Source organism: Mesoplodon bidens (genome assembly GCF_964165515.1).
Source record: "Mesoplodon bidens genome assembly, chromosome: 6".
NCBI classification, from domain to species: domain Eukaryota; kingdom Metazoa; phylum Chordata; class Mammalia; order Artiodactyla; family Ziphiidae; genus Mesoplodon; species Mesoplodon bidens.
The window spans coordinates 100,318,950-100,389,203 of NC_138162.1; the positions used below are offsets into that span (position 1 = coordinate 100,318,950).

Genomic DNA, 70,254 nt, shown 5'->3' on the forward strand with positions numbered 1-70,254 from the left:
CATCTGTAGCTCACTCATATCCCTCACCTTATTGACTCACCTCATTGGCCTGAGACTGAACCAGGCAGGCTGTTACTCACCTTTCCCTGAATCCCCTTTCAGTTTCTCTGACTTCTGGGCCAGAGGTGTACATTTAGTTCATTGATGAAAGGCCCTGGTTTCTACAAGATGTGTGTACCACCAAAGTCAGAGGAAATGAGAATGGACTTGTGTTTTAGTCTGCTCTCATAGGCTCCAGGTTCTGCTTCTTTTCCACATGTTATAACTACCTTCCCTTCCAGCTGCATTCCTTGTGAACTCCAAGCTCCAGCACCAGACATAAAGACAAGGGCCTTAGCCAGCTCCTATGACTGTCAAGTCCCTATTAAATATATATATATATATATATGTGTGTGTGTGTGTGTGTTAAATATATATATGTGTGTGTATATATATATGTATATATATATATACACACACATATATTCTCTTTATAACACACCAAGACAGTAACTAGGATCTGACAAAAGGTGGAGAGACAGGAAGTACAGAGACAGGAAGTCATGGACGGTAGTTATAGTGAAAGACATACTGACCATCTCCTCGTCACAGTGAGATTATGTCCTTTCACATTTTGGCTTCTGAGGTCATCTATCACTCTGAAAGGATCCAATAATTGAAAGGTTACACACAGAACTACATCCATAAAAAGAGGTGAAGGCAGAGCTCATTTGAAACAATGCCTCAGGTTGTCTCACTTGGAAACACATTTGCTGGCAGGTCATGAAAGTTGGTAAAAAGACATACATGATGTCATTCTGGTCATTTATGCAGGACAGACAGCCCCATCTAGGAGTAAGTTGTTAGTGTACATGTGTATATTCTGCTTTCCGGCCATTCCTTCTTTCCCTTTCCCTTTTCTTTTTCAAGTACTTGTTGAATTGAGTACCCACCATGTGACTAGCCCTGGGTTGGATTCTATGGGCAAATACATATATTATTCTACTTGAGGAATGTATTAGTTTTCAATTCCTACACAACAAATTACCCCCAAAACTTAGCAGCTGAAAGCAACAAACATTTATTAACTCACAAAGTTTCTGGGAGTCAGAAATCTTGGAACAACTTAGCTGGGTGTTTCTGGCTCAGGATCTCTCAGGAAGTTTCAGTCAAGCTGTCAGCTGGGCCTACAATCATCTGAAGACTTGACCAGGGCCGAAGATCTACTTTAAAGGAATAGTCACTTTCAATCTCCTTCACACGGCTTCACCAGAGGCTTCACCATGTAAGTTTATCCATAGGATGGCTGATGACATGGCAGCTGGCTTCCTCCAGAGCAAATGATCAGAAAAAGAGAAAAAGAGAGAGAGAGAGAGGGGACCACTAGTATCTTTTATAACCTAATCTCAAAAGTGATATAACATCACTCCTTCCATATTCTATTGGTCTCACAGAATAATCCCAGTATAGTTGTGGAAGGGGACCACATAGGGCATGAATCCTAGGAGGTGGAATCACTGGGGACCATCATGGAAGCTGGCTTTCATAAGGAATCATCATCTTATGATAGGAGAAATAAATCACACATCTTATCAGGGAGAAATTGAATAATGAATAAACAGACCTCAAGCAAAACAATTAATTATCCTTTATATTTATTCATTAGTTCATTTGACTTTCTTGTAATAGACATTTTCTAATGATAAAAGGGTCAATTCATCAAGAAGATAACAATTATAAACATATATGCACATAACAACAGAGCTCCTAAAACAACAAAGCTCCAACATGAAGCAAAAACTGACATAATTGAAAGGAGAGAAGACAATTCAGCAATAATAGTTGAAGACTTCCATACCCACTTCCAATAATGACTATAACAACTAGACCAAAGATCAAAGAGGAAATAGAGAACTTGAACAACCTCTAATCCAACTAGACATAAAAGACATCTATAGAACACTCTACCCAACAACAGATGAATATACATTCTTTTAAATGACTACTCTCCAGGAAAGATCACATGTTAGTTCACAAAATAGTCTCAGTTATATTGAAACATACAAACTATATTCTCCAACAGCAATAAAATAAAATTAAAAATTATAGAAGAAAATTTGGAAAGTTTACAAATAGTGAAAAGTAGACACTCCTAAAATGCTGATGAGTCAAGAAAAACATCACAATGGAAATTAGAAAGTATTATAAGGGGAATTAGAACAAAAAACAACATACCAAAACATGTGGGATATCAAAAGCTGTAAATTTCTAACTGTAAATGCCTACATTAAAAAAAAAATCTCAAATCAGTAACCTGACTTTCCACTTTAAGACACTAGAAAGTGAAGAGCAAACTAAACCCAAAGCAAAAAAAAAAGAAAGAAAGAAAGAAAGGAAATAAATAATATAGCAAGGATAAATTAAATAAACAATAGAGAAAATAAATGAAACTAAATTTTGGTTCTTTGAAAAGATCAGCAAAATTGACAACACTTTAGTGTAGAATGACCAAGAAAAAAGAGAGCAGATTCAAATTAACAAAATCAGTAATTAAGGAGCAGATGTAACTACTAACCTTACAGAAATAAAAAGTATTATAAAAGAATACTATGAACAAGTTTATGCCAACAAATCAGGTAACCTAGATGAAATGCCCACATTTCTAGAAAAAACTGACTCAGAAAGAGATGATAGAAAATCTGAATAGACCCATAACATAAAAAGATTGAGTAGCAATCCAAAAACTTCCAATAAAGAAAACCCCAGGGCAGGATGGTTCCACTGGTGAATTCTATCAAATTTTTAAAGAAGAATTAATATTAATAGCTAATGTTTTCAAAATGATAGAAAAAGAGGGAACACTTCTTAACTCATTCTATGAGATCAGCATTATCATGATACCAAAAGCAAAGAATCTCAAGAAAAGAAATCTACAGACTAATACTTCTTATAAAAATATAGTGCAGAGAATTCCCTGGTGGTCCAGTGGTAAAGAATCCAACTTTCAATTCAGGGGACGTGGGTTCTGTCCCTGGTTGGGGAACTAAGATCCCACATGCCACTGGGCAACTAAGCCCAAGCACCACAACTACTGAGCTCACGTGCCTCAATGAGAGAGGCTGCATGCCACAACTACAGAGCCCACGCTCCCAGGAGCCCACATGCTGCAAAGAGAAAGAAACCTGCACGCTGCAACGAAAGATCGTGAATGCCTCAACGAAGATCCGGCATGCAGCAACAAAGACCTGACCCAGCCAAAAAAAAAGAAAAAATACTCAGCAAAATATTAGCATATTGAATTCAAGATCATATTAAAAGGATTATATCCTATGATCAAGTGAGGTTAACCTCTATAATGCAAGGGTGGTTCAACATATGAAAATCAGTCAAAGTAATATGCTCTATTAATAAAATAATCTTTAATATGGTGCATTCAGGATTCAGGGCTTTCCACTCCATCAAGAAACTGCTCCAAGATAACCAATTACATTTTCATTTCAGAATTTTATAAATAGATTTTAGTCTTTCTCTTTCTTGAACCTTTGAGGATGTGAGACCCTATTGAGCACTTGCTTTTAGTTCTCCTCTTTCCTATCCAGGCATTTCTCTTCAGTCTCTTTCATGAGTTCCTCTTCTTGTCTGACCTTGGAGAAGTGACCTTCTGTTCATACTTCCTAATGCTTCCCGGGACATAGTCATCCACTCCCTGGTCTATATACCACTTATATTTCTAACCCAGGCTTCTCCCTTGCTCTCCAGAAACATGTGTCTTTCTGGACAATGCAAACTGAATTATTCAAGTTCAACATGGTTAAAATTGGATTCCTCATCACCCATGTCAAACCTTCTACTCTGCCTAAATTGTCTAATATATTTAACAGAATAACTACAAATCTATTCTTAAGCAATCCAACACAGTCACCCAAAGCACAACCTTGGAAGTCATTGCTGGCCTCTTCCTCAACACTCAAATTTCAAGGGTTCACTGCTCCAAATCTTCATTCTCTCTCCCCTGGACAATTACTGTAGTCTCCTAAATAGATTTTCCTCTTCTTCTCCCTTCAATTCATTCTCCATATTGCAACCAAAGTTATATTTACAAAACTTATGTGGTCTTTTACTGTAAATAAGGATATTCAAAACATATACAAGCAATGTACCTGGACATGAGTGCACATGCACACACACGCAATAGCAATAGCATTATTTCAGTGCTTAAACAGTGCCGAATACTGGAAGGGTAAAAATGATTTGCTCCATTAACTGCTAGATAATGTCTTCTTCAAGACCCAGCTAAAACACTTCACTTTTGTAAAAATATCTCCTAAAACCCAAACCCCTCTCCTCCCACACACATATCCCATACCTCATACCTAGCTCCAGTCAACCACTAAACATATCAATATCTTCTCCACAGCTCCAAGGTCCCTGAAGGATGAACTGTGTTTTTCATTTCATACCTTCAGTGCATATATCACTGTGTGACACAGTGTGATTTAGGAACTCAAGTGATATTTTTAGTTGATTGATGGATTATTAAGGATACTATCCCAGATAGTAATAGTAGAGCCTGCTACTTGTTCTGAGACCAGTAGAGTATAGCACAATTTAATCTGTATACAGAGATATAGGAGAAAATATGAAGAAAATACCTCAAGTTTGGAAAACTGAGGAAAGGCTAAAGAGTCATCTCAACTTGAAAAATGGAGGTTGAGGAGGGATTTAAACATATCTTCAAACAAAGCCTATATGGTAAAAAAGAATTGCTCTTCAGGCACAGGAAACCAAGCTGCTTTGCTCCCAACTAGCTGTGGGAATTCAGCCTTGCTGCACTCATGCTTCTACCCCCATTAAATTACAGGGCTGGACACTGAACTCCCTTACAGGGCTAGAGCTCTGTGATTCTAAAGTGATGTGTTAAAAACAGAATAAATACAATATTGAATCATTACACAGTACACCTGAAACTAATATAATGCTATGTCAATTATACCTCAATTTAAAAAAAGAAAAAACAACAGAATAAAGAAAAATACACAAATGTCAGCATAAGGGGCTCTGTGAGATGCACAAAAGCATTTCCCCAGAGCAGAACTGGTTTAGGAATGAAGTGATTGTGAGAGGGGTTGTGGGGACTTGTTTGCTGAAGGGCATGATTATTAGGATGAATCTTCAACCATCCTGGAGAATTTATGTTGTGTTCTTCCCAGAGCTGGTAGTGAGACTGACAGGGAAGTTTGAACCAGATTACCTAATCCTGAACCTCTCTGATATTTCAGTAAACATTACAGGTCTAAGGAAGGTCTTCCTTTCCAGAAAGATTGCATCAACTCCTCTGGGCATGTAGAGAAATATCAGTAAAATGAGTCATCGTTAATGCTTCTCATCGTCAGAATAATCACAGTTGATAATCCTATAATGGATGACATGTTATAGGGTATGCTGGGGTTGGGGGGGCATTTTGTAAAAAGATAGTAGAATTTTGTCCTAAAATTCTATAAATCCAAACACAACTCTGAATATATTTTCACAGCAGTTTGAGCTTCTATCCAGGAATCAGCAAGGTATGATCCTCCTGCTTTATCTTAAAAGAAGCTGCATGCTGGGATGAATTCACCACTTTCTGAAAAAGACATGAAAAACCCAGGTGGCAGCTTGTGGCTCTATCAATGTTCTGCCACAACTCCTCTCCAAGTCTATATTTAGCATGATCTGATTGAGTGAGATCACATGCTCAGAGTAAACTAAGCCCAGAATATCAGCTATGATTTACTTCCAGAAGCAGTATAAATCTCCCTCTTAGAATTGTATTCGTTTGCTGTTGGCTAGGTTCCCTGTCCATTTTATTACACCTCAAAGTTATAAATGTATAGAATTTTTAAATGGACAAGAGATATCTATCTATCAGATACATATCTGCTCCACTGATTGTGCCCTGTAAGAAAAGGTTAATCATTTAAAAATATTATTAATTATGATCATTTGTTCAGGGATCCACTCATTCAGTGAAAAAAAACAGCTTCCAGTCACCACCTACCTCACAGTGGATTTTCCACTGAGAGAAATAAATTCTGAATTTCTCTCGCTACTGAAAATAGCAATTTCACCACAGCAGCAGAAAAATAACCCTAGTAGGTAAAGATATTTGAGCCAAGTTAGACTTTGGAAACATAGCGCCTTGGCCTTGGGATGAAGCCAGAGAAAATTAGCCCCCTGTCCATTTATGGTGACTGAATTTGAGCTGGGTGGAGTGAGTAGGCACATCCTAGAAGAGAAAAAGTTGACATCTGCATTCCAGTGATCATAGCCTTATACATATCCCAGGTGAGGTTGTGTGGCTGCCTTTCTCAAGACAATGCTGGGTCCTCTGCCTGCCTGGATGAGCATCTTTACCCCATGAGTCAGGAAGGGCAAGATAGGAGATGGCTGTATGGAGCCTGTACTGGATGCAGCCAAGCCATTTCATTTTGCTCCTAGGGTTGAAATTTTGTGCCCATTCAAAATTAGCTAGCCATTTCTTCCCAGGCAGAGCTTCAAATCCCACAACCACCTTGTGTCCTCTCACTTCCACTCCAGAATGAGGAGAAAAGCCAATCAAACAAAACCAACCCAGAATTCACATAGAAGACTTAGCAGAAAAGACCATTAAAATACTTATTGCAAATGTTTTCCTTATGTTTTCAAAGTTAAGACTTGGAAAATATATTTTAAAATCACCTAATTCAAACTTTTTGACATGAAAACTATAATGTCTGAGAGAAAAAATAAACTGGATGAAATTAACAGTAGATTAGACATTGCAGAGGAAAACATTAGTGACTTTAAAGGCATAGCAATAGAAATTATCCAGGGAAGGAGCCGCATAGCACAGGGAGATCAACTCGGTGCTTTGTGACCGCCTGGAGGGGTGGGATAGGGAGGGTGGGAGGGAGACACAAGAGGGAGGGGATATGGGAACATATGTATAACTGATTAATTTTGTTATAAAGCAGAAACTAACACACCATTGTTAAGCAATTATACTCCAATAAAGGTGTAAAAAAAAAGAAATTATCCAAATTCAAACTGCAAAAAATAAAAATAAAAGAATGAAATCAGAAAGAATAAGTAGGTTGTGGGACAACTTCAAAAGATGCAGTATACGTTTAATTGGAGGTCCTAAAGAAGACAGGACTGGGAGAAAAGAAAAAAATATTTGAAGAAATGGTGGACTTTTTTTTTCAAAGTTGATGAAAATCCACAGATGTTAGAGACTCAGTGAAGTTCAAGCACAAGAAACATGAAGAAAATCACACCAAGACACACCATAATTAAATTGCTTGAAATCAGTGGCAAGAATAAAATCTTAAGTCAGAGGGGAAAAAAAACCCAATATGTACAGAGGGAAAAGGTAAGTATAAGAGTAAAAACTATGCAAATAAGAACACAGTGAAGTAACATCATGAAAGTATTGAAGGGGAAAAAATCTGTTAATCTAGAACTCGATATCCATCAAAAATATCATTAATTTTCAAAAGCAAAATTCAGCATATTTCAGATTTACAAAGGCTGAAAGGATACCTCATGAGTAGACTTATACATCAAGAAATGTTAAGGGCCATCCTTCAGGCAGACAGGTTATTATATTAGTTGGAAACAGGCATCTGACAAAGGGACAAAGCACCAGAAATAGTATCTACATGAGTAAAAATATATGGTTGCTTCTTGTTGTTTACATCTTTTTAAAAGATATTTGCTTCTACAAAAATAAAAACTATAGATTTTGAGATTTATAGCATGTATTAGAAAATGTATGGTGGCAAATCTATAAAGGGTGGGAGGGGAGAAATGAAAGTATATTACTGTGGCGTTCTTATATTATACATGCAGTGGTATAACATCACTTGAAAGTAGACCCTGATAAGTAAACCACAAACCCAAAGCAACCACTAAAATAACAAAATAAGGCATTTTCCTTAATTATCCAACTAAAAGAGAAGACACAAATTGCCAGTATCAGGAATAAGAGAAATGACATCATCCAGCATCCAGATTTCACATATATTAAAAAGAATTATAAGGAAAAACTATGAATGAATTTATGTGAATAAATATGATAACTTAAAAGTGGACAAATTCCTTAACATTCACAAGCTGCCAAAGCTCACTCAGGAAGAAAGAGATAACCTGATAGAAATAAAATAAATAAAAGCAATATAGTCAAAACAAATAAAACTCACTATTCTATCTGGGTAGATTCAGAGACTTAAAATCTCTGGAGTCTGCCCGGAATGACAGAATGTGATGACTGGCTTCCACATTAGCTTACTGTTTAATTTAAATCTTGAAAGCAATCCCGTTGTCATGATGCTTGGCCAAGGCACTCCCACATGAAGAAACTGAATTTGTGGTTAAAACTGTTCCTACAAAGGAAACTCCAGAAAATTAAACAGAAGGGAATATATCCTAACCTATTCGATGAGGCCAGTTACCCTAATACCAAAACCAGATAAGGATATTACAAGAAAATAAAACTAAAGGTCAATATTCTACATGAATATAAATGCAAAAATTCTAAACAAAATTTTAGCAAATCAAAGCCAATCATGTATAAAAGGGAAAATACATTATGTCAATTTGGGTCTACCAGGAATGTAAGGTTGGTTTAACATTTTAAAAACCATTGCAGGGGCTTCCCCGGTGGCGCAGTGGTTGAGAGTTCGCCTGCCGATGCAGGGGACACGGGTTCGTGCCCCGGTTCGGGAAGATCCCACATGCCGTGGAGCGGCTGGGCCCGTGAGCCATGGCCGCTGAGCCTGCGCGTCTGGAGCCTGTGCGTCTGGAGCCTGTGCTCCGCAACGGGAGAGGCCACAACAGTGAGAGGCCCGTGTACCGCAAAAAAAATAAAAATAAAAATAAAAAAATAAAAACCATTGCAACTGAACATAGTAATAAGCTTTAAAATGTAAAAAAAATAAAAATTAAAAAACCAAATAGTTATTTCAATAGATACAGGAAAGGCACTCAACAAAATATCACATGTATCTCTAATTTTTTAAAAACTCAGAAAATTAGAACCAAAAAGGACTTCCTAAACCTGATAAAGAACATCCACAGAAAAGCTATAGCTAACATAATAATTAGTGGTGATGACTGAATGCATTTCCCCCAAGATTCAAGAACAAGACAAGGTTGCCTGCTCTCATGATGTCTAGTAAACACTGTGCTAGAGGTTCTGGCCAGTGTAAGCATGCAAGCAAAAGAGATAAAAGACATTTAGATTGAAAAGGAAGGAACAAAATTGTTTTATTGATTTATGATTATCCATGTATAAAATTTGATAGAATCTGTAAAAAAGCTGCTAGAACTAATACGTGAGTTTAGTGAGCTTGCAAGATTTGAGGTCAATATACAACTGTTAATTCTATTTCTATATACTAGCAATGAACAGTCAGAAGTTGGAATTATTAAGACAATACCATTTATAATAGAATCAAAAAATATAAAATACTTGGGGGTAAATTTGACAAAAATGTGTAACACCTGTACACTTACAACTATGAAATGCTGATGAAAGAAATTAAATAATACCTAAATAAATGGAGAGATATACCTTGTTCATGGATCAGAAGCCTCAATATTACTAAGATGTCAATTCTCTCCCAACTGTTCTGTATATTCAAAGAAATCCCAACCAAATTCCCAACAGCTTTGCTTGGGTAGAAATTGATACTAATTCTAAAATTTATATGGAAATGCAAAGTACCTGGAATGGCCAAAGCAACTATGAAAAAGGACAAAAGTTGGAGGTCCAACACTACCTGACCTCAAGTTTTTTATTATGTTGTAATAATCAAGACTGTGTAGAACTGATATCAAGATAGAAAAATAAGTCAATGAACACAGTAAAGAACCCCAAAACAAACCCACACATTTATGGACAACTGATTTTTTTTACAAAGATGTAAATGCAATTCAGTGGAGAAAGAAGAGTCTTTTTCAACAAATAATGCTGAAATAATTAGACTTCTTATGTAAAGAAGTTAAACTTTCATCCATACTCCATACCATATACCAAACTTAACTCGGTGGGTCATGGACTTAAATGTAAAATATGTTTTCTAGAGAAGCATCTGGGATGTAGGAATTTGAGAAAGGAATGACTGAACGGCCTGGTGGTACATCACGGACAAATTTTCCAAGGCCTTTCAAAAAGTCATCATAATGGACTGAAAGACATCAGACCATTTTCATAGTTACCAAGAGGCAGTAAATTGTGGGCCCAGTAAAGAAGATTTATAGGATTGCTATTTCCCAAAATCCTTAAGGAAAGGAAAGCCAAAAAAGGAAAACCAATCCACTATTAAAGGAAACCACATAAAAAAAATAAATTGGCTGAGATTTTACTGCACCACATTTTTCCCTGTAAAACATAGGACATACTGACGTATCTTCAGAAATTTAAACAAAAGTTTTCCGTGTTGTAGCCTCAAGAAATTCAAGCAATATAGTCAAAGCAAAGAAAACTCATTATTCAATTTGTCTGACTCTTTGAAGCTCTGGAGTTTGCCTGGGAAATCAGAACACCATGACTGGATTCTGCATTAGCTTTCCATTCCATTCAAATCTTGAAGGCAATTCTGTCACGTGAAGGTCAGCCAGGGCACACTCATGTAATGTGTCCCTTAGTAAATGGTGAGGAAACCGTGGCACTTGGCCCAGGAAGCATCAGCTGTCATACTAAGAGCCACCCCAGGCATCTTTGTCTGTCCCATTTTCCCTCGCCCATCTTATGTGTATTTTAGGTTAAGATAGGGAATTCCCCAATGAAGCGTAGCTCACCAAAACAAATGTTCCTGGGGTACTGAGCAAATTCATACTCCACCCTGCCACTGATCAGGCATGCTTTTGCACATCTTGTGCAAGGCTCTGTGTAAGAAGAGTGATGACGGGCTTCCAGAGATGTTCCAGTCCCTAAATGTGTTAACAACAGACCTTTGCTCTGTTCTTTATGACCTTTTCTCTGTTCTTTATAGACTTAGCCCATGTTAAGCTCAGTATTCTGTTGCACCTAACAAGTTCAGGTGAGGATGGTTGTAACTCTTAACAAAATTTCCAAGATGTTCAATGGCTTTTGGGGGAGAAAGAGTCTACTTTCTGTGGTTGACAGGCAAATGGGAGCATACAGAGGTGGCCCTGATCCTAACAGAGAAAACAGGCAATGCAATGAACATCTAATTACCATTCACATCCTCCCATCTCTCTACAACTTGAAGATTTCCCAAATGTGATTCTTACAGAAAAGAAGCCAAATTTTCTTTTAACTGAATTGCTCAGCTTCCCTTGCAGTTAGGATGTGGGTCTGTGACTAGTTTCCATCCATCAGAGGCAGCCATGGGATACTCATCTACACACGCTAGCAATGTGAGGACAGGGTGAGAGTAATAGCCTTCATCCTCGATGGCAACAGTTAGAGTTTCTGTCACCCAAGGCAGAGGAACCACTGGGCAGTAAGCTCAGGAGAGAATGCCCCTGAACGGGAGCTGGTAGACCAGCCCTGTCCAAAAGAAGTCTCTGAGATTATAGAAATGTTCTGTACCATGCTGTCCATGGGGCTACTGAGTGCAACTGAGGAACTGGGTTTTTCAATTTTATTTCATTTTAATGAATTTAAGTTTAAATAGTAACTTGGCTAATGACTACCCGAAGAGACGTCTCCAGTTGAGAAGAAAGAGTCAAGCTTCCAGAAAATACATTACAGTCAACACATTACTGAGCAACGATTAGCCTCCTCAAGCGGCAGCAGGGTAGTGAGGGACACTTGCCATTTTCCCACTGGGAACACGAGTGCAGGACATAGTTGGGTACCTTTCAGCAATCACTCTCAGCAACTAAAGGTTGCACCCTCCCCCCATGGGTACCCTGGCTTCTTACAGGCCAGCTGACCCCACTTCCTTGCTCTGCCAATAATGAAATTGTAATTAAAACAACATGTCTGAAAATCAGAATTTAACACCATGTATCAAGGACATGAAAAATTCTTTAAATCCTCTGACCTAATCATTCCACTTCTAGGAATATACTCAAAGGAACTTAAGTGAAAAAGAGACAAAACTGTATCCCCAGAGATGTTACAACAGTGTTATTTCTAATGGTCAAGAAGTGGGAACAGTCTAAGTACCCAACAGCAAACTGTGCTTCAGCAGTAGAGTATTACGCAGCTATTAGAAAGAGTTTGTGAAGAGCATTGATGGGGAAGGGCTTTGAAAGCACAAACCCTAGAGGAAACTGAAAGGAAAAGCAGCCTGTTTATGGTGGTGGAAGTGGGAATGTGGTTTGGCTTTATTTCCTGCACTTTGCAAAATTTTCTCCTGGGGTGTTCTTAACCTGGACTTATGGGCCCCCTGCTGGTAGAGGATCTCTAAGAATCCCCAAAACTGTATCCCAATATTGTGTGTACGTGCTGTGTTCCCACTTATGAAACAAGCTCTTGAAATGATGAAATCTTATTATTCCATTTGGGCTCTGACCACCAGGAAAACTGAGTCATTTTTTTGATAAGAAAATAAAGTATGAGGCTCTAACCATTCTCTTCCCTTATACAGGGTCCCCTTATCGTGGCAAAGGAAAGCCATGTGTTGCCTACCAATCTCACCCCCAAGAGCCTGCGGGGCTCCGAGTGCCTCAAGAACTATGACAGCAATGGCTGAACGGGCTGATGGTGGGTCTGAGGGCTGGAAGGAAGACCCACTTTCCCTTTGATATTTACACTCTTGGCTCAAGGGCCTTGCTTGTGTTTTTCAGTTGGTTGGTTTTGCACATTTTTCTTTCTTTTTTTTGTGGGGGTGCATTTTTTTCAAAAGGCAGGAAATTTCTTGGCTCACTCTCCAGTCTGCCTGGACAGACGTGTCAAAAGAGGTAGGAACATGTACCGGCATCCCCACTGCAGATTCGTCCAGTCCTGAGCCTGCAAAATTCTCTGTACTTCTTCCTGCTTCACAGAATCACAGGAATAAAAGATGTCACCATTCTTGCCTTCTCTGGCTTTATCTCACTTACTTTCAAAATGCCCCAGACAGGGCGTGTTTTGTGTCTCATTCATGTTCTATAAACCCTCACAGAAGGGTCCCCCAACACTTCTGCAGAGCTGAGTGCTCTTGGCCTGCAGAGCTGAATGACCAGCCAGATCAACACCATGGGAGAGGCCGAGGGGACCCACAGCCCCTAGCGTCAGTCGATAGCTTCACTGTGATGCCTGAAAGGTCATTTTTATCATGACTTTCAACTTTTTGATTCTAGAATGCCTAAACACCCAAGTATCCTTGTGTGTGTACCCCCTTCCTGAGAAATTATAGAGGCGTGTGGAGAGAGACCCCACACACACTGTGTTGCCTGGGGCCACTGTCACTCTACACACCGCTGCCCAGAGGGGTCACAAGGCTTCAAACACAGCATCTCATTTCCGCTCCAAACACCCAAGTGCTGCATCATGTCCACCATTAAACATGCTTCAAGTGTGAGATGGGCATGGGGGGACCCCAGGCCTCCTGATGGCCCAGCTCCTTGCTCTCCCAAAGTCAGATTTTTGGAGGGTTGAGGGGACAGCTTTACGTTAAAAGCACACACTTTTGTTCATTTGCCGTGCTTACTAGCCGACACTAGCATTCCCTGCTCTATGGAACTGCTCACACTTCCCCCTCAGGCTGGCAGCTGAGGCCTGGGAGGGACTATCCTGGGAAACACACTGAGCCGCTGACCTTTCCCACAGTGTCAGGGGCTCACTTGTATTTTTACCAACTCCTGCTCATGGTCCCAACCCCCTTGGGGTTAGAATTCCATCCTAAATTGACAAAATCATTTTGAAACATACCCGCAAATGCCAGGATGTCATTGCCATTTCCCACTTAGTTAAGTCACAGTTTCAACTTTTAAATTGCATTCCATGACTCTGTGCGTGAACGTCAGCTATGCTGTGGTGGAGAGTTGTCCTGCTTGCAGGGCATGATGGCCCCAAGGTGCGTGAACGAGGCACAGAGGGTGGCCAGCATGAGAAGGCAATTTCCTCCAGGAAATCTAACTTTTTATTTTATGTAAAAATACATAAATTTTATATGTAATATGTAATTTTGAAATTACATAAAGTATAACTGCATCATTTTATAGGTGAGTTTTGTGAAGACATACTAAGTAAAAAGGAAGAATCCAAAGTGAAGCTAAAATCCCACCAACACAGAACAGACTTGGTCCACAGACACCCCTCCATGTGACGATGCTGGTTCACACATGACAATGATATCATGGGCTTATCCTCTGCCTGCAATAAAGGAAGACATTTTGCTGTTAATACTAAGAAACATCCCAAGTTCAGAATCACAAAAGGATCCACACAATCCTGTTGCAGGAACCCATGCGGCTGACATGGAGCCCTCCCTCGGCCCCTGCAGAGATCTCAGAGGGTTGGCAGTCAGAATTGCCCATGGGGCCCACAGGTTGAGTGGAGAATTACTTTCTCTATTGGAACATTTCACATAGCTGGTGGTCAGCATGTCCTGACCTGTGGTACATGGCAAGTTTGTGCTGTGTGTCCTGACTGGGACAGTGTGAGTGGGATGGTGGGGGCACAAACGTGCCAGGAGTAAAGTGGACAACACAGTGAATCCACAGTGTGTGTGTATGTCTGTGTATGTATATCTATATAATATTCTGGGGCAACACCATCTAAGTCCACAGCAAGAGACCCATTTTCTAGGGTTGTTACTGAACCAAACTTGGGTTTGCTATTGACACTTGGTTGTGGTTAAAGAAAGTATAGCATTTATTGCAAGGTGCCAAGCAAGGAGAACAGGTAGCTAATGCTCATAAGACCCATAGTCTCAGATAGCTTTCAGGGAAGACTTTATAAAGACAGAGTGAGGGAGAGGGTCATGGGGAACAATAATCAGCTTGTGCACAATTTTCTGTTTGGTGGGTGGTGAGGTAACCAGGTGAGGTCACGGCGTCAGCATTGTCAATCTTCAGGCTCCAGCTGGTCTGGAGTGGTCTCCTCATGGTCACCATTCTCCATCTGATTGAGATCTTGTTTCTGTAAGACAACTGAGGAATGTGCGCTAGACTTTATCTTTACATTTGAGACAGAACTAGGAGTCCTTGGAGCCAATCTATTGTTTACGTTATGGTTATTTCTGTGCCTGACTGCCTCATCCTTGTTTCTGCATTCCTTTGTTTCTCCAATCATCAACTGCTGAGGCTTGTTTCTTTCTCTATTCATCGATGGCTTAGGATGCCACAGTATATTCCCATAGTCTTTTTCCTAGTCATCAGTAAGCAGGGAACTCTGGGGATTCTGTCACTGGGAAGGCCTCTACATAGGTCTGCTTGGTTTCATGGTGACATCTCCTTGCTCACATGCTAACCACCTTCCTGCCAGTCCCCAGAGCAGGATCTGAGGCCTAGCAGCACCTGCCCCACAGCCCAGCAGGGCAGACAGATCCAAACATAACTTATTTCTTTTGTGTGTTATTTTTGGGCATCTTTTCCACTAATTTCTGCAGGCAGAATGGGGGGCGGTTTGTGAAAAGGTATCATCTCCCTGTTCAAGGAAGTCTCTGCAATCTGGAGAGAGGCAAGACTTGTTTTACCAGCTCTTGCTCACTTTTATTCATTATTGAAGATTTTAAAGAAAAGGTAATAAGATAACGTGGACCATTCAGAAGGATGTCTGTAGTAAAATAACAAAAGTAGAGCATGGCACATCTGCGTGTGACCACACACTCTGAGTATCTGCAGGGATTTTACATTTCGACAAAAGTCCTCTTATGGTCAGGAATTCAGGACATGGGGATGGAGATATCTAAGAACATAAATACCCAATGAATTTGGACAACAGTGAGTCAATTAACATAGAATTATACTGCTAAACCACTGTATTTGTAGTCCTGTGATTAGATTTCCTCAACCTGTGGAATTCTCACAAGTTTTGTATTTTATTTTTTTTAACATAAAGGTAACAACTCCTCCACATCTGTTGGACAAAAACCAAGAGAGCCCTTTTTGGGTCCTCTCTGAGGTTAGTTTCAACACATCATGGTCAGTCATTGTATTTGTTTCCTATAGCTGCAGAAATAAAGTACCACAAACCTAGTGGCTTAAACAATAGCAATTTATACTCTCACAGTTCTAGAGATCAGAAGTCCAAGATCAAGGTGTCAGCAGGGTTGTGCACCCTCTGAAGTCTCTAGGGGAGGATCCTTCCTTGCCTCTTCCAGCATCTTGTTGTTCCTTGGCTTGTAGCCACATCCCTCAATATCTATCTCGGTCTTCACATGGCCACCTTCTCCTGGTCTCTCTGACTTCACGTGACTGCCTTCCCCCAGTGTGTCCTAACGTTTTCTTTTAAGAACACCACTCATATTGGATTAGAGCTCACCCTGCTCCAGTATGATCTCATCTTAACTGATTACATTTGCAGTGACCCTATTTCCAAATAAGGTCACATTCTCAGGTACCAGGAGTCTGGGGTGAGGAGCACATATTCAACCCAACCCATACATACACAGTGTATAGAGTTTAGTACCTTCACTAAACTAAACCCACAACAAAACAAACCAGAAAGATATTTTGTGAAAGTTGGTGGACTGTGATGACAAGGCACATGTAATAGCCATCAAAGCTGCCTTTAATTCTACCTTTGTATCATCTGATCAGAACTGGGTTTTCTCATCTTCTGAAATCAGTATAAATAAAAAATTCTCTGCAGTGTGTATACAAACACACTCTGACATAAGGAACTTTCTGGAGTGATGGAGATGTTCCATATTTCGGTGGTGTTTGAGTTGTACAGGTGTATGCATTTGTCAAAACTCATTGGATGGTTTAGATAAGATTTGTGAAGGAGAAAAAGAGAGAACTGTAAAGTAGAAGTATGCATGATGAAGTGTTCTGGTGGAGTAAATGGATGTCTGTAACTTTCTTTGAAATGCTTCAAAAAATGAGGTGGATCACAGCAATTCCACTCCTAGGTACATACCCAAAAGAAGGGAAAGCAGGGACTTGAAAAGATATTTGTACACCCATATTCGTAGCAGCATTATTTACAATAGCCAAGATATGGAAGCAACCCGAGTGTTCATCGGCAGAGGGATGGATAACAAAATGTGATATACACATGCAATGGAAAATTATTCAGCCTTTAAAAGGAAGGAAACCATGCCACATGCTACAACATGGATGAACCTTGAGGACATCATGCTGAGTGATATCAGCCAGTCACAAAAAGACATGTATGTATATGAAGGACTCATATGAGGGACCTAGAGTAGTGAAGTCATAGACACAGAAAGTAAGACAGTGCTTAGTAGGGGGAAAGGGAATGGGGACTTAGTGTTTAATGGGGTTTGAATTTGGGAAGATGAAAAAGTTCCGGAGACGGACGTTGTAGTGGTTGCACAGCCATGTGAACGTACTTAATGCCACTAAACTGTATGTTTAAAAATAGTTAACATGGTAAGTTTTATATTATGTGTATTTTGCCACAATTTAAAAATTTAAAAATCCAAATAAAGTATGGAGTTTAATTAATTAAAAATATGAGGTGGATCAATGTGGAGATGGATGGCTAGATATGGAAAACAAAAAACAAAAACAAAAGAAGTTCAATATTTTTGTAGAATCCAGTGGTAGGTGTCTGGGTGCTCACTCTCAATGTTTCTGTATATTTGATGCTAAAATGGTGGTGAATCAGAACATCTGGAATGCTCTCAAGAGGGGGAAGTAAGCAGAAAGGAGCCAGAGCTCCCAGGACGCGGCCCTGACTTCCGGACTTGTGGTTGAAACAATGTGGCCGTGATGATGAAGCTGGGGCAAGGGCTGCTCCAGGTCCCCTGTGCCCCTGGGACTGAGGGGCATAGTCCTCACAGGAACTAAGATGTCACCATATGGGTATTCACTTCCCAATGTTTGCATGGATGCTGCTGCTCCATGCCAGTTGCAAACCCAGGTTCCCTGTCACCATGACACTTGTCCAGGGGAGATGATTAAAGCGGACAGTGGGGGCTCATTGGGCCATCATTTCCAAAGACATTATGGCAGTAATTTGATGAATGGCCTACTTTCCTACACCTCACTGAAGCCTGTCACTTCTTAGAAAGGGCCATAGCCTATCAGTACAATTGCCACCACCTCCCATCTTTTGACCATGACAGACATTAACAATGGAACCCAGAACTCCATCCTACCATGTCTCAGGGTCATTTCAACACAGAGCTGTCAACAATCACTAACGTTCAATGAAGACTGGCCTTCAAAGTAGAAACTGTGGCCATCCTGAGGTCTAGATACTGGGTTCCAGAAGAGACAGGAAGCCAGTAAAATGTGCCCCAAGTGAGAAAGGGGCCAAGCAAGTTTCCACCCGTGCTGAAGCACAGGGCTATCGCTGCTCTGGGTGGTGGGGTAAGAGAAACAGAAGGCAGCTTCTGAAGCAAAGGAGGGAGAAAATGAATGTTTACTTTGCAGGTACACCAAACATTTGGAGGAGCAAGGCCACATCTGGCAGCTTTTCAACAAAGAACTTGCCTTTGTCCCTAAGCTGTAGCAGAAGCAAAGAAATGAGGTCCTAGAGAGAGTACGTCTGGGACAGAGGAGACGTCACCATAGGGAGTGAAGGCCTTTCACTCTCCATGACTCATCATGTGTGGCCGCAAGCTCGAGGAACCCCAGCAAGCATGGATCAGGTCAGCTACCACCCTGCGATAGAGGGTGCAGCAGAAGGCTCTGAAATCAGACGCTTCTGCTATGTGACCCTGCAGGAGTCACTTAACCTCTCTGAGCTTCAGTGTCCTGTCTGTAAAATGAGGAGCATGTGTCACGTGGCTGTTATGAAGGTTACATTAGTGATGCTTGTAAAACGCTTATCAATTGCCTGGTAGACAGTGGTGCTCAATAATGATGGGTGGTTTGTTTGTTGGTTAACTGTAACAGCAGTAGCTTTGTATTAGTAACAAGAACACCCATTACTATAATCCTCCTTCCCTGTGACCTAAGTGGTGGGTGAGGAATGGAACAGGCTGCCTTCCTTCAGCTCTTTGTGTGAAGCCACAGAGACTTCCCCCACTGCCGGCTTCAGCCCCATGCTGGGCCAGGGAAGCCCTCTTCACTCCCAGAACCTGTCCCTCCCCGGGGTGTTTGGTGGCAATGTCCCTTTTTGGAGGGGAGTGTGACCCAGGTGCCCCTAAGCTATCCAAGTTCCTCTAAAGAAGTCAGCATGGCTGGATAAAAGAATGAGTTCTTGCCCAACCAGGTCACACACTTTTATATCGCCCTCAGGAAAGTGTGTAAAGGCACATAAAGCATCCTGCCACTTTCTACTAAAACCCTGACTGCTGCCTGTCTTTGGGAGCCGGGGTCACCCTCCCTGGCTTGGCTCACACAGGCTGTGGGTCCTCACAGTGCAGACAGTGCCTCCACCTGTCCCCCAACCCTACCCAACCCCCTTCTATCCCCAGGAGGTGCCACTAAGGAAGGAACAGCACAGCATCCCAGGATCCACAAAGGAAAATTATTGTAGACAGTTCACTCCCATTGACATTGAGCACAGACGTCTCAGGGAGCGGGTCCCAGTGCTGGAGACCCTCAGGGAGGCACTCAGTGAGACATCTGGCCTCCTTCTGGCTCCAGACACTGAACGCACCCAAGGAGTATCACCTGCACCCCCTGCTGGGCAGGGACCAAAACAGGCACACCCAGGACCTGGAGACCAGGCCTGGCTGCCCTCACCTGTGAGCTGGGAGACCCTGGCTCCTCCCAAGAAGCTTCAGTGAGAGGCTTGTCTATCTGGGACATGCAGAAGACATGACAAATAGTGTCTGAGGGAGAAATCAGCTTGCAGTTTCTTTAGTAACAGAAGAGGCTGTTCTCTGCCTGGGTTTTAAATCCATTCTTTTGTGCTTGAGGGGTCAGAGCATGGATTTTTTAAATTCAAAATTAGAATTAGTTTGATGCCATCACACAAACCAAGTTTTATTCCCATCTCTCCCTCCAGCAATGGATTGGGAGCCGACACCTGCCTGGTGGCCAAACTCAGTCACCGGGCAGGAAGGACCCGCTCAGGAGAACCTCCACACTCCACCCTCCTGTGCAGCTCTGTGCTCTCCTTGTCTGGCTCTGGGCTCCTCTCTCCACCGCAGCTCCATGGAGAGTGTGCACAGCCCTAACCCAGAGGCACCCCTATCCCCTGGACCCTCAATGTACAAGGTCACCGTGGGCTGTTGGCAGCAATGCTGCACCCATCCCTGACCAGGCTGCCAGCAAAACTGAGAACAAAAACATGAGCTGCTGCAATTCTTCAGATCTGTTCAGAAATGGACTAGCCGTTCTAATTTAAAAGGAGAGGGGCTTCCCTGGTGGCGCAGTGGTTAGGAGTCCACCTGCCGATGTTGGGGACGCGGGTTCGTGCCCCAGTCCGGGAAGATCCCAAATGCCGCGGAGCAGCTGGGCCTGTGAGCCATGGCCACTAAGCCTGCGCATCCGGAGCCTGTGCTCCACAACGAGAGAGGCCACAACAGCGAGAGGCCCGTGCACCGCAAAAAAAAAAAAAAAAAAGAGAGAGAGAGAAAGGATGATCACAGAGAAGGGGGATCTCTTAACAAAAATAACAGAAAAAAAAACCTGCTGAGAAAATGGCAAAATACTGTTTTTTATAAAGGCAAAGGTGTGCTAGATGTCATGATAGGTACAAGTCATCTAGCAGAGATCTTCAACATGTAAAGACTAACCATTCTGAAGCATCAAGCTCTGGCTCAGTATTGAAGCAATCAGGTGATCAGTTGTATAAAGGGGGTGGAACTAAGAACATCTATGAATCTATAACTTTAGAGTTAAGGCTTATGTAGAACAGCCTCCATATAACACTGAACTATGAGGTTCTTATGTCACCTTGTATTAGTATTATTTTTTTACCTAAAAATTCTGAGGAAAAATTATCTTCAACTTGGAATTATAAATTCAGCAAAATATCAGTCATAAGGAAAAATAGACTAAAGACATTTTTGTTCATATAACGATTTACAAAATTGACTTTTCTTGCACCTTCCTTAAGGAGCTACTGGAGATAATCTCTGGCAAAATTAGGAAGACAAGGGAGCAAAGAAACAGTGTGTCCAACCCAGGAGAGTAAGGGGACGCTCCAGTATGAAAAATGTGCCACGGTCCTAGACAGTAAATAGTCCAGATTTAGTGAGCTATAGAAGTATTTGGAAGGTAAAACTAGTGGGGGAAAAGGAGAACATATGATAAAAATTAAACCTTTTGGGACAATATAAAAAGATGTGAATCAAAAATTATACAAGTGGAAAAAAAAGAAGCAATTACAAACTTCAAGAGAAACAAAAACTCCATAAAATAGGAAATGTTCACCTGGGACCTCAATGAACAATATTTACACAGCTATACTAGTAATGTAAATATTGATTATTGACCCAACTGTACTGGAAGAAGTCAGAGAAGACATGGAAGAAAATATGATTATAGAAAGCCCATCGAAAATGCCTAAAATTGATCAAATCAAGAAATAGCAGTATAAGCATATTGTCTAGAAGCATGGAAGTGAGGATCAGAAGAAACAGCTAAACAGAAGTTTAAAAGTGACTGACCTCTGAAGAGTAGGGCTAGGGTACAGAGAAGGTGGTCAAGGGGTCCATTGTTTTCATTTTGAGACTTTCAGTTCTGCTTAATAATTTCAATCACAAGTATGTTTTACATTAATAAATATTTATTAATTTCAATAAATAAATATTCTTAATGATGACCAAGCTAAAACCTGCCCGTGAAAGGGCAGAAAGGAGAAGGGCAGCAATTATAGGTAAAGGCATATATTACATTTACAGAGGCCAGAGGGCAGGGCCTCCCGAGGGCGGGTGAAGGCAAACCCTTGGAGACAGGCACAAAACCCAGGTGGGAGGGGAAGGTGGGAGCTGATTCAGACACCTGGAAAAGTTTGATGTCAATCATGATATTGGTTCAAAATGAAATGTCTTGACTTTAGTTACCTTTTTACTTTTCTAATCAAGGCAGGGAAATATTTTCTCCTAGTATTTCTGGACACCTGATAGAGAGGTGAATTTGTCTGTAACGTGCTGTTGCTGCTGCAGTTGCCATCTCATTTATGCACAAGACTGGGACGTGTTCAGGGAAACTATGCAACAAAAACCCAAGAAGTGAAACTCCCACCCATGAGAGTGAACGTGGTTCCTGGAGAAAACTGTGCATATAACCATAACGTATTTGCTTGGATTCAAAAGGATGTTAATATAACTTCTTAGGAAAAAAAATCATCTAGCATAATTGTACAGAACTGACCAGTTTTCCAAGACAATGAAAGAATTTCAGCTCCTTCTAGGTTTTAAGTGGTGTGTTTGGCTCCAAAAACTTAAGGAACTAGTTTCTCAATGGAAATCTTTGTTGATGTGTTGGGTTGTGTCTTTATGTGCCACATGCACACATTTGAGAAAGGACAGAGCTGTGTAACATACACATAATAAAATGAAGAGGGAATTGCTTTCTCATTATTTTATTAACAATTTGGTGCTTAATGCCATATAAGCAGCCATGTTCGCGTCTCACTCATGGGAGACGGCTTGCAAATGTGGCTGATAATTTGTCTCCCTATGTTCACACCCTCAGGCAGCCTTCTTCCACATTGACTTTGAACAGAGCCACCAGTGGAAAGACAGCAAATGTGATGCAAGCAGAGACTTGAACCGAGCTGCATCAGCTTGGCATCCCCAAATATCCATGGGAACGATCCCAAGTGAGCCTGCTGGGGGATTAATGTCCACAAGGAGCAGAATCAAGGTGCCCAGATGCCCACCTGCCCTCTGAACACAGATGCATGGAAGAGTCCAGAAGAGACCGCTGAGTTGGCCTAACAGGCTCTTAGACTTGTAGGCAGAAGAAAATGGTTTGTTGTTTCATGCCTCTAAATTTTGGGATGCTTGTCATGCAGCAAAAGCTAACAGTGCAATTCCCTCACTTAAACTGCTCTTTTAATGAGCAATTTAATCTTCCCCTTCCCCCAAAAAAGTCTCTTTCTTTTTAGAAAGTTGTGGCTACAGAGTAGCAAAGAGCAAAACTCTCTGCAACTCAAATATTCTTCCAGAATCTAGGTATGGGATGACAGAACCAGTGAGTGAGAACTGAGAGGGAACTCTGAGAAGAAGGGATTAATAGGAAGAGAAATCAGGGCCTCCTGTAAGGACATACGCCAAACGCCACAGGCTCACGTTCACTGACACCAGCCACAGCTCTTGTCATCTTGCCCGTGACAAGACGGCATCACCTCTAAAAAATAGAAGCTTCCCAACTGTAGAGAAAATCTTATATGTCACCAGGTGCTCTGTGGAATAAAGTCTGTTCAAAATATGCTTTTATTGATCTGGAAACAAGGCATTTGCAAATAAATGGATTAATAGGAGAGTTACCTCATGATCCAAGAAGAAGATATAACAACTGTAAATATTTATGCACCCAACATAGGAGTACCTCAATACATAAGGCAAATACTAACAGCCATAAAAGGGGAAATCGACAGTAACACATTCGTAGTAGGGGACTTTAACACCCCACTTTCACCAATGGACAGATCATCCAAAAGGAAAATAAATAAGGAAACACAAGCTTTAAATGATACATTAAACAAGATGGACATTCCACCCAAAAACAACAGAATACACATTTTTCTCAAGTGCTCGTGGAACATTCTCCAGGATAGATCATATCTTGGGTCACAAATCAAGCTTTGGTCAATTTAAGAAAATTGAAATTGTATCAAGTATCTTTTCCGACCACAACATTATGAGACTAGATATCAATTACAGGAAAAGATCTGTAAAAAATACAAACACATGGAGGCTAAACAATACACTACTTAATAATGAAGTGATCACTGAAGAAATCAAAGAGGAAATCAAAAAATACCTAGAAAGAAATGACAATGGAGACACGACAACCCAAAACCTAGGGGATGCAGCAAAAGCAGTTCTAAGAGGGAAGTTTATAGCAAATAATCCCACCTTAAAAAACAGGAAACATCTCGAATAAACAACCTAACCTTGCACCTAAAGCAATTAGAGAAAGAAGAACAAAAAAACCCCAAAGTTAGCAGAAGGAAAGAAATCATAAAAATCAGATCAGAAAAAAATGAAAAAGAAATGAAGGAAACGATAGCAAAGATCAATAACACTAAAAGTTGGTTCTTTGAGAAGATAAACAAAACTGGTAAATCATTACCCAGCCTCATCGAGAAAAAAAGGGAGAAGACTCAAATCAATAGAATTAGAAATGAAAAAGGAGAAGTAACAACTGACACTGCAGAAATACAAAAGATCATGAGAGATTACTACAAGCAACTCTATGCCAATAAAATGGACAACCTGGAAGAAATGGACAAATTCTTAGAAGCGCACAACCTGCCAAGACTGAATCAGGAAGAAATAGAAAATATGAACAGACCAATCACAAGCACTGAAATTGAAACTGTGATTAAAAATCTTCCAACAAACAAAAGGCCAGGACCAGATGGCTTCACAGCCGAATTCTAGCAAACATTTAGAGAGCTAACACCTATCCTTCTCAAACTCTTCCAAAATATAGCAGAGGGAGGAAAACTCCCAAACTCATTCTACGAGGCCACCATCACTCTGATACCAAAACCAGAAAAAGATGTCACAAAGAAAGAAAACTACAGGCCAATATCACTGATGAATATAGATGCAAAAATCCTCAACAAAATACTAGCAAACAGAATCCAACAGCACATTAAAAGGATCATACACCATGATCAAGTGGGGTTTATCCCAGGAATCCAAGTATTCTTCAATATATGCAAATCAATCAACGTGATACACCATATTAACAAATTGAAGGAGAAAAACCATATGATCATCTCAATAGATGCAGAGAAAGCTTTCGACAAAATTCAACACCCATTTATGATAAAAACCCTGCAGAAAGTAGGCATAGAGGGAACTTTCCTCAACATAATAAAGGCCATATATGACAAACCCACAGCCAACATCATCCTCAATGGTGGAAAACTGAAACCATTTCCACTAAGATCAGGAACAAGACAAGGTTGCCCACTCTCACCACTCTTATTCAACATAGTTTTGGAAGTTTTAGCTACAGCAATCAGAGAAGAAAAGGAAATAAAAGGAATCCAAATCAGAAAAGAAGAAGTAAAGCTGTCACTGTTTGCAGATGACATGATACTTTACATAGAGAATCCTAAAGATGCTACCAGAAAACTACTAGAGCTAATCAATGAATTTGGTAAAGTAGCAGGATACAAAATTAATGCACAGAAATCTCTGGCATTCCTATACACTAATGATGAAAAATCTGAAAGTGAAATCAAGAAAACACTCCCATTTACCAATGCAACAAAAAGAATAAAATATCTAGGAATAAGCCTACCTAAGGAGACAAAAGACCTGCATGCAGAAAATTATAAGACACTGGTGAAAGAAATTAAAGATGATACAAACAGATGGAGAGATATACCGTGTTCTTGGATTGGAAGAATCAACATTGTGAAAATGACTCTACTACCCAAAGCAATCTACAGATTCAATGCAATCCCTATCAAACTACCACTGGCATTTTTCACAGAACTAAAACAAAAAATTTCACAATTTGTATGGATACACAAAAGAGCCCGAATAGCCAAAGCAAACTTGAGAATGAAAAATGAAGCTGGAGGAATCAGGCTCCCTGATTTCAGACTATACTACAAAGCTACAGTAATCAAGACAGGATGGTACTGGTACAAAAACAGAAATACAGATCAATGGAACAGGATAGAAAGCCCAGAGATAAACCCACGCACATATGGTCACCTTATCTTTGATAAAGGAGGCAGGAATGTACAGTGGAGAAAGGACAGTCTCTTCAATAAGTAGTGCTGCGAAAACTGGACAGGTACATGTAAAAGTATGAGAATAGATCACTCCCTAACACCATACACAAAAATAAGCTCAAAATAGATTAAAGACCTAAATGTAAGGCCAGAAACTATCGAACTCTTGGAGGAAAACATAGGCAGAACACTCTATGACATAAACCACAGCAAGATCCTTGTTGACCCACCTCCTAGAGAAATGGAAATAAAAACAAAAATAAACAAATGGGACCTAATGAAACTTCAAAGCTTTTGCACAGCAAAGGAAACCATAAACAAGACCAAAAGACAACCCTCAGAATGGGAGAAAATATTTGCAAATGAAGCAACTGACAAAGGATTAATCTCTAAAATTTATAAGTAGCTCATGCAGCTCAATAACAAAAAACAAACAACCCAATCCAAAAATGGCAGAAGACCTAAATAGATATTTCTCCAAAGAAGATATACAGATTGCCAACAACCACATGAAAGAATGCTCAACATCATTAATCATTAGAGAAATGCAAATCAAAACTACAATGAGATATCATCTCACACTGGTCAGAATGGCCATCATCAAGAAATCTAGAAACAATAAATGCTGGAGAGGGTGTGGAGAAAAGGGAACACTCTTGCACTGCTGGTGGGAATGTGAATTGGTATAGCCACTATGGAGAATAGTATGGAGGTTCCTTAAAAAACTACAAATAGAACTACCATATGACCCAGCAATCCCACTACTGGGCATATACCCCGAGAAAACCATAATTCAAAAGGAGTCAGGTACCAAAATGTTCATTGCAGCTCTATTTGCAATAGCCAGGAGATGGAAACAACCTAAGTGTCCATCATCGGATGAATGGATAAAGGAGATGTGGCACATATATACAATGGAATATTACTCAGCCATAAAAATAAAAGAAATCGAGTTATTTGTAGTGAGGTGGACCTAGAGTCTGTCATACAGAGTGAAGTAAGTCAGAAAGAGAAAGACAAATACCGTATGCTAACACATATATATGGAATCTAAAAAAAAAATGTCATGAAGAACCTAGGGGTAAGATGGGAATAAAGACACAGACCTACTAGAGAACGGACTTGAGGATATGGGGAGGGGGAAGGATAAGCTGTGACAAAGTGAGAGAGTGGCATGGACATATACACACTACCAAACATAAAATAGATAGCTAGTGGGAAGCAACCGCATAGCACAGGGAGATCAGCTTGGTGATTTATGACCACATAGAGGGGTGGGTTAGGGAGAGTGGGAGGGAGGGAGATGCAAGAGGGAAGAGATATGGAAACATATGTATATTTATAACTGATTCACTTTGTTATAAAGCAGAAACTAACACACCATTGTAAAGCAATTATACTCCAATAAAGATGTAAAAAAAAAAAAAAAAAAAAAAGCCAGCGTTGAGACTCGCACTAATTACAAAGAGGAAGATCACCTCCCAGAGGAGAAACCTGGCAGGCCCACCTGAACAGGTGATCCAAGTCGGCACCACCAGTGATGGGACACTGACGTCATGGAGCTCATGATACGATGCACTGAAGGGGATACTGTCGCATATTGTATTCTCGCCCAAAGGGCATGACCTAAATTGAATTGTGAGAAAACCTCAGCCAAGCCCAAATTGAGTGACATGTGACAAACTCTGACCGTTACTCTTCAAAAGTCTGAAGGCCGTGAAAGACAAAGAAAGGCAGAGGAATATTCCGGACTAAAAAAGACCAAGGGCACTTGACAACTAAATGTAACATGTGAGACTGGGCTGGGTCCTGGCCCAGAAAAAGACATCAGCAGAGCCATGGATGACATTTGAATGAGGTTGATGGATGTGTTCACAGCGCTGCATCGAGGCGAAGTCCCTGGTTTGACCATCATCACATAACTATGCAAGATGCTAACACTAGGGGAACAGATGGGAAGTCTCTGTGCTATTTTTGCAACTTTAAGTGTCCAAAGTCATTTCAAAATAAAAAAGGTTTTAAATTTTTAAAATAAAATCTCTTCAAAATTTAACAAGAAGTAAAAAGAGGAGAGGAGAAGGGGAGGCGGGGAGTAAGAGGGGGACGAGGGGAGCCATGTTTAGCTGCATTTTATCTACCGAAGAAAAGCGAAGAAAGGCCAGCTGACACCCTGAGGCATCGGAGTGCTAGGCTACGGAAAGGCAGCATCAGTGGGGTGGTAATAGGAAAGGACAGAGACCACCTGTGTGTATCCCCCAGCTTTGCCTTCTGACAGAGACAAATGTGTCACATTTGCCAATATGCCCAAATCTTGATGTTCTAAAAGCACCCCCCCACACACACATACATAGCAAGAAATTCAGTCTTTGGTCCCCGCCCCGAAATGACTGTCGGGATGACAGGGACTTGGATTGCCCACCCACCACCTGCAGGGCCTGGCTCTGGGTAGGCGGGCCCTCTGCCTGTCTACCACTGTCCTCTGCTGCCCCGACAAGCTGCATGCAACTCACCTCTCTGGAGCTCCTTGAGGAGGTCCCCTTAAAGCCCTGGACTCTAGGCTCCCTCCATGCATTCCAGGATCTGAGGCTGACCCTCCGGGCTGGCTCCTGGCACTGAAGAAGTCAAGAGATGCGCTCTGTGTGTGCCACTCTGACGGTGGAGATGGCTGCCAGCGCAGGGACCGCGAGGGGGCAGTGTGGACACGTCACAGGCCAGCCCTGCAGCATCCTTGGGTCTGCCTCCAGACTTCCACACCTGGAAGCCAGGAGAAAGGAACCGCACTGATGTGCTGGCCAGTGGCGGGACGGCAGGCTATTTCTATTCTCTTTCTGTCCTTTCTTTATATATATATAAATTTATTTGTTTACTTTTGTCTGCTTTGGTTCTTTGTTGCTGTGCGCGGCTTTCTCTAGTTGCGGCGGGCAGGGGCTACTCTTCGTTGCGGCGCCTGGGCTTCTCATTGTTGCAGAGCAGGGGCTCTAGGCATGCAGGCTTCAGTAGTTACGGCACACAGGCTTAGTTGTTCCGCGGCATGTGGGATCTCGAACCCATGATCCCTGCATTGACAGGTGGGTTCTTTTTTTTTTTTTTTTTTTTTCGTAAATATTATTATTTTTTATTAGTTTCTGCTTTATAACAAAGTGAATCAGTCATACATATACATCTGTTCCCACATCCCTTCCCTCATGCGACAGGTGGGTTCTTAACCACTGCGCCACCAGGGAAGCCCTCTGTCTTTTTTTGTATCTTCCAAATTTCCTACAATAAAGAAATAACTTTCATGACCAAATCATGGTCAATAGAGGTCCATTTCTCTTTTTGCATCATGTGTACCCACATTTTTCAAATTCACACCTTCCTCCTCCAAAGACCCTGGGCAGGGCCATGGGCACTCCAGACACCACCACCCCCAACCCCGCAGCAAGGGGAGCCACACACTAGAGACGTGCTGTGCCAGGCTCTCCTGGTCCACCGGGGTTCGGGACCCCCTCCCTTAGCCAAGGTGGCTCCGTACCCTGTGTCCAGTTACTTTCATTGTAACTGAAACCATTTCCCCTTATAAATTAGAAACACCTGCCCTTTGCATTCTCAGGACTCTTCTAGGGACTATTCCATCCCTAACTTTCCTTCGGAGCGATCAGTTCCCACATTCTTAGCTGTTTTAAGTGATGCCTTACAAATTTCCCACCCTCCACCTCAGTTGTGAAGACAAGGCTGAACTCAGAGCCCCGTAGGGACTGGATGGGCAGTGGTGGCCATACTGGGGACGGCCCAAGACTCTGACAGCAGCCACCTATGCAGCAGCCAGCCCTGTACTCAGGGTCACCGGGGTCCCCTCAAGCCCCGCCTTCTCCTCGAGGCCTCGCACAAAGAGACTTCCCCAGTGTCCTTGTAGAGTGTCTGTGCCCCTGCCTAGGGAAGCACCACAAACACTCCCCCACCAGCTGGTCTTGTGGGCTCTCGGGGGTGGGAAGGAGCAAAAGGTTCATCCACCGCACCGGCCTGGAGCCCCCGCACCACACCATGCCCCCCGGGCTCGCCTGCACACCCCATCCTCGTGCAGGAGATGACAGCTTCACCGCGGGACACAAGGTGTGGAAGGTGTGGCCTCAGACCCACGTGGCACTGAGCAGGCAGCCAGCCCTCTTCCTCATGCACAGGCAGCAGCTGGGTGCCCCGCACTTCCAGAGCCAAAGCCACCCCATTTCTCCTCAGAAACAACACAGTATTGTCACAGGAACTGTGTTCAGGCCGACTCTTACTTTAAACTATAACTCAGACCCCAAGGCTGCGGTAAGCCATGGAAGTGTGAGGAAAAGCCATTCATAGCGGAAATAAGCGTAAGGGAAAAGAACGGGGGAGTCACTTCTTCATCCTAACGCCAAGAATTGTTCAGAAATCCACGCAGTTCAATCGCTCACTTTGTCCAGGACTCTGACAGGTACTCCCCCTCGTGGTGCAACAGTGATGTGTTTCAACATGTTTCTGCACAATTATCTCCTTCCCCTCCTCTCCCCGCCCTCCTCCAGCCTCCCCTCCTCCCACCCCCTCCCCCTCCCTCTGAGACCATCCTTCTCTCTTGCTTCCCTCTGTGCCCCCCGCCCCAGGCCTCGGGCCCCCAGGCTCCTGCCCGCCTTCCCGCCTTCCTACCCCCTGCCCCCCACAGCATCTCAGCTGCCCCTGGACTGTCAAATGAGGGTCATGAGGCTCCTACCTCAGCCTCTGCCCAGGAGGTCTCCGCCACAAGCCTGGAGGCAGGACACATTTCAGGTGGCAAGATGGGAGACCCCACCTACCGCTAGGTGGAGGGACGGCTGACCCCTCTTTGCTGGAAATCCTTCCGCGTGGCCAGGTCGAGAGGAAGCTGTTCATGGAGATGTTCTGGTAGAGGCATGGCAGGGCAGGGTCCCGAGGAGGCCCACGGCCTCAGGTGCCTGCACCTACACAGCCCCAGAGAGAGCAGAGGCCACCTTGCCTCCCGCTGGCCAGGACCTCCAAGCTGCCCGCAGTCCCACAGAGAGCAGAGTTCTGCCTTGTCTCCCATTTCTGGGGGGACCCCTCCCTCGCAAGAAGGTGTGAGTTGAATAGAGTCCTTCCAGGGCACCTGGGACTATTCCACGCACTTCAGCCAGCAGTCGCCAAAATGAGAATGGAGGAGCCAGCTGCTGAAGCAGGTGTGAAAGTCGAGAGACCCAGGTTCATCCCAGTCCCACCTGTGGTTCCCACTCAGGAGAGCCCAGTAGGTGGCGGCGACATCCCAGGCCAGGGGGCACAGGTGTCGGGTGGTGGTGGCGGGTGGGAGGGCTCACGCTTCAACGCAGCATCCTCCCTCCCTCACCTGAATCACAAGAACGAAAGGAGAGGGCTTCCCTGGTGGCACAGTGGTTGAGAATCTGCCTGCTAATGCAGGGGACACGGGTTCGTGCCCTGGTCTGGGAAGATCCCACATGCCGCGGAGCAACTAGGCCCGTGAGCCACAACTACTGAGCCTGCACGTCTGGAGCCTGTACTCCGCAACAAGAAGAGGCCGCGACAGTGAGAGGCCCGCGCACCGCGATGAAGAGTGGCCCCCGCTCGCCCCAGCTAGAGAAAGCCCTCACACAGAAACGAAGACCCAACACAGCCAAAAATAAATAAATAAATTTAAATAAATAAATAAAAAGAATCAAAGGGGAGCTTAACACAGCACAGCATCCTCCCTCCCTCACCTGAATCACAAGAATCAAACGGGAGCTTAACACGAAGTCTTTTGGTAATCTTTGTTAAGCTTCAAATGTGGTTTAAAAATCAGTTAAGGGGCTTCCCTGGTGGCGCAGTGGTTGAGAGTCCGCCTGCCGATGCAGGGGACGCGGGTTCATGCCCCGGTCCGGGAAGATCCCACATGCCGCAGAGCGGCTGGGCCTATGAGCCATGGCCGCTGAGCCTGCGCATCCGGAGCCTGTGCTCCGCAGCGGGAGAGGCCACAGCAGTGAGAGGCCCGCGTACCGCAAAAAAAAAAAAAAAAAAATCAGTTAAGGGGGCTTCCCTGGTGGCGCAGTGGTTGAGAGTCCGCCTGCCGATGCAGGGGACACGGGTTCGTGCCCCGGTCCGGGAAGATCCCACATGCCGCGGAGCGGCTGGGCCCGTGAGCCATGGCCGCTGAGCCTGCGCGTCCGGAGCCTGTGCTCCGCAACGGGAGAGGCCACAGCAGTGAGAGGCCCATGTACTGCAAGAAAAAAAAAAAAAAAAAAAAAAAAAAAATCAGTTAAGGAATTCTACAAGAAAAAAATGGTTTAAAATAAGTCATCTGACATGCATCACCCAGAACGGCAATGAAATCTCTGTCCTCGGGCTCTTGCCCTCAGGTGAAGACACCTGTGCTCAAACCACCCAGCCCCTGCCAGGACCTCCACCCAAGTTTGCAGAACACACGGAGCTCCTCCCCCAGCCTTTTCAGGAACTCTTTCAAGTCCAGAAAACACTCCCACCAGGCTGAAACCTCCCTCCATCCAGATCAGCTGAAAACTCTTCTTCTCAGGGTCCCCCCAGTGAATAACTATTTAAGGAGGCCAACCCCCCTCAAACCTACCTCTCACGTTCTATTTCCTTTATTACACTCAACACGGTGGGCAAATGTTGGGCTTACTTGTTGCTTATTCTTGTACAGTCACTGCCTCTCCCACGAGCTATCAAGTCCTGTAAATTGAGAGCTGTCTCTCTCCCCTCAGATCTCCAGCAGAGCAAATGTATGATAACGATTTCTTTTTTTTTTTAGTTTAGTTTTATTTTTAACAGCTTTATTAAGATATAATTCACCTACCATGATTCACCCATTTAAGTATACAGATGGATGGTTTTTAGTATATTCACACAGATGTAATTTTAGAAAATTCTGTAACCCCAGAAAGAAACCTTGTATCCAATAGCGGTCACATCCCATTTCCCCACATTCCTTTCCTCTATCCCTGTCTCAATAAACCACCTTATTTCTGTCACTACGGATGTCAAATGTCTGAACATTTTCATATAAATGAAATCAAACAATACGTAATCTTCGTGACTGGCTACTTTCACTGAGCATAATGATTTTAAGGTTCATCCATGTTGTATCATGTGTCAGTACTGTAATAATGTTTATTGTTGAATAATAATCTGATGTACCCATATACCACATTTAACTATCCGATCATCAGTTAATGGACATTTGGGTTGCTTCCACTGTCTGGCTCTTTTGAATAATGCTGCTATGAACATTTGTGCACAAGTTTTTCCACAGACAGATGTTTTCACTTCTCATAGGTACATACATACAAGTGGAATTGCTGGACCATATGTAAACCTATGTTAACTTTTTAAAGAAACTAAAAAACTGTTGTACAAAGAGCCTGCATCCCCTTACACCCCCAGCAGCACTGTGAAGTTTCCAGTGTCTGCAAACCTCCCCAACCTTGTGATAACCATCTGTCATCTATTACAGCCAGCCTAGTGGCTGTGAAGAAGTATCTCACGGTAGTTCTGATTTGCAGTTCTCCAATAATGAGTCACGTTAGCACCTTTTCATGCACTAATTGACCATTTGTATATCTTCTTTGGAGAAATGTGTCTACAGATCTTTTGCTCTTTTCATTATGGTAAAATACTCCAAACATAAAATGTACCACCTTAACCACTTTTAAGTGTATAGCTCAGCAGTGTTAAGGATATTCACACTGCTGTGCAATAATCTCCAGAACTTTTCATACCCATTAAATGACAACTCCCTGTTTCTCCTTTCCCCGGGCCTGGCAGGCTCTATTCCACATTCCATTTCTGGGAATTTGACCACTCTCTTGTGAGTACACTGAGTAACAACATTTCCCCTGGTAGCATGATCCTAGGTAAACAATTTCCATTTTATCATGGAACTCTTCTGGGCATTGACCTCTCTACAGGAGCATTTCTCAGACATTACCCAAGACATCAAGGGAATTTCAGATTTCAAGATGAAGTCCTTCAGTCATAAGGGCAGTTTCAACTCATGTCTTATAACAAGCTAGTCATTGCCCCTCAAATGGAAATTTTCTAGTCCAAAGTCCCAATAGATGTCACTGGATGGCATCACTCATGGGCTTTTATCGTAAGCCCCAGTCTACACCTGATACAAGGCTACTGACTCTACAGAGAATTTGTTCACATCAGCACTCCAGCCACTATTCTATACTGTTTGAAATTAACAACCTGTGAGGGCTCAAGCATCGTATTGGTTCCCATCAACATGTCCAATCAATACTACCTGAAGGACAGATGCACCTGCCTTCTGTTTTACTGTTCTTGGGGGGAGGAAATATCCATCTCCACCACATATGCAGGTAAAAGAGATGTAGCCACTTCACAAAAAGCCTATGCAGACATGCCCAATTTTGTCCAAATCTTCACCTTAGTCCATCAACCCTTGCATTCCTGACTACAGGACTTCACCAACAGGTTTTTGCTTTACAATACCAAATAGGGGAAGTGCCCCCCAGCCAGACATTATGCCCATGCCCAGAAAGCATTTAGGGGAAGGAGACACAACTTCTTCACATTTATGTTTTACATCCCAAATTTCATCCAAACTTCCGCTTTATCAACACTTGTGGTCCTATATTCTCTCTGTGTAATTATAGCACCTGTTGGGACTCCACCAATGGGTTTTGGTACCACGGTCCATGGGCTCCCGTGTCACAGAGTCCCAGAGACTTCCCTGCCCCTGACTGTCTTATATTCATGTGCATTTGGCTTTGGGTCACCAGCAGGGGACTGAACCAAGAAACCCTGGCCTTTTTGTCACTCTTTCTCTTGATTCAATTGCTGGACCATCACCCCATGTGATTACAGGTATGGTTTCCTGTTGCCATCTTTGACTTGGCCCTTTCCAAATTCCTCCAAGCTAGAGTAAATAAAGCAGCTTTGTTGAGGGCCCTTTGATTTTGGGGAACCAGCAGGGACTCCTGTTGGTCCAGTCATCCTCTGAGAATGCTGCAGAAGACCTTTGTTTGGACCATTAACAGTTGATTTATTCACCCCATTTCTTCAAAACTTCAGGATTTCCACTGCACGGCACAAGTCCCTTGACCATCTCTCCCCACATCTATCCGCCTTCCCTTCGCCATCAGTCTAGCCTTCTTTGTCATGTGTTGCTTCGGCACACATTTTTCCTTTGGAAATGGCTCTGAGACTAGAGGCTGTAATTTGAGTTGAGCCTGCATCTGGATACCCAGCACATCGTCCAGTGGGGGCCCTGAGACACGAGGCTATAGTTCTCTGGCCACAAGCTAAGCTTGGCCTTTCTCTTTCTTTGTAGCTCTCACATAGAATAATAACCAAGGGATTGTATCTTTTATCCTTTCCATATTATTTTGCATTTTCTTACAGATCCAGTGAGCCAACTGCCCAGAATTTGGATCCATCATCTCTAAATTCCATTAGTCACTTACCTTCAGTAACTGACCTCAGCACAACAGCTGCTCCATACCATGGGTAGAGACCCCATGGCCACTCAGGAGTCAAAGCTTCCTTGCTCCCCACCCTTTCATCCTTTCTCCCCGCAAACCAAGTTTTTCAGTGATTTGGGTAATTTCAGCGATTTCAGCTAATTCCATTTTTTCCTGACACTAACTCTTCTGTTGCCACCCCAGCTGGTATACTGCAATTTGATTCTGGCACTAAATACCCAGAGTTAGCACTTACCCCACAAGTTAGAAGGCACAGTCCCCAAAAAGACTTCCTTTGCTTCAGAGGCCAGCTGCACTTTGGAGTTTCCCAAGCCACCCATACTTCAGTCCAACTGACTACCAATCCCACATCTCGCCAATGACCCCCGCAGGTGTGCTAATTCACTAGAAGCTCACAGAACTCAAAAAAGTGCTATGCTTCTGATTAAGTTTTATTATAAAGGATACAGATCAGGAACATCCAAATGAAGAGATGCATGGCGTGAAGTCTGGGAGGGTCCCAAACACAGAGCTTCCGTGTACTCTTCCTGTACATCAAGCTACGTCTTCTCCCACCACATCCACATGTTCACCAACCAGGAAGCACCACTGAGCTTTGGTGTCCAGAGCTTTTGTTGAAGCTTTACGCCATCAGCATGACCAATTGAATCTCCAGCTGCTCCTCTCCCCCTGCCCCGGAGATTTGGGAAGTTTGGCTGATATTATGGTGCTCAAAGCCCCAACTTTCTAACCATGTGGTTGATGTTTCTGGCTTAGCCACCCCATCCTGAAACTATCTATGGGTCCATCAGGAGTCACCTCATTAGCATAAATTCATATGTGGTCCAAGGGCTCATTAACAATAAGACACTCCCATCACTGAGGGATTTCTAAGGGTTTAGAAGCTCTGTGCCAGGATCCCAGGACAAAGACTAGACGTATCCTCTATGATACAACAGATACTTACCCCTAAACCCCACCAGAGGGTCTCCAGCCACAGAGGCCGTCCAAGAAGGCTGCTGCCTCAGCCCCATGCCCCAAGGGAAACAGCCCCCTCCACCTGAACCCCTGGCCGGCATTGGTCACACTCCCCTGGCCTGATGCCCACTTTCCTCGTGGTAAGATTCCATTTACCTCCTTGGGGTTGTTTCCTGCATCCAGGCTCTAATCATCATTGGCTCCAAGAAGGAATGGGATGGTATCTTCTCCCTGTCCTGCCCCTGTCCCCCAGGCCCCACTGTGGATGTCCCAATGACTCCTTTCTCAGGGACCATCTCTGCAGGTCACTGGGATGAGAGAATCTACCCTCACTGGGGGCACACATCGCATCCCTCGGTCTCTGGACATCTACTCACTTTTCCATCTGTTCAGTGAGCAGAGACCACTTAAGTCTGTAAAGCAGAATCAGACACGGCCACATGGCCAGGATTCCAAGTCGGGTGCCCTGTAAGCAAGCTCTCACCACCCATTTGAAACCCCTGCCCAAGTGTCCTGTGATGGGGAAAATATTTCTCTGTGACTAGACATGATCTGGCTGAGGTCTCCGTGGAGATGTGTGTGGGTGCTGTTCAATTCTGCAGGAATCTATGACCTGCAGCTCCGTGGCTTGCCAGGCAGCAGTTTATTTTGTTGGATGCTAAAGGCTAGACTCGGCGACACCACCAGATGGGACAAAGCCCTTTATGAATATTACAGGACAGGACAGGACTAAATCTGCTGACCTGGGAGTTAGCTGCTGAGTTCATTCGACCTTGGCTTGGAAACAACAGCTCTGCCATGGCAACCTCCACTTCGTGTGGCAGGTCCCACTCACCCGCATTGCACCCAGGCTACCGAGGCAGCCGACAGCTTCAAACGGTGGGAGGACAGAAAGAGGGTTTCAACCAGCAAGAAAACACTGGTTCCAAGTCTGCTGGCTAGCTCAGCGGCCTCTATGATTTTCCCACCTGCAGGCCTCAGTGCAAGTCTATACTGGAGGCCCTTCCCCACACACTTCCAGTTCCAAAGCTCTGAGCATTTAAAGACGTTGAGCCAGCACTGGGTTCCTCTTAGTTAAACTTGGCATTCTCTGGAGCTAACAAATGAATAATAGTATTGATCATAATAATAGCCAACACTTACATAATATTTACTATGTACCAGATGCTGTTTTTAGAAGTGTGTGTATTGTTAATACATTTAATCCCCAACAGCCTTATGAAAGAGGTGTGATAAGATCTCCACTTTACAAATGAGGAAGTTGAGGCCTGACAAAGTGAGCAGGGCACCTAAGAGGTTTTATCTAAATAAAGGATTTAACCCCAGCACCATACTCTCTATTCGCCAAAAGAAAAGCACACTTTGAAAAGTACAAAACAAGCAAAACTTAGTCACCCCCAATGAAAAGCTGTCCCGTGCACACTGCACTGGAGACTGGATGACACCCCGGATGGGCACCAAAGTCTGCATCCTGCAGAGTCTGCAGATAGATGCAGGTGGCACGTTGCTGTGCATGGCAAGATCCAGGGGCACGAAATGAGCAATCTTATATATGAATATCTCTGCAAATAACCTCAATAAAATATTAACAAATTTAATTTGAATGCTCATTAAAATAATAATAAACCACGGCCAAGTAGGATTTACCCCTCAGGAACGCAAGGATAATTCAAATTAGGACATCAATTCACACAGTTCACCACATTAGTAAGTCAAAGAAGAAAACCACATAATTATCTGCAGCGAAGCTAAAATGGCATTTTAGAAAATTCAGCACCCATTCCTGATTAAATTTTTAAAACACTTAATAATAAGTGGATATTTTCTTATTGTGATAAAAAAGAATCTTAAACCAAAAATAAGTACCAACCTTGATAGTGAAATACCAGAAACATTCTCATTATGTATCCGCTTTTATTAAATGTTGATTTAAGGTGAGAGAAGAACACAAGAGCTGAAAATTGTGAAAAAGAAGACAAAGCCATCATATTGGAAACTGATGCTACCATGTGCTCAGGAAATCCAGACACAACTTAGCAACCATAATAAAAGCCATAAGGTGGCTGGTGACAAATACACATGCTAGAGGAGCTTCTTTTCTATGTATAGATAAAAACCAGGTTGAGGGAGAAAAAAAAAAAGGAAGAGATCTCTCTTTACAAAGGCAACAGCCAACAAACGCATGTGAAAAGAAACAAGACAGATGCAGGGCTGTGCAGGAAGACTCCAGCAAGAGACAGAAAACAAACGAATAAAAGGCCAAGCAGGTGTCATAGCTGGATAGCAGCTCAATAATGGAGCAGTGTCAGTTCTCATCACACATATAAATTAACTGTGGACACACTGGCATCACAGGAAGGGAGGCACTTAATCTTCATTTTTAACATGGACAGTCTTTACTTTTGGTCAAGAGACAGAGATGCTCTTTTCTTTAATAATTAAAGCAGATGAGATGTACAATGTATGTTTGACAGGCCACAAACAGGCTGTTTTAGTTAGCATAAAATTCAAGTTCACTCATGTATAAGCCAGAATGACTTCCCCATACCTCAGTATATGAACATTTCTTTTTTCAGTGTGCATTGGTGTACAGGGCCGCAAGCAGGCAACAGGTCACCCATCTCTGTATTCTGAACCCAGACCCACATGTGGGAAACCCTCAGTCTGAGTGTATTTTAATATTGTGTCAATAAGCAAAATTTTCTGTGTGGTCTCTTATTATTTGCCCTACTGAGGCAGGAGATAGATGGGCTCCAGGCTGAGCAGCTGGAGTTCAATCCCTGTAGACAGAAACTCCAAAATAGCAGGAGGGAAGAGAAGCTGAGCCCTGCCTAGATAAGAGATAAAAGACCACTGTTTCTCATTCTCGAAGTCAAGGAGACCTTCCTGACTACACCTGCACAGAAAGGCTCCTGGAAGGTCAAAAATGGAGGGGGTGCCACCCCACAATAGGGGATGTCAACGTACCCATAGGCCTCTTCGCTAGAATCCATCTTGGCTAAGAGATGCGCACACACACACATGGAAGGACCCTGAGATAAACCGAATATGGACTCAGAACCAGGCAAAGCAAGATGGTTGGCCAAAGAAAACCTGGAAGAAATGCCCCATATAAGTGATTCAAACTACCACAGGGGCACGACTCTCTCTCTGAGTCCGCCCATGTGTCTATCCACACTTACCCATTTTCCTCCTAATAAACACTTTACTTGTTTCACTACTTTCCATTTCTTTGTAGAAATTCATTTTCTGCAAAGCCATACAGGCCAAGGCCTTGTCACTGGCCACTGGCCTGGTGGCTAGGATTTAGCACTCTCACTGTCACAGCCTGACTTCAATCTCTGGCTGGGAACCAAAATCCTGCTTCAAGCCACTGCAGGCCGAGGCCACCTGAGATCACTACTACAATTTAAACTGCTTTTCTTTTTTTTCTTTCCTTTTTATTGAAAGTTAACAGAAATGAACAGCTCAATGTATTCTCACAAAGTGCACACACCTGTGTCCTCCCCGCAGGGAGCCTCCCAGATGGCTCACTTCCTCTTGGGGCTGCTCTCCTGGCCAGGTTCACTCCCCATGTCCAGCAAAGCCAAGTCCTGAGACTGCAGGCAGGAGAGACTGGGGTGTCTGACACCTTTCAGGGTGACCCAGCAAAGCCAGTGAGCCCTCCCAGAGTGGCACAGCCCCTTCCCCTTTCTGCAGGCTCTTAGAGGGGGGTGGGGGCACCTGCGTAAGGACCATTGTTCCTAGAGGAAGGTGGAGCTGGCAGAATCCCTGAGCAGAAAGGGGGCCTGCAGTTTCCTCAGGAATCATTGCGCAGTCTCCCTTCCTTTCAGCATCAGGAAATCTGAACATAGATCTTCACATGGTAGTGTGGATTCTGGCTTCAATGCAGATGTTAAGAAAAGGCCTGTCACCTTGGGCACAAATGGCTCCTGGACCAGCTGGATGCGTCTTTCTGCCTGCTCTGGCCTCGCTATCCCTCTGGCCCCGTCTTCCCTGTGGAGATGAATCTTCCCTACTCTCACCCACATTCCACTTGCCACGGGCTCCTGCCTTCCCAAGGGGCTGGTGACCAGGGTGTAGGCTGAAAAGACCCAGAGGCTCTTGGGTGTGGCGACCTTGATCACTGCAGAGCCCTGGGGGCGCAGGAGCAGGGCTGGGCTTGGAAGATAAGTACAGGGATGAAAGCATGAGATTTCCTTCCTATGTTAACAAATCTCAAGCTGGCTCAAGAACTGCTTGGACAAAACCCCCAAAGCGCAGGTGATAAATAGAGCTCTCATGACTCTAGTTTACGTAAAAATGCAATATTTCTGTGACAGAACTAATGGACAATTGATTACGAGAGAAGACGTTTGCAGTGGCTGAAAGCAGAGGATCTCAGGAAGCCTTGAGATTCCTCCCCACGTTGTCTGTCAAGTTCCTGCAAGTGACAAGAAAGGAGAGTGGGGAATGTGCAAAAGGCATGAACCGACGTGTTACAGAAGAGGGGGCCAAGAGGCTCACAGGCCCCTCAGGAGATGCTAACCTCCTCAGTCATTGGATATGAGTTGCAAGAGCCCAGCTGGGCTTGGAGGGCTGTGTGTCCACCCCCAGGAGAGTGAGGAGGTGCAACGTGGCAGATGGCGCCAGGGCATGACACGCAGCAGCTAGAGGCCTCAGATTAGAGGTTCAAATAACATAACATGGAAACCACGCTCCACGTGGCAAAAAGAGAAAAGTATTCAGGATGCCTTGATTCTGCAGACCTTGGAAGACTGAAGAGCAAAAAGAGGCTGTAGAAGACTGCCAGCAATGCCTGGGATTGTTGCTGCAGGTCACCTGGCCCTGGAATCAGCATCTCGTGCAGGCGGCTGGCCTTGACCTGAGAGACAGATGGTCATTTTCCAACATGTTTGCACCAGTGACCTGAGTACAAGCAGCATGGGTGGTTATTAAGAGGGGCATGCTGAGTAAAGAAAGCAAAACACAGAGTGAGCTATGAGATGGGTATGCAGTATTGTCATTTATGTCATTGAAAATATGCATACACATGAGAAAACCCCACACACGGCCCAAGAATACATGCAAACCAAAATATGCACAAGACCTACAGCATGAGTTTCTGGTGCTGGAGGAGGGCTGTGGAGATACAAAAGGGACATAAACATGGGAACAAATAAAAATAAGAGTTGAGCCTCATGTTGGCCAATGATGACACTGCACATGGACCTCTGCCCAAAGGATAAAAAATGAAACGCACAAATCCAAGATTTGATACCAACCACACCCACCAGGAAGACTCAGTTAAAAGATGGAAAATTTCAAGTGCAGAGAGCACCACTGTGGGAGCATGGATTAATGCAGTCATTGTGGAAACTCGTTTGACTGATTCCGCTAAAGCTGAAACTTTGCATACCCTATAACTCGGGGATTCCAAGATCTATCCCAACAGATCATATGTCACCAGAAAACACAAATGAGGATGTGCATAGCAGTGCTATTGGTAACAGCCCTGAACTGGAAGTAGCTCATGGCCCAGCAGTGGCAGAATCAGTAAATCATTTGCAATATATTTACAAAGTGAGGACCTGCAGCTGCACACAATGATATGGATGAATTTCAACAATTAGCATGGGGTGAAATGAATCAGACACAGAGAGTCCAAGAGGGACGTTTTCATTGAGCTAGTGCTGAAACAGGTAAAATTGATCTGTGCGGTTAGAAATCAGGACGGCCATTGCCCTGGGGGAGGGGTTGGAAATGAAACAAGCCACAAGGGTGCTCCGTGCAGGGGACACGGGTTCTAGTCCTGGTCTGGGAAGATCCCACATGCTGTGGAGCCACTAAGCCCAGGAGCCAAAACTACTGGGCCTGCGCTCTAGAGCCCACGAGCCACAACTCCTGAGCCGGTGTGCCACAACTACTTTAGTCCATGCACCTAGAGCCCGTGCTCAGCAACAAGAGAAGACACCACAATGAGAAGCCCGTGCACCGCAATGAAGAGTAGCCCCACTCGCCGCAACTAGAGAAAGCCCATGCGCAGCAACGATGACCCATGACCCAACACAGCCATAAATAAATAAATAAATAAATAAATAAATAAATAAATAAAAATAACTGTAAATGGACTGGGCGAGTTGGATGAGGTTACACCTGGCGGGAAGTGCAGAGCATGGAATGTAGATTCTGTCGTAGAGCTGGGGTCAGAAGCATCTGCGGGCACTCAGGGGGATGAGAGCACGTGAGTGAATGTACTTGGGGAAGAGAGCGCCCTTTGCAGTTACTGCTGTGTTGTCACTGTCTTTGTGGAACAAGCCAGCAGTGAAAGCTGGCTGGTCGTGGAGGACCAGCCTGCTAGGTGCCGAAGCACTGAGTCTGAGAGGAGCCCCCGTGGCAGCCGTCTCTCTGGGGTCTCAGGAGAGCGGGGCATCTTGGGTCAGCCATAATTAGCCTCCCGTCTCCAGAGAGCTGCTATTCCTCCTCGTGGTGTCTACCTACTTGCCATGCTGCCGGCAGGCCGCAACGTCCACCTTCCCGGCCCCAAGCAGAGGCCTCCAGCTCCTTGTCCCACACCCCAGAGGCCACCTTGGGTGGGCAGCACAGGAGAGCAGGTGGACCTGAAGGGAAAGAGGTCCCTGAAAGACTGTCACCCACTCCTTCTCCTCCTCTGTTGTTTCTGGGTTGTGTGAGTTGACTGAGAAACTCAGAGTGCATTAGTTAGAAGCAGATGTCTCTGCTCAGTGCAGAGTACTTTCAGGAGATTGAGTGTTGGGTGCTGTTGGGTGCTGTTATGAGCTGAATTGTATCCCCCCCCGCCAAAATCCATATATGGAATTACCCTCAGTACTGCAGAATGTGACTGTATCTGGAGATAGGGTCTTTACAGAGGTGATTAGGTTAAAATGAGGTAGTTAGGGTGGGTCCTAATCCAATATGACTGGTGTCCCTATAAGAAGAAGAGATTGGGACACAGACACACAGAGGGAAAGACCACCTGAGGACACAGGGAGCAGGTGGCTGCCTACAAGCCAAGGAGAGAGGCCTCAGGAGAAACAACCCTGGTCACACCTTGATCTTGGACTTCCAGCTTCCAATACTGTAAGAAATAAGTGTCTATTGTTTAAGTCACTCTGTGTGTAGTGCTTTGTTATGCAGCCCAAGCTGACTGATACAGGTGCCAAGAGGCTGAAAATGGGGACAGGGAGCCCTGTGAGTATGGTGTGACCTGACACTTGGGAACAGAGGGTTTGTCTCCTCCCCTTTGGACCTAGGTCCTGGGAAGCCCTGGCAGGGAGAAGAAGGCACAATCATCTGCCCCTTAAACAAGTCCTCAAATGACGTTTGCTAAATGAAGCAAGGTTGAACCAATAGCTGTAGGGCAGTTCCTGAAATGTGAAGGAGAGACCTTTGCTCCAGGGGGTTATTTTATCAATAAAATAAAATGAGGTGGTGAACTGACTCCTCCTGTAATTTTCTTCCCCTGGCTCAAAGGTTCTTGAGTGGGGAGGGATACTGTTGAGTTCTTTGTTTGTTGGTTTCCATCTCATTTGCTCCGGGTGGTTGGGGCTTGGAAGCACATCTGTAACTGCGCAGCCAGTTGGGGTCTGTCTGGGGACAAGGCAGATGCTCTGGGGCTGGGTTACTCCTGCCTGTCTCAGGCTGTTGGTGGGCGCCTCCCCACCTGAACACAGGGAAGGAGGAAAACCATTCCTAACCCACCAATTCTGCAAATTGGGATGAACTCAGACAGCAAAAGTGGTTCGTTTGTGTATGCGAGTGTCTATTTTTTTTTTTTTTTTTTTTTTGCAGTACGTGGGCCTCTCACTGTTGCAGCCTCTCCCGTTGAGGAGCACAGGCTCCGGACGCGCAGGCTCAGCGGCCACGGCTCATGGGCCCAGCCGCTCCGCGGCATGTGGGATCTTCCCGGACCAGGGCACAAACCCGTGGCGTGAGTGTCTATTTAATCAACTGTACCTTAAGAACATCCTCACAGTGTAAGCACCCCAGAAATCCTGGCACAGCTGGCTGCAGGGCTGGGAACCTCACCACAGAAGCTCTGATGCCCCCCTGGAAGGGGAACCACCCAAGCCCGCGGTTTCTTGGGTCTCTCTTGAAACTGGGACCGGGAGGAGAAAAGAAGGGCCTTGTCGGCTGAGGTGCACAAAAGCTCAGCCTGCAAAGATATCTGCCACAATTACAAATGTTGCCTCTCTTCTCCTGCAATCCCAAAGCCTCACAAACTTTTTTCCCACAAAATCTGCTCTGTGGACCCAGAAAATCCCCAGCCCATCCCCTTTGTCCTGTCAACCTGAGCTTTCATTTCAGCCAATTGGTTGTGTTGATCCTCCCAGGAAATCCTGCTCCATGAGCGCCATGTGGGGCGTGATGCTGGCCTTACAAAGGATGCTTGGTGAATCTGTTTGGGAGAAAATGTCATGGAGCAAACCTGCCCCTGGAGGGAAAGAGAGACACGCGGGGCGCGGTCCTGGGCACATCCTCCACCCTTCAGTGAGTGCCGCTCTATGTCATCACCTCCAGGGCCCTAAGGACAGAAATGCTACTGGATGACTTCCTTCAATGCAGAGAGAGATTCTCCCATCCAACTCACAGCAGATGGTCGCCATCCATGTAAAGAAGTAATCACACCCTGGGAATGGCCTCAGACCTGCTCTCTGGAGAAAGGGTACTGAGATCCCGATCATAGGGCCGTGTAGTCAGGTGGGCAGCTGCCCTTGCAGGTTCCGCCAGCTCCGCCCTCCTCTCTCACCTGTGACCCTAAACCCTGCCTGAGGTCCACACTCTGTCGCAGACCATTTTATGAAATGTTTAATGTCTGCCAGCCTAGATGCTTGACGAGCACCAGATACTTGTCGAACGAATGGATGCGTGAATGTATTAGTTAATATCCAAAACCTTGTATTAAAACAATGTGTTTTCCCCCAAACCAAAGATGGTTATTTGTAACAAATAAAATCATCATGATACATACGTAAGGGAAAGAGACTAAAGATAATGACTTTTTCTGTTTCAGAAAAGGAAAGCAAGAAAGTAAAAGGACATAAGAAAAATGATTTATCTTATGCCCTATCACTGAGAATGCTGACCCCCAAATCATAAGGCCTTAATCCAGGGATTTATATTCATCTGGAATAATAAGAGACGCATTTTATATAACATATGAGGGAGACGTGGTCTGCCGCATCCCTAGCCAGCCTTCTCAATGTTACTCCACAGCCAGAGAGAGAATGGTTTCTTTATCCTGTAGACTCGCCACTTCCCGCAGCCACTAAGAGCCCTCCGGATCAGCCCAGGTCCCCAGTGAGGAGAAGGCAGTATCAGGAGAACAAGGAAAGTGATGCACATTGAACCACAGTCACTAAAACACTCTATGAGAGGAGGAACTGAGAGAGAAGGAGAAGGGGTGTGGGGAGCCCCGTGTGGGGGAGTCGACAGGAGATTCTGGAGGGAGCTTTGGGAAGCAGAGGCAAGGTGAGCTCTCGATGTGTAGTTTGGGGCTGTAGAATGGATCTCCTTAATTATTTTTCAATGATGCAAGTAACAAATGGAATTCCTTTTCAAGTACTATTGCCTACGATTAATTGTTCTTTGAAGGAGAGACTGTGCCCATGGGATACTGGATTACGGGTGACTTTCACACAGAGTAGAAAGCTACTGTCCAGGATTTCAGGCCTAAGCTTCACAACTAGCTCCACCCAGATTAAAATCATCCTTTAAGGGCTTCCCTGGTGGCGCAGTGGTTGCGAGTCCACCTGCCGATGCAGGGGATATGGGTTCGTGCCCCGGTCCGGGAAGATCCCACGTGCCGCGGAGCAGCTGGGCCCGTGAGCCATGGCCGCTGAGCCTGCGCGTCCGGAGCCTGTGCTCCGCCACGGGAGGGACCACAACAATGAGAGGCCCGCGTACCGGAAAAAAAAAAAAATCATCCTTTTAGATCCTAATCAGGGGCACATTTACCGCTGCTCCCTCTCCATGGTGTAAAGTGGCGGAGTCCAACTAGGCGCAAGTGTTCTCATTCGCATACTCCAACGACAAAGGCAGAGAAATATTGTAGAAATAACACTGAACGTGCAATGACAACTGCAGAGACATTGTCAAGATTAGAAATTCACGTTTGAAGCAGAAAGCTAGATTTACACAGCATTTTGTCAGTTCACTAAATCAAATAAAATTTTTCAAAGGAACCATCCTCGTGGCACTGCAAACTTAAAATGAACTCTTCTCCACTCTCAGGCAAACAAGCAGTTTGAACATCTGCATGCAATTTCACTCCCTGACAGAGCCATTAAAATGATAGCAAAAGGTTTTTTTAAATTCTGGGAAAACAAAAAAGGGAACAATAAGAAATGTTTGGAAGCTCTAAAAGTGAGAGGGGGCAGTGGTGGCTGCCCTTACGGGCCCACACACCCGGAGGATCCTGGCCAGCACTGGGGAAGTGGGAACCAACTGGTTTACAGCTGGAAATCCTAAAGGCCTGGGACCCAGCAGCTCCAGACGCCCCGTGGGGTAGACACATGGCACCTATGAGGGCCGTCTGTTCATGAAGTCATCAGACCCTAGATTCCCTCCCCACCCCGTTGCCCTGGTTGACCCACCTCCTCTCCCAGAGGTGACCAGTGGGTCCTCTTGGTGGGAGAGACACAGCTGAAGGAAGTGATGCCAAAGTGAACTCAGGGAAATCAGGTGAAAATATGGGCTCCCCGCCAGCCCCCAGAGTCCTGGCAGCCAGTCCTCTGCCTACCAACAGGGGATGGGAGGATGTTTCCTGACCCATGTGGCCAGCCCAGGAGGAAAGTCTCACCAACAAAATGGCCCAGCAAGATCACTCTAAAGGGGAACTCAAAGTTACCAAGCCCACTGGTGTTCCACTTAGTTCCCCCAACCCCATCGGTGTCCCACTTAAAAGACAAGAATATGCTGCTTTCATGGAAGTAGAACAAAATACTGTTAAAGAAGAAGAGAAAGGAAAGGAGGGAAAGACTCAGAAAACACGTGTGGTGTTGTGCATGGTGTGTAGTGTGTGTGTGGTGTATGTGTGGTGTGGTGTATGTGTGGTGTGGTGTTTGTGTGTGTGGTGTGTGTGTGTGTTCTCTCAGTGGCTGCCCTGCACAAGCACACAATCAGCAACATGTTTTCTCAAGTGAAATTGCTGAGGAGAGACCTCCCGGGGTTTGCACGTGGTTCTTGCACAGAAGTGAGTGGCTGGACATCCTCAGCCTGCAGCGAATACTGCCGACTTATCAGGCAGCCTGGGCATGAGAAAAGATGCCACAGTTATGGGCTCAGTGTAATGATCTCAACAAATTTAGTACATAGACACCTCTTATAGCAGCGCTTCTCTAAAATCAGTGCACACACGGACACCCGGGAATCCTGATGGAATGCAGGGTTAGGGTGGGGCCACAGCTGTGGTCTGAGTGTGCTCCTAAAATTCACATGTTAAATTCCTAACCTCCAATGTGATGATACTTTGAGGTGGGCCTTTGGGAGGTGATTAGGGTTAGACAAGGTCATGAGGATGGGCCCCCCCCAATGGGATTAGTGCCTTTATAAAAAGAGACGTCAGAGCTCTCTCTGCACAGGAGGACACAGTGAGAAGCCAGCTGTCTGGAAGCAGGAAGACAGCCCCCACCAGCAACCAACCACACAGCACCTTGGTCTTGGACATCAGCCTCCAGAACTGTGAGAAATAACTGTCAGTGTATTTTGTTGTGGCGGCCAGAGCTGACCACGACAGCCAGGATGCTATATTTCTCATTCTCTCCAACCCATACTTATTGTTGTCAACAACCATACTGCTGCTGGTGGTCCAGGACAACACAAGGGTCTTCAGGTTGTAGGATAAAGATGGGAATCAATGAGTACTCACAGGGAAAGTACTGGTGGGTGACTTTAGTGGGACACACACATGTAGCACAGCATCGACAGTGGCTTTACCTCTGGATGATAGGATATTCCCCTGTTTTTTCCACAGTGAGCATGTTTTGCTATTGTAATACAGTGGCCAAAGGCACTTGTAGAAATAGCAAACAGCTCCATAGTTCTCTGATAGAAAGCTGGATATACTTTGCCTGGAGAAAAATTAACTGTTAGGGGTGTTACAATAGTAAAAATATATATATCTTCTGGTAACAATAATACCGTAAAGGACACATTACCCTCCCAGCTGAGCCACACCCTCGGGGAGGAGGCATGTGCCCCGCAGCGTTGGTGCAGCTGTGGGGTAGCCTCTGTCTGGGACCGCTCTCTCCCTTCAGGTGCCAAATGACCACAAATGCAACTCTGTGCAGCTCCCAAGCCCACAGCAGCATGCTGCTCCAGCCCCCGGGGTCAGCATGCTGCTTGGGCTCCCTCATGGCAGCTAATGAGCATGTTTACCCGGAGGGACATATCTCTACTTTTTAAGAAGTCTGGTTGTGGTTAACACACACACACGTGCACACATGGTTTGTGGACTTCACACCTGCAAGAGGTGCCCACTCATCCCTAAGAATGTGTGATTAAAAATACCATAATCAGATCTTAAATGTTTTCATCACAAAAAAGCAATGGTAACGCGATGTGATGTGATGAAGAGGGTAGCTAACACTGTGGTTCTGGGGAAAATACCATAATTAAGTGAATATACCATCTCTTGTTTTGGGAAGAAAACTGCATTTTTACACTTTATTTCTGGGGCAAATAATGACCAGGTTAGCTCCATCAAATATATCCTTAGTCAACCCATGGACCCCAATGACACCGGGTCACAGTCTCAGTGAAGAGAACTTGACTGATGGGGGGTTGGAGGGAGATCAAAGTGACTGCGCCATGGAGTCCCCAGCCCTGCTCTAATTAAGCCAACAATGTGGTCTCACCCTCATGGACTCAGGTCTCATGTTCCGGGTTTAGCAGAGCAACCAGAGGCCTTCTTGACTTTTTGCCTAGCACTGCTCCACAGAGGACCTCGTTAGGGAAACATGGGGATTCCTGCATCCTACAAGGGACAGCTTTGCTCCAAATTCCCAGCTGAGGGACCCAGAAGGCCAAGTGGGTCAGCAGATGGGTACCAGGATAAAGGTGGCTGCCTGGTATTTCACGATTCCAATTGTGTGGATGAGAATGCTGCTGGCTGTCTCCAGCAGGCTGGCCAGCGAGAGGAGAGGCTCAGGAGCTTGTAACTGGCACTGCACACATATCTTGCTATCAGCAAAGATATACACTACTATATATAAAATAGATAACCAACAAGGACCTACTGTATAGCACAGGGAACTCTACTCAATATCTTGTAATAACCTATAATGGAAGCGAATGTTAAAAAAAGAATATGTATATGTATAGTTGTATAGTTATATATTGAATATATATGTATAACTGAATCACTTTGTTGTACACCTGAAACTAACACAACACTGTAAATCAACTACATTTCAATAAAAATTAAAAAGAAAAAAAGATTATGTGTGAACTTTTTTTTTTTTTTTTTTTTTTTTTTAAGTTTATTTATTTATTTTTTTAATTAGTTTCTGCTTTATAACAAAGTGAATCAGTCATACATATACATCTGTTCCCACATCCCTTCCCTCATGCATCTCCCTCCCTCCCACCCTCCCCATCCCACCCCTCCAGGTATGTGTGAACTTTTGTTTACCTGGATCAATCAGCATCTTTTAGAAGATGTGGAGGTTTGATCTTGAAGATGTGTCTATGCAGCCTTGAAATTTTCTTTTCTTTCTAAGATACTGTGAAAAGAAAACAAAGAGAAGAAAAAAATCCCAAAAGACTCATAATTAAAAACTATCAAAAGAGTCATGTACCAAAATGTTCATTGCACCTCTATTTACAATAGCCAGGACATGGAAGCAACCTAAGTGTCCATCAACAGATGAATGGATAAAGAAGATGTGGCACATATATACAATGGAATATTACTCAGCCATAAAAAGGAACGAAACTGAGTTATTTGTAATGAGGTGGATGGACCTAGAGACTGTTATACAGAGTGAAGTAAGTCAGAAAGGGAAAAACAAATACCGTATGCTAACACATATATATGGAACCTAAAAAAAAAAAGAAAAGAAATGGTAAGAAGAACGTAGGGGCAAGATGGGAATAAAGATGCAGACCTACTAGAGAATGGCCTTGAGGACATGAGGAGGGGGAAGGGTAAGCTGGGGCAAAGTGAGAGAGTGGCATGGACATATATACACTACCAAACGTAAAACAGATAGCTAGTGGGAAGCAGCCGCATAGCACAGGGAGATCAGCTCGGTGCTTTGTGACCATCTAGAAGGGTGGGATAGGGAGGGTGGGAGGGAGAGAGATGCAAGAGGGAAGAGATATGGGGACATATGTATATGTATAACTGATTCACTTTGTTATAAAGCAGAAACTAACACACCATTGTAAAGCAATTATACTCCAATAAATATGTTAAAAAATAAAATAAAATAATAAAAAAAACTATCCTCTTTGAAAAACCGAACAAAGTGTTTGAGAATGGTATTTCTCGAGTGCTTCACTTTCCTCGTAAGGGCACTTGGTTTGCCACGAAAAAGAAGGAAATCAGAGGGCTCCAGGTGGAAATAGGTTTGTTTACTAGAGCAAATAGATTCTGCAAACTTTAGTAATAAATATACTTGTGAAAGCATATCATTAAAGTAAAGGCATCTCCAGAAAATGTATCACTAAATATGCTATTTCACCTGAAGAGCCTGTATAAATACATATTTTGCATAGATTTCCAATAGCTCAATGTGAACACACTTAAGCTCATGTGAAGAAAGCTATGATAAGAATAATAAAAATAACTACAAACAAGGCTACAGGGAGGGCATTCCCTGAGCAATATTTTCTTTCCATCACAGCTGAGTGCTTCTGCTCTGAAAGAAACCACCAGCATCGAGAAAGGAAACAGGATGCTCCTCTCCTCTGTCATGTTCACGCTGCAGTAACAGGAGTGACACACACCTGTCCAGGTCCCCGGAGATCCCCCCAGCTCAACCGGAGAAATTCTGGAAGATGTCAGCTGCCTCCACCCAGTTCTGGAAGCAGGCCAGCCCCCGCTCGCGGATCTGCTTCCGCCCTTTGTCAGTGATGACGTCCCCGCTCGGTTTCACGATCACAAGCCTGGGGATGGCCGTGATGTGGTACCTGGTCCTCAGCTCACTGTGGGAGAGAAGAGGGCGACCCAGGGTCAGCGTGGGACAGGCCAGGCTGCTGCACGTCTGCAGGGACCAGCACTTCCCCAGTGCCAGCTGAGCCTGCCAAGCCTTAGACCCCAGCCTGCCTGGTGAGCCCTCCCACTGGGCTGAGGATTCCTTTGGGCTCTTTTCTTCTTGCTGCTAGCTGGGTCCAAGACAGTGCTGTCGCAGAGGAATGTCAGCAGTGACGGGACTGCTCAGCATCTGTGCTGCCCAATGTCACGGCCACAGCCACATGTGACCACAGAGCACTTGGAGTCTGGCTGGTGAGCCTGAGGAACTGAATTTTGGGTTTTAGTTAATTTTATGTATGTATGTATGTATGTATGTATGTATGTATGTATGTATGTATGTATGTATGTATGTATTGGCTGCCCTAAGCGGCTTGTGGGATCTTCGTTTCCTGACCAGGGATTGAACCCCGGGCCACGGAAGTGAAAACACTGAGTCATAACCACTGGACTGCCAGGAAATTCCCTGTTTTAGTCAGTTTTAAATGTAAGTAGCCACATGTGTCTAGTGGCTGCCAAATTGCACAGTGAAGTTTTAAACCCACAAATAACCCAATAAATTTGTATCCCTTCTACATCTCAGGAGGTTTAAATACATCAGGTACGTTTAATAGCAAAAGTTAAAATTCCATGAGTTCTAGATAAATACAAAGGCTTACTAGACTTTCTGCCTTACAGATTCAAGGACACACTGATTAACATTATGGGTGAAACATTTTACTGTCACATGTAACCCCTTGAGTGACCATTTCACAAAATTATTTGTATTCATTTGAGGAAAGGAGCTTCTGCCTTCTTAGTTTGGCAAGTCTCCCCATAACCTTCACAGGGATTAGTACCCTCAAGACAGGACAGCTGGGTGAAAATCCCCGTCCTGTTACCACAGCCAGCTTGCCAGGGCCTCACATTAACTGCAGTCTGATTTCCCTCATCTGTCGCCCTCAGGGTTGTAAAACTGAGTGGAAGGAAAAATGCACTTGAGACCCTCCTGTTACTAAATCTTCCCCGTGACGCCTCCATCAGGCCCTTCCTGCTGCTTTCCAGTATCCAAGGCCAAGACAAATCTTAATTCAAGCAGGAAAAAAAACACAGTACCAACACCCAATGGAGAGAAAATATGCCTTGTTTTCAAACATCTAGGAAATGGTGACAAAACCAGTCATGTTCTCGGTCATAAAGGGATCTTAATATATTTCAAATAATCAGTGATACACAGTCCACTTAACGACATAATGGAATTGGAAACCAATAAGCAATAATTTTTGGAATCAGTTAAAAACTAAATAACCATATATTATATATGAAATCATAACACCCATATACTATAGGTTCCAAGCTATAGATACAATTAGATACAGAGAGTTATGTGTTACACCCTTTTTGCACAGGCTCCGGACACGGAGGCTCAGCGGCTGTGGCTCACGGGCCCAGCTGCTCCGCGGCATGTGGGATCTTCCCGGACCGGGGCACTAACCCGTGTCCCCTGCATCAGCAGGTGGACTCTCAACCACTGCGCCACCAGGGAAGCCCCTGTGTTACACACTCTTATCCAAAATTAAAAGGCCTCTATATAGATGAGTTCTGCATTTCATTCAAGAAGCTAGAAAAACAATGATGAAGCAATTACAAGGGAAGTAGAAAGAAGGCAAAAGAAGATTGAGGACAGAAATCACTGGACAAGGAAATGAATCAACATGGGGTGAGCAACAAAGCCAAACCTGATTCTTAGACTAAAAAACAGAGAAAAGCTCTACCAAGACTGAGAAGGGAAAAGAGACGACACGGGGCTATCAGGAGCCAGGTGGGGCTTTGAGGTGCGAGAAGGAGGTGTGAAGACAGTTCATTGCTCCAGCTTCTTTTCAAAGAGGCACCCAGGGCTTCCCTGGTGGCGCAGTGGTTGAGAGTCCGCCTGCCGATGCAGGGGACACGGGTTCGTGCCCCGGTCCGGGAAGATCCCACATGCCGTGGAGCGGCTGGGCCCGTGAGCCATGGCCGCTGAGCCTGCGCGTCTGGAGCCTGTGCTCCGCAACAGGAGAGGCCACAACAGTGAGAGGCCCACGTACCGCAAAAAAAAAAAAAAAGAGTCACCCAATGTGGGTCCTCAAATCCCCACCCTGGCAGCCTCTGCCTGGGGACAGCTGTAACCTTGAAACCATATGGGAAGGACACATAACAACCCTCCTCCCCCGAAGTCATCTCCATCTCCTCTGGGCACTGTGTCCAGAGAGAATAGACCAAGCCTCAGAAAGGAAAGAGCCTTGTTGCTGGGCAGAATGAAGTGATAACTCTGAGAATTTTAACCATTTCGGGGAAATCTGAGAGCTCATTTCCCCCTCGCTCTGTGTGCAGTTGCCGCATTGGCTCCCTCCCTCCACCTAAAGCAGCACATCCTTATCCCTGGCACAACTGCTTCTGGGTTGCCATGGCAACTTCTGTCTCCAGTCTCTTTCCGTCTCAGCCACCGGCAGACCATTACCGAGCAAATCTCTCTAGTTGCTCCGAGCATCCATCAAACAAGTGCCCTGCAGGCGCCAAGCACTGAACAATGTCTGGTCTAACATTAGAGACTACAGAGACATGCCCCCCCCACCAGACACGTACCCTTAGCACAGGGGTGGCACTGGCTCGAGCTATGGAGGGCATAGGCCTTTGGGGCCAGACATGCTCCCGGTGTCCCCAGGGGCACAAAGGAGGAGCTACTAGGCAGAGAAGCAGGGGCTCCAGGGTTGGAGGATGCAGCACATGTAGGACCTGTGGAGGTGGAAACGTGTGTGGAGTACTCTGGAACATCAGTTTTCCAGTCTGGCAGAACACAGGTGGAAAGGGAAGAAAACAAGGCGATCGAGGGTCAAATGCTGGAGGGCAGTGTGCGAGACACGGACTGAGTGGGTCTCGCATGCCAGGCAGCAAATGACAGAAATTCCTGCTGGCAAAGTCAGAAGCTGTTACTTGGCTCTTGGGCCCATAACAAAGGGAAGGAAGGCAGGACAGAACCTGGTCTTCGATGCTGTCCCCCCTCTCAGGCCTCTTGCCTACCTGCACACAGGCATCTGGTCGGGACCTGAGAGCCCGCCCTTGGCCCGTGCTGCCCCTAGCTGTAGGGATGTCAGTAAACATCTGCCTCTCTAGGCCAGGTCTCGTATGCCGGCTGCACTGGACAGCCAAGATCCACGCGACCTTGAGGACAGGTGAGTGGCTCTAAGCATTCTCTTCCTGCAGGTGCATCTGCAGCAGCACCTCCAGCCACGCCTGGGGTAACCCCAGGCGGGAGGGGGTGTGTGTGGGTTCTGTGGTGATCTATCTCCTCCTGAGCCTCAGGCTGATCAGCAGAAATCCAGTGGACAGCAGATGACGTGCTTTGGCCTCTGAGGGAAGACAGCCTGGGGTCCTTCACCATGACTGGTTGGTGATGACGGTTCTGGACCCATCTTCTCACAGCACCAAGCAGATGCCGTGCTCTGCACGAATTAAGAACTTCCGAAAAGGCCTCCTGGAGGCTTCCTACATTCTTTAGTTCTCCTTGGTGGCAGCTATTTCCATTTTTGCTCATGATCTGATTCCAAAATGCAGGCTGGGATGAACAGAATTTAGGGCCTAGCTCCTAGAATTTCCCATAAAATACCGCATTTCCTAACTTATAAATTGCAATGACAGGATTAACAAAGTTCATTCTGGAAAGGGGGAGGCGCAAGGAGCTAACTTCCCCCCCAAAGAAACGCCCCCTCCAGATTCCTCCAAGGTCAGGCTGGCCAGCCTGAGCTGGCGGAGTGCAGCTGCCTGTGCCCTGAACAGCTCAGCACCTGTAGTGGACTGAATGGGCCTTGACCAGATAAGGCTTCCCTCCGGGAAGCGGAGGGAGCACGGCAACCCCCCGCACCCCACTCCTAGCAAGGTTGTGCTGAGGCTCAGTGTCCCCTGGGAGAGGAAGTTGTAGCCGAAAGGACAGGATCCAGAGCCAGGAGTACCAGTCCCTATTCCTCAAAACCGTGAAATGGGCAACAGACACAAAGTCCTGGTACACAACCACTAGATGTGAAGGTATATGAATCCTTCTGCCAAGTAAATCACAGGCATTTGGATTTATCATCGAAGACTTTCCTAATCCTGCTGTGAGTGAGGCCTCAGGAAGCAGGCACCCCCCCCACCCCCACCAGCGAGGGCCTGGGTCTCACCTCTTCCTCGGCATCACCAAAAGCATGTGCTGGGGGAAAATGACTCCTCCAGGGAACTTTCCAAAGTTAGCTTCCATTTTTAATTGTCCAGAAGGAAAGCCATCTCAGAATAATTAATTTGGTGGTGGTGGGGGGGAATGCCACAACTGAATATTAATCCCCAGAGAAATGCAACACATGCTATAAAACAAAACCCAGAAATTCACCTCCATAAGGGACGGTGGTGTAATGTACTTTGTGAAGAGCAATCAACCTACATGTGGACCTTTACACCAGAGGAGACCCCCAACATGCCAGACAGTCGGTGCCTGTGCCCCATTCCTCTCTGCAAATCCTCCACAAAGTCCTCCCCCTCTCCTCCCCTCCCCCTCCCCTTCCCCCCTCCCCCTCCCCCCTCCCCTCTCCTCCCCTCCCCCTCCCCTTCCCCCCTCCCCCTCCCCCCTCCCCCTCCCCCCTCCCCCTCCCCCTCCCCCCTCCCCCAGCCCTCCCTCCCTCATCCTCCCTTTTTTTAAAAAAAAATTTATTTTATTTATTTATTTTTGGCTGCTGGGTCTTCGTTGCTGCGTGTGGGCTTTCTCTAGTTCCGGCGAGTGGAAGCTACTCTTCGTTGCGGTGCAGGCTTCCCATTGTGGTGGCTTGTCTTGTTGCGGAGCACGGGCTTCAGTAGTTGTGGTACATGGGCTCAGTAGTTGTGGCTCACGGGCTCTAGAGCACAGGCTCAGTAGTTGTGGAGCACGGGCTTAGATGCTCCGCGGCATGTGGGATCTTCCCGGACCAGGGCTCGAACCCGTGTCCCCTACATTGGCAGGCAGATTCTTAACCACTGCGCCATCAGGGAAGCCCCCACATCCTTCCTTTTCCTCCTCCTTCTTCCCCCTCCCAGGTCCTACCACCTCCCTCCACTTCTCCCTCCTCCTCTCCATGGAGTTCATTGACCACAGCCAATAGAGCACTAGGGTCGATTTCCAGTTTGCTCACAAACTCTGAAATCCAGCGGAGCTGAGGTTCCCTGCCATGTTACATCTTTTCTAAAGCAAGGGTGGGGCAAGATCCCTTCAGAGAGCAAGGATTTTTGTCACCTCTGACAGGTCTCCTCAAGAGTCCAGAAACCTGCTTCTTTCTACAGTTATAGGAGCAGGAGACATCTTAATGAAATTTCAGTCACTGCCAGTAAAAATGAAACTGCAACGTGGCCTAGCACTAAGTTCCTCCAGCCCTTGAGTCCTGACCCTTCCCCCGCAGCACCTGGCCCCCAGTCCCGTACTACAGGCCCACAGCAGTCAAACCATGGTCTCCAGTTCTGACCTGAGCGGCCTTTCTGGGTCTCCCTCTTCCGCTCTCCAGATAAGGGGCGGTGTCTTCCCTGCGCTGTAGGATGGGGCGTCCCCGGGCTGTGATTTACCAGAGCGGGCTTCCTGGACCGCAGCATCAGCATCACCAGAACTCCTTATAAATTCAGATTCCCGGAGCCTCAGACCCACTGAGTCAGAGGCTAGAGTAGGCCACTGCCCAGGCTCACCAAGCGCCCATGGTGATGCAGATGCTCCCTGTCAGCCAAGTGCAAGAGTCTCCCTGGGAAGCCGAAGCACAGACTACGATGTAGCTGAGAGAGGCTCGAACGGGTTGGGGTGGGGATGGGGTTATCAACGAGCTCCCGACAGGGCTTCCCTGGTGGCACAGTGGTTGAGAGTCCGCCAGTCGATGCACGGGGACGCGGGTTCGTGCCCGGGTCCGGGAAGATCCCACATGCCGCGGAGCGGCTGGGCCCGTGAGCCATGGCCGCTGAGCCTGCGCGTCCGGAGCCTGTGCTCCGCAACGGGAGAGGCCACAACAGTGAGAGGCCGGCGTACCGCAAAAAAATAAATAAATAAAAATAAATAAAACCAAGAGTTCCCGACAGCTGGGAGAAGCACAGGGATGAGGGATTGGGATGGGGGTTGGGGGCGCGCCCAACAACTCCCAGAACCCCCAAACCGTCCCCACTCATGCCGGTAGGGGTCGTGGAAGAGCAGCGCCAGCCAGGCACCTCCCGCATGAAGTCCAGCATCTCCTGAGCGCTGCCGTCGGCGGACACGAAGACCACCTCGAAGGGCGCGGACGGCCGCGCCTGGTCCACTAGCTCCGCGTAGAAGTCAGAGAGCAGCGGCGTGAAATCGCGGCTGGGCGCGCACCGGCCCGCGGCGAAGTACAGCGCCACCACCTTGCTCTGCAGCGCCGCCTCGGCCTCCACCCACATGCCGTCGTAGGTCACCAGGCGCCGCCCGCCCAGCACGTCCACCATGGCCGGGAGCCGGGACAGCTGCGGCGGGAGGACACCTGAGGCGGGAGGACACCTGCCGGGAGACGTGGGGCGGTGAGCCGGAGCGCACGGACACCTGCGGGAAAACGAGGCGGAGGAGGGGGCGGCAGTGAGCGCAGGTGGCTGATCACCTGCAGGCGGACGGTCACCTGCGGTCACCGTCCGCCTGCAGCCAGCCGAAGGGACTGGCTGGCTCCCTTCGCACAGCCGGGCACCCGGACCTTGGCACGGGCCTGAGCCTCGGCCTCCGGCTGGAGTAGGGGCGTCCGTACTGGGGAGAGGGGGGTACACTCACAGACAGCCGCGACCCCAGACGCAGCGGCCGCAGCAGCAGCACACACAGCACCCGCCTCCAGGGAGCCGAGGGGCCCCGCCCCCGCCCCTCCTGCCCCCGCGTCCCGCCCCAAAACCCTCCTCTGCAGCCCCCTTCACCTCCCACCCACCTGCGCAGCTCTCGGTCGCGCGCGGCAAGCCTTCTCCGCCCTCCCGGCGACGCACTCTTCTCCCCCCTCTCCCATGCCCTCCCCCTCCGCACTTCCCCTGAGCCCCGCCTGTCGCACCCTCGCCCCAGGTCCCGCTGGCGCTCGCCCCACCCCGCGCTCGGTCGCTCCCCGCCTGCCCCAGGGGTCCCGGCGACCCGCGCGGGAGGGTTCCACCTTTAGGGGGTAGGGACCCGGCGTTGGGGACACCTAGGCCCTGTTCGGGTTTGCCCCGAAGTACGGCTCTCGGACTGGGAGGGTCCCTGCAAGAAACTGGAGGCGGTTCTTAAAGAATGTTTTATTCCGAGAACCAGAGTATTACTGTGCCCGGCCCTGGGATCCAACAGCGAGCAAAAATAGTTTCAACTCCCTGCCCGGAATGGGTGAGGCACTCGCGCGGGGCGCAGAATTCAAGGGAGTTTGCGCCAAAAACCCAGTGATCAAGATAAATAGTATTCTGATGCAATATTTTAAGTGTTCAAAATTAATGCAAAAAAAAAAGTGGTGAACAATACATCAAATATGTGAGTAAGGACAGGATCCCACCCTGCCCTTGGACGCCGACCGCGCTCCTCTCGCCCTGAGTCCCGGCCCGCGCCCTGCCTCGCGGAGTTTATCTTCCCGTGGGCACAAGAGAAAAACAAAGGTGAATGAGGAAAACAGAGTGCGTGCGACGGAGAGAGAAGGCAAGGGAAGCGGCGCGAAATGAATGAGCGACGGTGAAGGAGGGGGTCGCGGGCAGACGAGACGCGAGCTCCCTCCCAGCCGCTCGCTGTTCCCGGTTCTCTCAGCCACCCGCCCCCAACCCCGCTTCCCAGTGAAATGGGACGAAAATGCGCAGACACTGTTCGCTCCTAGCCGGGGCTAAGGGAAATTCTGTCGGAGGACTGATGCTGTTCCATGAAGCGCGCTGCCAAAGCCTTGATTCACTGTCCTCTTGGAAGACTCAGGGGAATTTACAGGCGAATCGGAGAAAAAAAAAATTTTTTTTTTTGAGAGGAACTAGGAGAACTATATATCTTGCATATAGAGGTGCCTGACTTTTCTTAAAACTCAGAACTAAGATGAAGGTAGCTAAACTCTAAATATCATGAAAACTATTTTGTGATGTTTGGTGTTTCTTCTTTTATCACCACAGTGAGCAAAGTAGAGAACATTCATTTTAGTAACGGTGCCACCCGCCTACCAAGAAATTCCCAATTATTCTTATAAAATACTGTGTGCCCTCAGAGTGCTGGGGGAGGGGTGGATGTCCCTTTCTGAGAGAACAGCCCACTCAGGTACCATGGTGAAGTGGGGACAGCCCTCCAGGAAAGAGATCCTGGGGAGAACAGTGCACCAACACCCCTCCTCACCTAGGGACCCTCCTCCTGTGGCTGCTCTGAGTGTGTGTGTGTGTGTGTGTGTAAGCAGGGGACCCTGCTCTCAAGAGCCTTCCTCATGAGGGACAAAGGCACAGCTCAGCTCATCCTCCAGTTCTGCGTCTAATGGATATTCTCAACCAGTCTAGGAAGGGACTTCCCAGGACCCTTCCTGAAGCATGATCTTGTGTCATTCGCTAATGACCCCAACCCACTGGCTGGTCCTTAAGGTGGGAGGGGGCTGCAGGTGCCATGAAAGGAAGCCCAGAACCCTCTCCTTGCCTCTTCTGGAACCAAGTCTCCTACACATGTTCCTCCACTGAGCACAGAAGCAGCTACAAATGGAGTCCTCGAAACTAGATTAGGTGACTCCTAACCCCAGCTGGGCTGTGCAACATCAGTTCATACCCAACTTCCTTCCAGGGCATCAGAGAGCGCCTGGATTGCTAGCATCTGCTAATCAGCCTTCTGTGTCCTGGATAATCTCCACGGAGCCAGGCAGCATGCTTACTGCTGTTGCTTGAGAGCAGCCCCATGAGGGCTTCCTCACACCTGCCCTCCCTCCCCAGCCCCATCTCCCTGACCCCTGCCACTATAAAAATAGTTGGCTACTTACATACTCTACCCTACCATCCATTTCTCACCTGAATTTAAGGGCAATCTTTTCTGCATTTTCTCTTGTCTGATGGCTTCGGTTCTGTTAAAGACTCTCCTTGACCGAACTTTAGACAGGCTCCTCTGAACCCTCTTCTCTATTAGGCCTCATCCTTCTGCTAGGGATAGAGCAGGATAATCAAATAGCTAGTTTAAAAATCCCACTGAGGGGGCTTCCCTGGTGGTGCAGTGGTTGAGAGTCCGCCTGCCGATGCAGGGGACACGGGTTCGTGCCCCAGTCCGGGAAGATCCCACATGCCGCGGAGCGGCTGGGCCCGTGAGCCATGACTGCTGAGCCTGCGCGTCTGGAGCCTGTGCTCCGCAACAGGAGAGGCCACAACAGTGAGAGGCCCACGTACAGCAAAAAAAAAAAAAAAAAAAAAAAAAAAAAAATCCCACTGAGGGATTATAGATAGAGAGGGAAATTTAGGGGGCTTTGGGAGAACATTGTAAGTTAATGATCACTCAAGAAAGCAATCAGAAAATCGTGAAAAAGGCAGGCTTGCTTAATAATGAAACTAACAACAAAACTATACATCAAGTCAATGACACCTGCATCCTGCTGGTTGAGGTTAGTAAATTAAGACCCCTAGGACATGCTCCTCTGTGTGAACTAAAATGTAGGGGAATGGTGACATACCAAAGTAGAAGACCCTCATTATACTGAAACCTGAGATGATTTACCATATCTTAGCATATGTTACCACCCATCTGCTGATTCGAATAGCACCGTGACAGTCCTGGTTTGACTATGTAGAGACCAAAAAACTCCCCCGCCCAATGTAGAGGAGGAGCTGATTATGGAAGCTTGAGGTCTACTCAAGAATGAGGAATAACGTGGTCTTCTCCCCCTCCTCACTTTTCCTTTGATTATAAAAATGTAGCCCGCTAAGTTCTCGGGGCAGAGCCCTCTTGCCTGCCCGCTTGTATCCTTCACAAGCGTCCTATACAAATAAATCACTTCTTATCTATCACTTTGCCTCTCACTGAATTCTTTCCATGCTAACACATAAACTGAGCTCCACCAAGCCCTGAGACGTGCTCTGTGGTTTCAGCCGGGGCCCATCCTCAGCCTGCCTCAGCAGTCTTAGCAAAGGATCCTGCTAAGTCACCCCTGACCCATGAACTGACCACTCTAGCCTGCCTTCAGCAAGACTCCTAAGTAGGTTTAGCAAGACTACCTCACCCTTGATGTCTCCTCTCAGTAATTTTCCATTCGAGGATGCCTCAACCCCCCTTTCTTGGCCATAAAGCCCCACTTGTCCTTGCCTTTGGAATTGAGTTTAACTCTTTCCCCTATTGCAGTAGCACTGAATAAAATCTTTGCTGCCTTTAACTAGTGTCTGGCTCTATTTCTTTTGAAACAGTTATCAACAGCTGTGACACCTCGGTTTGCTTATAACCATGACATCGACTGAAAGGCAGAACATTTCCAGAGCTAACTACTGGCTGGCTGGGTACACGAGGTCTTCAAAGTCTCTCTGGGGAGAAACTCTACAGTAAAATCATGACTCTACATTTCTGTGTTCAGCATGCACGCTCCCCCCACTTCTGAATGAGACTATTTCTCATTACGGAAATTCCTTTTCTAAGCAGAAATATTGGAGAAGTTCCCGTCAGTGCACCTTTGCTCCGTCCTGCCTTTTGTTGACACACTGAATTGCTTCTCCACGCAAAGGAGGAGCATGTGAAAAACATGGGACCCTAGGCTACTTGACATAAAGTTGACTTTTTCTCTTCACTGCCAAAATGTATAAACAATGATTCATTTCTGTCTACTACCACTTATGAATATACAAATAGAACTATGGAAACATTTTCTGCTCTGATCAGCATAGCAAACAAATTAGACAGCTCAGTGTGCAAATATTACATTGTAAATTCCCTGGCTTTAAATATTCATGCTTATGTTATGTATTTTCCTGTATTTAAATATGTGTTATTAGGGATTGGTATCATGAGGTTTTCATGACTCATTTTCAGAAGAGTGGTTGGCCCATTGCAGGGAAGGGACATTGAAGTGACAAACAGAAGCCTGGGTTTGTCAGTGATGAGCCGTGGGGCCGTGGGCAAGTCAGCCTCAGTGGGCGCTGGCTTCTCAGAGAGGACTTAACATTTAGCAGTCAAAATAGGCCTAGTGTTGGACTGAGGAAGTGCTCCTTGGTCCCACCAGCTTCTTACCAGTGATGCTTTTAGATAATTCTAGAAGCAGCTGCATCGCTCCACCAGATGGCTTGGAACAGAAAAGTGCAGGTGTGAGAGAAGATGGCAGCATGTCTCACTCAGCTTGGGCTGCCCTAACAAAGAATCACAAGCTGGGTGGCTCAAGCAACAGAAAGTTACTTTCTTACAGTTCTGGAGGCTGGAAGTCCAAGTTCAAGGTTCTGGTGCTAGCTCCCTTCCTGGCTTTTAGACCACCTTTTCACTGTGTCCACACACGGCAGAGAGACAGAGAGAGAGAGAGAGAGAGATCTTCCTTGTCTTATAAGGCCATGGTCCTATTGGCTTAAGGCCCCACCCTTATGACCTTGTGTGATGCTGTGATTTATAATAAAAAATATTTATTTGGTCTTTGTCTCCCATTCCTGGCACAGAGCTCCTAAAACCCTTGGGATTTCCTGAGTGATGAGAGCAATAAAGGTATCTTTTTTATGTTAATGAGGTGACTTTTGGAATACACCTAATGGTGGGGGCTGGTTACCAGAGGAACTAACCAGGTGCTTAGAGGGTTAGAACTTTCAATCCCACCCCCTGATCTCCAGGAAAGAGAGAGGGACTGGAAGTTGGATCAATCACCAACCAACTGCCAAAGGTTTAATCATTGTCTCAGCAGGCTGAGAGTGTGACCAACTAGTATAGTATTACTCTGGGTTCCCACTGTTGACGTAGCCAGGCTGAAGAATCACATATTCAATGTTTCTGCTAGTTGAGTTGTCAGGACAGAGTGTCATGTAGTCACTGTTACCAACAGTTGCATTGTCATCATAGACATGGGATATCAGATCATTGAGTTCTTCAAGTTGTCTAATCCTGACAGATATCATTTGATGTGTGAGTGGCTGCCGAAAGGTATTTAAAACCCTTAAGGGAATACAACACACTAGAGAGGTTAATATGATGCCTATAAGGAGAATGATAACCAAGGACTGAAAAATTCCCCTGAGCAGAGATTCCCAGAAGCCAAGATTTAACCAACTGAATAACTTAGATAGGTTATAATCAAATTCAGGTTTTACTTTTCTAAGTCAGTCTACATTATTTTTTTTAGTAATTTACATAGACACAACATGATGTATTAGCAAACACATATCCTCAGGATTACTTAGGACAGGATGAACATGAGGATGTTTTATTTCAGGAGGCGGAGTTAGGTGAGCTTCCATCTAAATTAGGCCTCTGTATGATGTGGGCAAACAGGTAATTTAATGAGGCATTTCTATGGAAACAAAGGAAAAATAAACGTTAATAGTTCAAGCAGATTATAAATTGTTTCCAATTTTGGAGAGAAGCCCGCTGAGAAATTTTCTAGATTTGAGTCGGAAGCATCTTTAGATGATGGAATGAGGCTGGCAGTTTCAATCTGATGGATGTTCCTGGTTTGCAGTTTGACAATCTTTGATCATGTCCTCAGCGGTTCTATACAGCAACAGGAATGAATGCTGTCCATATATAATCTGTTGTGGTGAGTTCTCTGAGTTCTGTAAGTAGTGATGAAATAAAATTCATATTCTATAGCAAGATGAGAAAAAATTTGAACATAAAATATTTCTTTGCCCATTTGGGCTCCTCCCTCCCGTTTGTTGTGTACTGTGTGTCTGCATTAATGAGACCTCCTTAGGAAATAATCTTCCTTCTTAATCCTGTAAGGGGCCCTGATGACCCATTACACATAGATCTGGATTGCATAAACTGTCAATAATATGTCATTTAACATACATTCCTCTGTATCAAAAATTAAATAACGGGCTTCCCTGGTGGCGCGGTGGTTGAGAGTCTGCCTGCCGATGCAGGGGACACGGGTTCATGCCCCGGTCTGGGAAGATCCCGCATGCCGCGGAGCGGCTGGGCCCGTGAGCCATGGCCGCTGAGCCTGCGCGTCCGGAGCCTGGGCTCCGCAACGGGAGAGGCCACAGCAGTGAGAGGCCCGCGTATAGCAAAAAAAATAAAAATAAAAATAAAATAAAATAATATGTCATTTAACATACATTCCTCTGTATCAAAAATTAAATAACGGGCTTCCCTGGTGGCACAGTGGTTGAGAGTCCGCCTGCCAATGCAGGGGACACAGGTTCGTGCCCCGGTCCGGGAAGATCCCACATGCCACGGAGCGGCTGGGCCCGTGGGCCATGGCTGCTGAGCCTGAGCATCCGGAGCCTGTGCTCCGCAACGGGAGAGGCCACAACAGTGAGAGACCCGCGTACCGCAAAAATCAAACAAACAAACAAACAAACAAAACTTAAATAACTATGCTTTGACCTCTAACAGGTGGAAAGTTCTTGGAGCTTTCTGGGAGGCTCTTCCCAGGTTATAATGCTCAATTTGGCTCAAATAAAATTTTGTGGTAGGACATGTGGACTGGCGTCTCCTCTCTCCTTTTGACCTTTCCCTTCTTCTGGTTGGTGGTAGCTTGTTAGTTCTGAGTTCCTTACCAGGACCTCCTGTTGGAAGGTAACTCATGTTGGTGGTTACTAGCTGGCCTGGCCAGGGTGGGCTGTTTCAGTCAGTGTTTCCCCTAACAGCACTGGCTTCTCAGTACTCCTCGGGTGTTCTGATGAGTTCTCCTGTTATTGGATCTCATTGTTTGAGTGACGGTCCTGAAAATTTTATTCCAGCTGTTTTACTTAAGACTTGAAGTCATAAGGGGCACCAGGGCGTTTCCTAGGCAGGAACCTAAAGGCATCTGGGCAGGACATCCAGGGAAACATAGATGGCTGGGGTTTTGTTAAATTTGTTTTAAACAAGTTGATATATGGTCTGAATAAAACTTTTGCTAGTTAAATGAGAGACTGAGTTATTCAACTCCAAAGAACAAGGAGACACTACTACAACCATTGTGGGGGGCTGGGGGGAGCAGAAGGAGAGCATGAGGGCTGAGACAGAGGCCGATAACTTAGTGTTGCAGGAAGGGGTGTTCCAGGGCCCGAGACTGGGCTCTTGTCTGACACTTGGAAATGAATTGTCCAAGGAGACACACGTGCTGACAAAGCAAGAGACTTTATTGGGAAGAGGCACCTGGGTGGAGAGCATAAGCGTAAGGGAACCCAGGAGGACTGCTCTGCGACATGGCTCACAGTCTCCGGGTTTATGGTAATTGGGTTAGTTTCCGGGTTGTCTCTGGTCAATCATTCTGACTCAGGGTCCTTTCTGGCAGCACGTGCAACCGCTTAGCCAAGGTGGATTCCAGCGAGGAGGATTCTGGGGGGTTGGTAGGACATGTGGACTGGTGTCTCCTCTCTCCTTTCGACCTTTCCCATATTCTTCCGGTTGGTGGTGGCTTGTTAGTTCTGTGTTCCTTACCAGGATCACCTGTCATAAAGTAACTCATGCAAATTGTTACTGTCTTTGCCTGGCCAGGATGGGTGGTTTCAGTCAGTGTTTCCCCTAACATTAGCACTTGGGCAGTTTTAGACTGTGGCAGGGGGAAACCGAGACCTATAAGAGAGTTGAATTGACCCAAGGGTAACTCCTTGGGGAGCTAGTCTCAGAAGCAGCACACATTTGATTCACCACACTGTCCTCAGAAAGTTGTTCAGATCATATCTCATATCTGAATTAGCCTACCAAATTAATAATGGGAAATTTTACCTCAAAGGCCAAACAGCTCCCAGGTAGACAGCCACCTGTGGGAATACCAGCTGGGTTTATGTATGCTTGCAAGCACTTGATTAGGAATTAAAGGAAATCAGGCCCTGAAATGGCTAAAATTGGGTTCTTTTGGCACTCCAAAACATTTTTTGCACAGTTAAACCTGGCCGTCTTCTGGATCTCTGTCTGCAGGGTCTACTGGAAGCAATAGCGGTAAGTTTTTTTCTTTTCTAAAATTAGGTTAGCAGGGGAAAATATTTGTAGAGCTAGTTCCTTGGATCCTTTGGATTGGAAAGTCTTATAAATTGTTAAAATTTTATAGAGATCTTATTTCAAACTATTGTACCTATTTTATTCAACAATTAGTATGCAGAAGCCCCAAAAGGCTTCAAAATTCCAAAATAGTCTCATTGAAAGATTTGTTGTAGAAGGCTAACTAAAGGTTAATGATATAAAAGGTACCTAAAACTTCAACTACTGCTCCCCTTTACCCTCATTTATTTGAGTACTTATTCTAGTAATCCTGTCTGAATTGCCTTTCCACTCTAAAGACACTATTAAGTGGTTACCTTTAGAAATGGGACCACCTGAGGCAAGCCTCTTCAGCTCAAAGGCCCAACTGAGGGCCATAGTTAAAGAATCTCTTAAACCCAGGAAGGATCCTCAAAAGTGCTTCTGAATGGGTTACCAAGAATCTCTTAAACCCAGGAAGGATCCTCAAAAGTGCTTCTGAATGGGTTACCAAGATGGGAGGAGGCCACCAGTCTGACTAAACTGACCAAAGCTGATATTCAGAGCGTAACAGGAATTTTTTTTCTTTTTTCTGTTTTTTTTTTTTTTGGGGGGGGGGTGCTGCTCCCCTAAGCTAAATGAAGGAAAGTAAAACATTCCAACATAGGTGAATGGGTGTGCCCGTCTTTTGATATCATTGAGATGGCCACCCAATTCTTTGAGGAATTAAAAACAACCATCCTTGTTTTACAATTTAGTTTTTAAAGGACCAGTGATGTGGCTCCAGAAACAATCCAAAGCCCACCAACCCTTTTGCCAATCCCCAAACCTCACCTATTTATCTTAAAAGGCTTGTAAATCTTGAGAAAAATTTTCTGGCCTTAAGGGAACAAATTCCTCCTAGGAGGAACTTGCCTTTCTTCTCCTATGCCTTTGAGATGCAAATGTTGTACCTGGTCTTCTCCAGGTATTCTTATCTCTAACATCTTTTTATTTTATTTTATTATTTTTTAACATCTTTATTGGAGTATAACTGCTCTACAATGGTGTGTTAGTTTCTGTTTTATAACAAAGTGAATCAGCTATATGTATACATATAACCCCATATCTCCTCCCTCTTGCATCTCCCTCCCACCCTCCCTATCCCACCCCTCTAGGTGGTCGGTCACAAAGCCCCGAGCTGATCTCCCTGTGCTATGCAGCTGCTTCCCACTAGCTATCTATTTTACATTTGGTATTATATATAAGTCCATGCCACTCTCTCCCTTCATCCCAGCTTACCCTTCCTCCTCCCTAGTCTACCATCTTTTTAAAAGTGCAATTTCAGGAAGGTAAAACCAAAGCGGGGTGGGGGGTGGGTAGATAATTTAGAACTTGACTTGTCAAGGACAAATAGAAATCTTAAGTGTCTTTATAAATATTAGTAAAAAGGGTGGACTTCCCTGGTGGTGCAGTGGTTAGGAGTCTGCCCGCCAATGCAGGGGACACGGGTTCTAGCCTTGGTCCAGGAGGATCCCACATGCTGCGAAGCAACTAAGCCCGTGCGTCACAACTACTGAGCCTGCTCTCTAGAGCCCGCAACCCACAACTACTGAGCCCACGTGCCACAACTACTGAAGCCCACACGCCTAGAGCCAGTGCTCCGCAACGGAAGAGGCCACCACAATGAGAAGCCCGTGCACCGCAACAAGGTGTAGCCCCCGCTCGCTGAAACTGGAGGGAGCCCGCATGCAGCAGCGGGGACCCAACGCAGCCAAAAATAAATTTAAAAAAAAAACGGATTTAGCCACCTAATCAGATAACCTTGATTTGTTCCATTTGCCAGAAACACAATTTGAAACCAACCTCTTTTGTAACTGATGAATATTATGTTAAAATTATTTTAACTGATTCATAGCTGAAATTTTGGAATGGGAACTACGGGGTCTCTGTGTTTGTGTGTGTGTATGTATCTATATATGTGTGTTGCAAATGTGTGGTATTGCCAAAATTGATTTGTAAAAGAGCTCTATTTAATTGGCTTAAGGTGCACTTATGAAACCATGCACCTCAGATTGGGACTTGAACCCACGTGCCAGGACTCGAACCCAGCCAAAACCCAGTCTTCCAACTGAGATCACACACCTGGTCTCAGGACTTAATGAAGCTCAGGTTCTTGATGTCTCATCACAGAAAGAATTCAGTAAGAGACAAAGTGATAGGTAAGAAGTGGAGAAACACACTCCACAGACAGAGAGTGGGCCATCTCAGAAGGTGAGAAACACACCAGGGTATGGGGTTGTCAGTTTTTATACGAGTAGGTAATTTCATAGGCTAATGAGTGGCAGGAGTATGCCAGCTACTTTAGGAAGGATCAGGCATTTCCAGGAATTGGGCCACCGCCCACTTTTTGATCCTTATGGTGGGTCTTGGAACCGTCATGGCGCCTGTGGGTGTGTCATTTAGCTTGCTGATGTGAGGGTATACTGAGGCTCAAGGTCTAGTGGAAGTCAACTTGTCTGCCATCTTGGACCCATTTGGTTCTACTCAGTTTATGTCATGTCCTCCGGCTATGTCATTCTTTCAAATGTTGTGCCCTGCCTCCTTCCCTCCTGTTTCATTCATATAAATACTCAGAAATATAAAGGAAACTGTCCAGAATGAAGTTCAGGTTCATATAATCTGGGAAATATTCAGCATTGAATTAATATCTGGTATTAAAGTTAGCTTAAGATTGTTGTTTTAATTAATGCAGACATGTCTTTAGAGCCATCTACATTAAGCATAATACTTTTATTATACTTAGGTTTATTAGAAATCAAATAAGATCTTATTATTCCTGTTATAAAGTTTGGCAGCAAGGAAAATAACTTGATATGATGAAACTTTTAAGTAAATAAAATAGAGGTAAATGAGAAGAGCTTTCTGGCAAACTCTTTAGGAATAATTATGTTTTGGGAATGTCCATCTAAAATAGTATCTGCAGATTATGGTAACCTGAAACTTTGGAGTTTTGCTAAATTAAGTTAAGCTTTCTGAGAGGCTGTTCCTGGGTTATAATCCTCCATTTGGCTCAAATAATATTTTCCATTTTTTTTCTTTCTTAGATTGACTAATTTTTTCATTGACGGTAGATAACAAAACCTCAAAGACAATTAACTGGACTAGAATAATGGGTACACTATAGTTTTCTACTGAAAAATTTTTATAGGCATCCCATTTTAATCGAAGATAATTACAGTGAAACTAATTTGTAAAATAAATAAGTCTAGTCTTATTAAAGTTGGATTATTAACCTAAATGTAGTAAGAATAGTAATTATAGGCATAGTTTTAAATATGACATTTCGGGGCTACAGCTTTCATAATATCCAAAGGGCTTTATTGGCTCCATCGAGTCAACCTTAAAAAGTTCTTTAAAACTGTCTGGTAATAACGTGAGAAATCGAATATTTCCTGCCATATCAGTAAACAAAGGATGTCATGGTCATCAACAATTGCAGCCCTCCAACGGGGAGCCCTGAGGAAACTCAGGATATGAAAACACAGGATACTGGCCCCAGATAGCTGAGGTGAATATCAAAGGAATGATTTCAGTGAGCCCAGATTCTTGCATCTTCCCACACATAGAAAAGCGCTAAATTCCTTAACTTGGGATATGTGGTTTTCTTTAATTTACAATAATCTTTTGATGTTCCCCAGGACCTGCCCTTTGTTGCAAAACTTCTAAATAACCTGGCTCCCCCACTTCCTCCTTGGAGCAGTTCTCTCAGGGTTACTTGAGAGGCTGCCCCTAGGGCTTAAGT

At 45.3% G+C, this 70,254-nt stretch overlaps 1 protein-coding gene across 1 annotated transcript; it reads right to left on the minus strand.

Annotated features, from left to right (window-relative positions):
- Window positions 1-51,254: 51,254 nt before the first annotated feature.
- Window positions 51,255-57,922, minus strand: NXNL2 (nucleoredoxin like 2; the record flags this gene model as incomplete). The annotated part of the gene is given in 3 exon segments (XM_081237276.1): window positions 51,255-51,423; window positions 57,625-57,670; window positions 57,673-57,922. Coding segments are annotated over 3 exon segments (465 nt in total).
- Between the last annotated feature and the right edge of the window lie 12,332 nt (window positions 57,923-70,254).